Below are 72,089 nucleotides of genomic sequence, written 5' to 3' on the forward strand. Positions count from 1 at the left end.
TTGGAAAATGGTTCGGTTAAGTACGTGTGTGGTCAGCTATCTTATGCTAAGTTAAGACAAGTATTTGTGGAAAATGGTTCGGTTGACTACGTAGAACTTTTTTCTGCTGGGTGACCACGTAGAACTTACTACTATTGTATAAGGCCTCGTAAGCCTAAGGTTACGAAGAAAATGACTCGACGGCTCAATACAATCATCTAGCCGACTAATGCCTGTGATTTCACTCCGAGTCAGCATCGAAGGATAGGCACAGCTAAACCTTAGCTTTCCTAACTAAAATAAAGACTCAGCTTCAGTCCGACGAAGTACTGGACGGTGTACGTTTACCGTGCAACTACCGTTAAATCGGTACAAATGCTAATCGTCCATGGACCGTGCTTCCAGCTGTCACACCCTGAGCCACCGTGCGTTGGACATACATACGTATTCCCTATGTTTATATTGACTCCGCATATTAGAGTTGACTGAAATCAAATTTTATAAAGTTTGACCAAGTTTATAAAAAAAGAATATAAATATTTATCATAACAAATCTACATGATGTGGTAGTACATTTGATAATGAATCTAATGATGTTGATTCGTTATTATATATGTTAATATTTTTATCTGTAAACTTTGTCAAAGTTTACAAAATTTGACATTTTTTTGGGACGAAGACGCTGGAAGCGTCCGACTTGAAATTAATAAAGCCATAAGGCACCATTCATACAAAGTTTTAAGACGGTAACACATGACAATAAGCAGTTCCGCACGGCCAACATTACACAAACACGAGGTTCGGGAGCACGCAGGCTCAAATATTACAACCATGGAACCAACCAGCCTTACTATGCCTCGCCATCAAAAGGAAAACCAAAAGCATCTCGTCCGTGCGATGGTTATTGTCTTGCCAAAGTCTGAGTCGTCTTGATATGCATCATGGCCTCTGTCATGCGCTCAGCATCGCGCTTGAGGGAGTCCTAGATTAGGGGGTCCTCGGACAGCCGGACTATATACTTTGGCCGGACTGTTGGACTATGAAGATACAAGATTGAAGACTTCGTCCCGTGTACGGATGGGACTCTCCTTTGCGTGGAAGGCAAGCTTGACGATTCGAATATGTAGATCTCCTCCCTTGTAACCGACTCTGTGTAACCCTAGCCCCTCTGGTGTCTATATAAACTGGAGTGTTTTAGTCCGTAGGACAACAACAATCATACCATAGGCTAGTTTCTAGGGTTTGGCCTCTCTGATCTCGTGGTAGATCAACTCTTGTAATACTCATATCATCAAGATCAATCAAGCAGGAAGTAGGGTATTACCTCCATCAAGAGGGCCTGAACCTGGGTAAACATTGTGTCCCCCGCCTCCTATTACCATCCGCCTTAGACACACAGTTCGGGACCCCCTACTCGAGCTCCGCCGGTTTTGACACCGACATTGGTGCTTTCATTGAGAGTTCCACTGTGCCGTCACGGTAAGGCCTGATGGCTTGCCTTGTTGTCAGAGACAACGTTACCTCTAGGGGAGCCCTGGCTGTAGGCCAAACTCTCCGATTAGGCGGCTTCGTCGTGACCGCCCCATCGGCCGTCGCGCCGACGATGACTTCTCGGGTCATCAAAAACAGCCTCCAAGCCGGCTCGGGATTCACCGAGCAGATGGATCCAATGGAGCTCTCTTCTTTGAACGAGCTCTTGGATCGCATCGCCGCCTTGGGAGTCGCTACAGACTATGATCGGATCGGGCTTAAACCTGACCAAAGGGAGGTTAAATCTCCGCCGGTTACCCATTTCATAGCGGTGGTGGAGGAGTGATGCAACAATTCTTCCTCTATTTTGAGGACAAACTATGTCCGGATTCCCGAGCTCTCCGAGCCGGATACCCGTCTACGGGAGGACATGGCCCAAGCTTCGAACCTGGAATCAAACAGTGGGCTAGTACCGTTAGGCAACGTCCCAGAGCCCGAATTATCAAGCTCGGAAACTCCTTTGGGTGTCAGACCGGGCCAGGGTTTGGACTTAAATCTACCCACCCACCCTCACATAAGTGATTTTTCCCATATTAGGCAAGAGCCCCAAGAGACAGTACATCACTATTGGGCTAGATTCCTCCTTGCATTAAGCAAGGCGAAGGACTGTCGCGAGGAAGACGTAATTTCATTCTGTTGCAAAAATTTCATGGACAAGGGAATCCTCAAAGCCATAAGTCGTCGTGATATAACACACTTCGCTGACTTGGCGTCCATAGTACGGAAGTACTGTGCGATGGAAAGCACTTGGAAATCCCAAACACAATTCTGGGATCCTCCGGCTCTAACTAAACCCTCTATCCGAACTAAAAGGGTGTACTCTTGTAAGTCACCCAATACAATTACAAAGAAGCCAAAACCCACTACAGGGCACGGAACCGTATTGGAGGGATGGCTCAATGGGCCATGCAAAATTCATAGTACATCAGATACCATGCCAACACACAGCCTTAGAGCACGTTGGATACTCCGGCAGGTGGCCAGGAGCGGTGAGGATCTCCTCCTCAACAATACCCCACATCACCCTCCCGCGGAAAATAACAATACAGTACTGACAGTCTTTGAGACTTTCGCCTCAAACAATAGGCACAAGCGGGCACTTCGCAGCCTCGCCGAAGTCTGTCACGTCTCAATGATAAATCCATGGAATGACACAGCCATAACCTTCAATGCCAGTGACGAACCTCAATTCCGCATAGCCCGAGCTCCAGCCGCTTTGGTCCTTAGTCCAATTGTGTACGGCTTCCAGCTTACTAAAGTACTCATGGACGGTGGCAGCGGATTAAACCTCATCTATGAGGAGACTCTTAGAAAAATGGAAATAGACAAGAGCCGCATTGAGCAAAGCAGCATGACCTTTAGAGGAATCATCCCTAGTCGGGAGGCACGATGTGCGGGAAAAAACACTAGATGTGGTATTCGGCACGCCGGAAATTACAAGTCTGAATAAATCACATTCCAGGTGGCCCCGTTTAGCAGCGGATACCATGCCCTTCTAGGGCGAGAGGCATTCACGATCTTCCAAGCTATACCCCATTAAGGGTACATGAAGCTCTAGATGCCCGGGCCCAATGGTATCATCACTCTCGCTAGTGATCCGGACATAGCACTCCGCGCCAAAAACAAAACCGCCGCACTGGCCCTCGAAGCATTGTCCGAAGCCCTCGCGGCCGAAGAACTAACTACGTTGCGCTCTACAGTGGACAGGGATGACATGATACTCGACAAAAGACCCAAGTCCACCTCTTTTAAACCAACGGACGAAATAGTCAAATTCCAGGTCCACCCAACGGACTCTACATAAATAGCATCCATCGGGCCACAGCTGAACCCCACAACAGACGCCGCACTGCGGGAGTTCTTACATGAGAATTGGGACATCTTCGCCTGGCATCCTTCAGATATGCCATGCATCCCACGTAGGTTGGCCGAGCATAGCCTAAACATTCTAAAGGAATACAAGCCGGTCAAGAAAACTCTTCGGTGTTTCTTCGAACCCAAGCGACAAGCCATGGGAGAAGAACTACCCAAGTTACTCGAGGAAGGATTCATCAGAGAAATAAAAAATCTGGACTGGCTAGCAAACCTGGTGATGGTACCAAAGAAAGACAAATCCTGGCGCCTATGTGTCGATTTTAAGGACCTTAACAAAGCTTGCCCAAAGGATCAATTCCCCCTCCCCTGCATCGACCAAATTATCGATACTACCACAGGACACGACTCGTTGTGTTTCCTCGACGCATATTCCGGATACCATCAAATCAAGATGGCGGAGCCTGATCAAGCCGCAACGACATTCATTACCCCATACGGCCCGTTCTGTTTCAACACCATGCCTTTCGGGCTAAAAAACGCTGGTGCGACCTATCAACGCATGATTTAGACATGCCTCGAAGCACAAATCGGCAAAATAGTGGAGGCATACGTAGACGATGTGGTAATTAAAACCAAACATGTCAAATCTATGATAGACGACTTGAGGCTCACGTTCGACAATCTCCGAACATATGACATTAAGCTCAATCCGGAAAAATGCGTTTTCGGCGTACCCGTGGGAAAGCTCTTGGGCTTCATCATTTCCAACAGAGGAGTTGAAGCGAATCCAGCTAAAATCCAAGCTCTATCACTGTTGGCTATCCCAAGAAACCTCAAGCAAATCCAGAAATTAACTGGATGTGTGGCTGCCTTAAGCTGCTTTATCTCCTGATTGGGAGAAAAGGCATTACCTCTTTATCGCCTTCTTCGGCACACCGAACACTTCGAGTGGACGGACGCGGCTACGGCCGGATTGGAAGAAATAAAAGCCGCCTTGGCCAGCAATCCAATCTTGGATGCGCCAAATATCGGCGAACCAATGCTGTTATATATAGCGGCAACACACCAGGTTGTAAGCGCAGTGCTCGTCGTTGAATGAGAAACGGTCGGACATAAGTTCCCGCTTCAAAAGCCGGTATACTACGTATCTACTGTCCTCAGTCCATGCAAATCCCGGTACCCACATTATCAAAAGATAGCATACGCGGTCTTCATGGCATCCTGAAAACTATGACACTACTTTCAAGAGTGTTCGATTACGGTGGCCTCCGAGGTTCCACTCAACGACATTATAAACAACCACGATGCTCGGGCCGGATTGCTAAATGGGCTATTGAGCTCCTCCCGTTCAACATATCATACAAACCACGGTGAGCCATTAAGTCACAAGTACTGGCCGATTTCGTCACCGAATGGACAGAAGCCGAACTCCCTAAAGAATACGGCGCGTACTCCAATTGGATCATGCACTTCGACGGCTCTAAAATGCTGGCGGTTCTAGGAGCAGGCGTCGTCCTGACATCCCCAATCCGAGATACAGTCCAATACGTACTCCAAATATTATACACAGACTCCAAAAACGCGGCCGAATACGAGGCCCTGTTGCATGGTCTCCAGGTGGCAGTCTCCATGAGCATTAAACGCCTAGAAGTGCGTGGGGATTCGAACCTCGCAATATCTCAAATAAATGGAGATTTTGATGCCAAGGACCCAAAAATGGCGGCTTATCGCAATGCCATCCCCAAAATGTCAGCTCAATTCGAGGGGCTCGAATTCCACCATGTGGTCTGAGAAAACAATCAAGCGGCGGATATCCTCACCCGAATTGGCGCTAAGCGTGACCCTGTCCCACCTAATATCTTCTTGGAAAGGCTATTTAAGCCATCCGTGGTGTCGGAAGGGGAGACCAGCAATAATAACCCGGATCCGGCAACAACACCAGACCCCGAACACTCTGACGTAATCGGAGGCTCCGCCACCGAGATAACACCTTCGGCCCACGTGATTATGGCTATCATTGCCCTGTGGACAGAACCCTTCTTGGCTTACCTAAATAGGCAAGAAGTCCCTGAGGACCAAAACAAGGCACGTTGCATTGTGCGGCAGTCTAAAGCCTACAAGGTCCATGAGGGAGAGCTTTATAAGAAAAAAAGCGTTATCGGAGTACTGCAAAGGTGCATCTCCGAGGAGGAAGGACGACAACTTTTGGCCGAAATTCATGCTGGACTCGGCGGCCATCACGCCGCAGCTCGGGCCCTTGTAAGTAAGGCCTTCCGTATAGGTTTCTACTTGCCGGCAGCTCGAGCAGACGCACAGGACCTCGTTCAACATTGCGCCAATTGCCACCTCTTTGCAAACCAAAGCCATATGCCACCTACCGCCCTCCAAACAATCCCCATTACTTGGCCCTTCGCGGTTTGGGGGCTTGATATGGTCGGATCCCTTAAAGGAGGAAGCCATAAGAAAAAGTACCTATTGGTCATGATGGATAAATTCACCAAATGGATAGGAGCCAAACCAGTTAAAATGGCCGAATCCGAACCAGTGATAGATTTCATATCTGGGGTTGTACACCGCTACGGTGTCCCCCACAGTATCATCACCGATAACGGCTCGAACTTTACAGCCGATGAGGTAAAAACTTGGTGCGGCGACATGGGCATTAAGCTCGATTATGCATCCATCTATCACCCTCAAACTAACGGTCAAGTCGAATGAGCAAATGGTTTTATAATGAGTGGCATTAAACCCAGACTAGTGTGGTCCTTGAAAGAATCAGATACGCACTGGGTTGAGGAGCTCGACTCCGTACTATGGGGGATGCAGACCATGCCAAATCGCACTACCAGATACACACGTTTCTTTATGGTGTACGGTGCAGAGGCGGTACTGCCCTGCGACATCATTCATGACTCACCTCGCGTGCACATGTACGAAGAGAAAGAAGCCGAGCTAGATCGGCAGAAAAGTTTGGACGCCCTGGAGGAGGAGCATGACGTGGAAAAAGCCCGATCCGCATTCTATCAACAACTGGCTCGACGATATCAAAGAAAAGAAGTACGAGCCAAAACTTATAATGTTGGCGAACTCGTTCTACGCCTACCAGAGAAGAAAAAAGACAAGCTCAAACCCAAATGGGAAGGTCCCTTCATTATTGACAAAGTTCTGACCGATGGAGCGTACCGTCTGCGGGATGCATCAGACAATCGCTCGAGCCAAATCCATGGAACGCGGCTAGACTCCGAAGGTTCTACGCCTAGCGCCGGACTCTGTGTTCATCTCCTTACCTCCATCAATTTTTTATATATATTCGTTATCTATATTTTTCTGTCTTTCTTCCTTTTCTTCGCGGCCTTCAAAGGTTAAACTGTGTCTTGATTGCACAATTTGTACGCGCTAAGCGCGCTCATTATACCTGGGGGCTTCTTATACAGAAGTTGAATGTAATTATAATTCGGGCTCTATGCCTGCCGTAGTGTTATTTTTACACATGCACCTTTTCTGTGCCATTATATGCATCGATATGACTTAAGTTTTGGCCAAGCTGGGTTGCCTGGCTCTTGTGTTTATGCCCTACGTTCCCGTTAATTCAGCTAGGGCATAAGGGGAGCACCTCTGCTATTGTTACTGTCGGGTCAGTCGGATGTGTACCTCACACTGGGTGAAGCCGAAAGCTAGAGTTCTTAAGGGAATATTCGGTCGGCGAACAAAGGATGACTTTTTTACTTATTAGAATACATACCCCCAGATGTTTATATCCTGCGTCTCCTGTCGCAGTACAGACATGCACATTAATGCATGCGTACCCAGGGAAAGGAACCCTTAACGGAGCTATTCCCCCTGGATGATGTTTCTTACTATCCATGTAATATAACATAACTAGTTGGGTACTTGTCTATTCAAGCACTTATGACCCCGACGCCTGGTTTCCAACCGTACCCGGTTTTTACATAACCGAGTGGGTATTTGGATACACTCCGGACTGTCGGGTCCGGAGGTCGAAGCGAAAAGGTCCGCCATGACAAATGATTTACAATTCGGCTAGGGACAATATATGTCACTTGAAGTACATAGTCACTTAGACTGACTAAATTCTTCTTCTATACCATCCAACAGGTTGTCTAGCCTACAATCCTGTTGGGAATACTTTCCGGCTAATTTCACCTAGTCATACACCAAGCTGACGGGGATATCTTTCCCGTCAGGCCCTACAGGTCCGACCTTGGCCATATGGTTCGGGTCAGCCTTGGTATATCTAGTCTTCACCATGGCCCAGGCTTCCCTCACACCTTGTCGATAGGCAGATATCTTCCATATTCGGAAGCGCCGCCGCGCTCCCTTGAGTATCTCTACAAGCTCCCCCATGCCTCCTGGCAGGGAGGCGGATGGCCACAAGGCCTGGGCAAGGTCCTGCATCACCTGTCGAACTTGTTCGTGCAGTTGTTATAGCTCTGGTAGAAGGTCTCTCACAGACCCGGGCATCTCCTCTCCGGGACGGCCCGTCAGCATACCTACAGATGTAGCTCTGTTAGCTGGTTTCTTCGCCTAACTCTATAGAAGTTCGCTCAAGCACTTACTGAAAATGCCGCGTCGAAGCCTTTTATTCTCTTTTACGGACTCAGCCAGCTGGGCCCGAACATCTTTCAGTTCAACATCCAGCTGGGTATTGGCATCTTGGAGATCATTTTTCTCCCGCCTCACTTGTGTAAGTACGCGCTTGCCAGCCTTCAGCTGTCATTGAGCATGTTGCTCCTTCGGATTCACTCCGGGATCATCTGCAGAATCTATTGATTAGATTAGCATGCAAGCCAAATATTAACTTTTACATTTTGTTTGTTTCGATAGGAACAAGTGTTACCATATGGGGCCTTCTGGGACTCCTCCATTTTGGCAACTGCAGTCCGTAGCTGGGATTTGCACTCCTCTAGCTCTTGAGACAACTAGGTATTCTTCTCAGTAAGAAGCTATGCAAATAATGATCATTGAATCAGTTGTGCCAACTGTTTCAATTCTTAGGGGCTACTGGTATATATATATATATATAATTATCAGATTTTCTTACCCGTATATCCTTTACATACTGGTCATTGGCTCTGGCAAGACCATTTTGAGTAGCATGGATGTAGGCGTCCCCTGAGTTGAATGCATCAAATGCCTCTTCAGAAAAACTGGGGTCGCGGAGTACGGCCCGGCGATGCCTGTGCTTCATGGCACTCTCCACTTCGGAATTTGTGGCAGACAGTCTATCTGCATCCTCGATAGGAGGAATATCTGGCGTTGTCCCCATGTTAGCATCTGCCTCCAAGTCCGGCTCGGGAGCCCGGCTAGTGGAGGCATGGCCGGTAGGCTCTCCGGATACGGTCCGGCGAGCGTTTTTCCTGGTTTTAACCACAGACATTATTATACTTTAAAGACAATAACCATGGAGCAGGGTTCTTTTTCATACCTCTGCGATGGCATCTCAGTCCTAACCGCCTTCCTTTTAAGCCTGCCCGGTTTCGGTGCCCTTATTGGTGAGTCACTGCGGGTTCGAAATGGTGCCCCGAGGGCATTCCCTGCAAGACACCATACGTGTGCGGTGGGTGAAGTGCGAAAAAGGGGATCCTTCTCGGAAGTTGGGACTTCAGTTTTAATTACATGCGATGCAGGGAGCAGTCCAGGATAATCGGCGGTGATGGCCACCAAGGCGCCGTCACAGCTTAACTGATAAAACGTCCTATCGATGAGCTCCACGAATATGTCTGGATCTTCTTCGAGTCCGGGATCGAGGGCCCGATCAGGGTCCTTTGGCTGTGGAGACGGGCTGTGAATCTCCCTCACAGCTTTTCGTAGTTCCTTTTATGAATTAGCAAGGTAAATATTTATGACAAAGAAAGCGGGAAGGTTTGGAGTAAAAAGCAGCAGCTTACCCAGTTTGGGGGGTTGTACATAGAGAATCCATCCCGTGGCTTAATATGGATGAACTCCTCTTGCTCTCCCTTATATAAATCGGACAGTATTTTCGCCAGAGTGGCAGATGAGTCCGGACCTTTACGGCCGCAGCGGATGGCATCGTCTTCTCCATTGAAGTGCCACATGGGTTGTCCCCGATATTGAAGTGGCTGCACCCCCCGCATTATACATATTGACATAACCTCGATTATTGTCAGTCCTGATTCGGCCAGTGTCTTTATCCAGCTCATCAGGTAAAGTACCTCCCTGTTGTCTTCCTCCTAGGGGCTCCGAGGGCGCCAACTACGGCGTTTCTTCAAAGGGGTGTTGTTGAACTCAGGAAGGCCCATCCGAATAGGGTTCGGGAGAGGAACGTCTCCATATAAAACCATTCCGAAGGCCAGTCTTTGGATGTCTTCTTCGGAGTACCGGACAGGTATCCGGTCCTGGCGATGCGCCATACTTCGGCTCCGCCCACTTGAAATATTGACCCCCTCTGTGTACGGGGCACGAGGCAGAATAGCCTCTGCCATAGCTCGAAATGAGCTTCGCATCCCAGAAACAGCTCGCAAAGGGCAACGTAGCCTGCGATGTGTAATATGGAGGTGGGAGTAAAGTTATGCAGCTGGAGGCCATAGAACTCCAGGAGCCCGCGGAGGAATGGATGGATTGGAAATCCGAGTCCCCTCAATAAATAAGGGACGAGGCATACCCGCTCCCCCGTGGTTGGGTTGGGAAAGCTTTCCGCTTGCTCCCCGCCATTATAAGTGGCTAGCCCGGATTGGACGGGGACCATGTATGCAGGAGGAAGAAACCCCTGGGTCTGCAACTCTACTAGTTGGCTATGGGGAACAGAACACTTCTCCGAACTATCTGGCTTAGGGCTGTGGGGCGAGAGGAGGAGCTGCGGTAGCCGGCCATGATGGGATGGATTTTTTCGGGCATGCTCCGATGGATACTCAGTATGGGAAGGTGGTGTGATCTAGATCTGAAGGTCCCCGACTGTTTAAATAGACGATTCACCTACCTGGTTTGGGTGGTAAATGTAAAAACACCCCGACCTCTCGCATTCGCTCGACATGTGGAAGATAGCCATTATTAAGGCACAGAAGCCGAGGAGTGCAACATTCAGGGGAGACCGGACACAAGTCGTTACGACAGGTACTCAGGATTTGGAGGAGAACCCGCCTTGCAATGCTGAAGACAATCTGCGCGCCGGACTCAACGTCATTAAAGCCTGGTTCGGGGGCTACTGAGGGAGTCCTGGATTAGGGGGTCCTCGGACAGCTGGACTATATACTTTGGCCGGATTGTTGGACTATGAAGATACAAGAATGAAGACTTCATCCCGTGTCCGGATGGGAATATCCTTTGCATGGAAGGCAAGCTTGACAATTCGGATATGTAGATCTCCTCCCTTGTAATCGACTCTGTGTAACCCTAGCCCCTCAGGTGTCTATATAAACCGGAGGGTTTTAGTCCGTAGGACAACAACAATCATACGATAGGCTAGCTTCTAGGGTTTAGCCTCTCCGATCTCGTGGTAGATCAACTCTTGTAATACTCATATCATCAAGATCAATCAAGCAGGAAGTAGGGTATTACCTCCATCGAGACGGCCCGGACCTGGGTAAACATTGTGTCCCCCGCCTCCTGTTACCATCCGCCTTAGACGCATAGTTCGGGAGCTAATACGTCTCCATCGTATCTACTTTTCCAAACACTTTTGCCCTTGTTTTGGACTCTAACTTGTATGATTTGAACGGAACTAACCCGGATTGACACTTTTTTCAGCAGAATTGCCATGGTGTTGTTTTATGTGTAGAAAACAAATATTCACGGAATGACCTGAAACTCCACGGGACATCTTAGGAAAAATAATAAAAAAATCCTCACCAAAGATGAAGACCAGGGGGCCCACACCCTTCTCACGAGGGTGGGGCCCCCCCTCTAGGGCGCGCCCCCTACCTCGTGGGCCCCTTGGAAACCCTCCGACGCCAACTCCAACTCTATATATTTGCTTTCGGAGAGAGGAAATCATCACGTTTTACGATACGGAGCCGCCGCCAAGCCCTAAAACCTTCAAATGAACATTCTATTTTGTATGCTCGAATAGCTCATGTATCAACCAAGGCTGTCCTTATCTTCCGTGTTAGGCGGGTTATTCTCAAGAGGAGTGGACTCCGCTCCTCACTCACGAGAAAATGCCTGGTCACTGGGATGCCCAGTCCCATGTTTTATGCAAACTAAATCAAAATTAATTGCAAACAAAACTCCCCCTGGGATCTGATGTATGTTGGAGGCACTCATTGTTTTGAGCAAGGCATGGATTGATGCTTGTTGGTGGAGGTGGAGTATAAACTTTACCATTCTGTTTGGGAACCGCCTATAATGTGTTTAGCATGGAAGATATCGCCATCTCTTAGTTGCTACATTGACAATGAAAGTATACCGCTCAAAATACAATTTATCTCTATTTCAAAACCGAGCTCTGGCACCTCTACAAATCCCCGCTACCCTCTGCGAAGGGCCTATCCATTTACTTTTATGTTGAGTCATCACCCTCTTATTAAAAAGCACTAGCTGGAGAGCACATCTGTCATTTGCATTAACCACTATTAATTTATATTGGGTATGACTATGTTTGGATCTCTTTTACCATGAATTACAATGTCTAGTCAGTCCTTGATCTTTAAAGGTGCTCTACATTTATGTTTTGCGGTCTCAGAAAGGGCTAGCGAGATACCATCTTGTTATACCATATTATGATTGTTTTGAGAAAGTGTTGTCATCCGAGATTTATTATTATGACTTGCTAGTTGATTATGCTATTGATATGAGTAATTATGAGACCTGAGAATTATTGCAAATGTGGTTAGTTATGATGTATGCTGAAAACTTGAATACTGGCTTGACATAGTTACAACAACAAGAGCAAACTGAGTTTGTAAAAGTTTTTCTTTCTTTCTTTCTTTCTTTCAGTTTGTCAACTGAATTGCTTGAGGACAAGCAAGGGTTTAAGCTTGGGGGAGTTGATACATCTCCGTCGTATCTACTTTTCCAAACACTTTTGCCCTTGTTTTGGACTCTAACTTGTATGATTTGGATGGAACTAACCCGGACTGATGCTATTTTCAGCAGAATTGCCATGGTGTTATTTTATGTGCAGAAAACAAATATTCTCGGAATGACCTGAAACTCCACGGGACATCTTAGAAAAAATAATAAAAAATCCTCGCCAAAGATGAAGACTAGGGGGCCCACACCCTTCTCACGAGGGTGGGGGAGCGCCCCCCTACCTCGTGGGCCCCCTGGAATCCCTCCGACGCCAACTCCAACTCTTTATATTTGCTTTCGGAGAGAAGAAATCATCTCGTTTTATGATACGGAGCCGCCGCCAAGCCCTAAAACCTCTCGGGAGGGCTGATCTAGAGTCCGTTTGGGGCTCCGGAGAGGGGGATTCGTCGCTGTCGTCATCATCAACCATCCTCAACCACCAATTTCATGATGCTCACCGCCGTGCGTGAGTAATTCCATCGTAGGATTGCTGGACGGTGATGGGTTGGATGAGATTTATCATGTAATCGAGTTAGTTTTGTTAGGGTTTGATCCCTAGTATCCATTATGTTCTGAGATTGATGTTGCTATGACTTTGCTATGCTTAATGCTTGTCACTAGGGCCCGAGTGCCATGATTTCAGATCTGAACCTATTATGTTTTCATGAATATATGTGAGTTCTTGATCCTATCTTGCAAGTCTAAAGTCACCTACTATGTGTTATGATCCGGCAACCCCGAAGTGACAATAATCGGGACCACTCCCGGTGATGACCATAGTTTGAGGAGTTCATGTATTCACTATGTGCTAATGCTTTGTTTCGGTTCTCTATTAAAAGAAGGCCTTAATATCGCTTAATTTCCAATAGGACCCCGCTGCCACGGGAGGATAGGACAAAAGATGTCATGCAAGTTCTTTTCCATAAGCACGTATGACTATATACGGAATACATGCCTACATTACATTGATGAATTGGAGCTAGTTCTGTGTCACCCTATGTTATGACTGTTACATGATGAACCGCATCTGGCATAATTATCCATCACTGATCAGGTGCCTACGAGTTTTCCATATACTGGTTCTCGCTTTTTTACTTTCCCGTTGCTACTGTTACAATCACTACAAAATACCAAAAGCATTACTTTTGCTGTCTTTACTTTTGTTGCCACTACCACCACTATCATATTACTTTTCTACTAAACACTTTGCTGCAGATACTATGTTTCTAGGTGTGGTTGAGTTGACAACTCAGCTGCTAATACTTGAGAATATTCTTTGGCTCCCCTTGTGTTGAATCAATAAATTTGGGTTGAATATTCTACCCTCGAAAGCTGTTGCGATCCCCTATACTTGTGGGTTATCAAGACTAATTTCTGGCGCTGTTGCCGGGGAGCATATCTCTATTCTTTGAGTCACTTGGGATTTATATCTGCTAGACACTATGAAGAACTTGAGAGATCCAAAAACGAAGATCTATCCCTCAACTACGAGGGGAGGTAAGGAACTGCCATCTAGCCCTGCACTTGATTCACCTTCTGTTATGAGTAAGTTTGCGACACCTACACCTGCTTCTGCTATTCGTTTTGATATGTCGCACATTATTGATGATGCCAGTTCTGCTATGCATGATACTTATGATGAAACCGCTTCTATGCCTGATACTAATGTGCCCCTTGGTGAATTTCTTGATGAACAAATTGCTAGGGCTAGAGAAAAAGAAATTATGGAATCTGAATACGATGATGATAGTGATGATGAAAATATGCCTCTTATTCCTGAGGGCTATCTTTTTGATATGGAATCTTCTGCCGCTATTTTAGCTTGCAAAGATAGATATGAGCTTAAGAGGTTATTAATTAAATGGAACAAAGAATCACTTAGAGATAAAATGAAACACGACCCTGCTTTTGCTACTTCACCTATATGCGTTCCTGATAAGGATTATGAATTCTCTGTTGATCCTGATATAATTACTTTGGTTGAATCTGATCCGTTTTATGGCTATAAATCTGAAACTGTTGTGGCACATCTTACTAATTTAATGATATAGCTGCCCTGTTTACTAATGATGAGAGATCGCGTTACTTTTACATACTCAAAATATTTCCGTTCTCATTAAAGGGTGATGCTAAGATATGGTTTAATTCTCTTGATCCTGGTTGTGTGCGTAGTCCCCAGGATATGATTTATTACTTCTTTGCTAAGTATTTCCCTGCTCATAAGAAACAAGTTGCTTTAACGGAAATATACAAGTTCGTGCAAATTAAAGAAGAGAGTCTCCCACAAGCTTGGGGGAGGCTTCTCAAGTTACTTAATGCTTTTCCTGATCATCCTCTTAAGAAACCCAAAATACTTGATATCTTTTATAATGGATTAACCGATGCTTCCAGAGATTACCTAGATAGTTGTGCTGGTTCTCTTTTCAGGGAAAGAACACTGGATGAAGCTGAAATCCTATTGAATAATATGTTGACAAATGAAAATAATTGGGCACCTCCTGAGCCAGCTCCAGAGCCAACTCCTGCTCCAATTACTGAACCTATTCCTAAACCAACTCCGAAGAAGAGGGGTATTTTATTTCTCGGTCCCGAAGATATGCAAGAGGCAAAGAAATCTATGAAAGAAAAAGGTATTAAAGCTGAAGACGTTAAGAATTTACCTCCTATTGAAGAAATACATGGTCTTAATATACCGCCTGTTGAAGAAACATGTGATCTCAATTCTTTATTTACTGAAGAACCTCCTGACCCCGATATCGCGACACAGGTAGTAAAGGTAAATTCTCTCTATAGATATGATAAAGCTGAAGTCCCTCCTACTAAAATTGATAGTCAGTGCTTGGATGAGTTTGATATCTTTATGTTTAAGCAAGACGACTTCAATGCTTATTTTAGTAGACAATTAAAAGAAAATGCTTACATGATTAGACGCTTGGGTGATTATATGGCTGATATTAAAGGTGAACTTAAACTTGTTAGCAAACATGCTTCTATGGTTACCACTCAAGTAGAACAAGTACTTAAGGCTCAAAAAGAAGTGCTTGATGAAATGAATAGTAAGAAAAATGATTATGCTGTTAGAGTGGCTACTAGAACTGGTAGAATGACTCAGGAACCTTTGTATCCTGAAGGCCACCCTAAGAGAATCGAGCAAGATTCTCAAAGAAATAATATTGATGTTCCTAGTTCTTCTAAAAAGAAGAAGAAGAAAAATGATAGAACTGTGCAAACTTCTAGTGAACCTATTGCTGAACCACCTGATAATCCAAATGATATTTCTATGTCTGATGCTGAAACACAATCTGGTAATGAACATGAACCTAGTGAAAATATTAATGATAATGTTCATGATGATGCTCAACCTAGTAATGATAATGATGTAGAAATTGAACCTGCTGTTGATCTTGATAACCCACAATCAAAGAATCAATGTTATGATAAAAGAGACTTTGTTGCTAAGAAACATGGTAAAGAAAGGGAACCTTCAGTTCAGAAACCCATGCCTTTTCCTCCGAAACCATCCAAGAAAAAGGATGATGAGGATTTTGAGCGCTTTGCTGAAATGATTAGGCCTATCTTTTTGCGTATGATATTAACTGATGTGCTCAAAACAAATCCTTATGCTAAATATATGAAGGATATCATTACTAATAAAAGAAAGATACCGGAAGATGAGATTTCCACCATGCTTGCTAATTATACTTTTAAGGGTGGAATACCAAAGAAACTTGGCGACCCCGGAGTACCTACTATACCTTGCTCCATTAAAAAAATTATATTAAAACTGCTTTATGTGATCTTGGAGCCGGTGTTAGTGTTATGCCTCTCTCTTTATATCGTAGACTTGACTTGAATAAGTTGACACCTACTGAAATATCTTTGCAAATGGTTGATAAATCAACTGCTATACCTATCAGTATCTGTGAGGATGTGCCTGTTGTGGTTGCAAACATTACTATTTTAACGGACTTTGTTATTCTTGATATTCCCGAGGATGATAGTATGTCTATTATTCTTGGAAGACCTTTTCTTAATACTGCAGGGGCTGTTATTGATTGCAACAAAGGCAATGTCACTTCTCATGTTAATGGTAATGAGCATACGGTACACTTACCGAGGAAACAACCTCAAGTTCATAGTATCAACTCGATTGGAAAAATTCCATCGATTATATTTGGAGGTTTTGAATTTCCTCTTCCTACTGTCAAAAAGAAATATGATATTCTTATTATTGGGGATGTGCATATCCCCGTTGGGGTAACTTAGTGTTATTCGAAATTTCTCCGGTTCCATGATTGTCGGAATGAGTTTGTTAACAAGACTTGATCAACCTTGTTAGTGGATTCTTTTTGATGAGCATGAGATGGATGAAACTAGAAGCACAAACTTCTGTACCCTCTCTATATTTTCTGTTAATTAGTAAAAATAAAGTAAAAATAGTACTTTTTTGTGTGTTTCCTGACTTACCCGTGCAATATAAAAATATCCCGAAAATAAAAGTCCTCAGAATGACATGCCAATTTAATATGATTTTTTTGGGAATATTTGAGGATTTACTGTGCAAAAATTACAGCGGGAGGAGCTGCCACCTGGCCACGAGGGTAGTGGGCGCCCCCCCTAGGGCGCACCCCCTGCCTCGTGGGCCCATGGTGGCCCTCCTCCACTTATCCCAGCACCCATCTTCTTCCTCTGTCTCACACAAACCCGAAAAACCAACTCAAGCACGAGTTCCAGCCACTTTTTCTGTGATTTTCGATCTCCTTGCTCAAAGCACCTCTCGCAAAACTGCTTGGGGAGATTGTTCAAACCTCTTGGTATGTGACTCCTCCATTGGTCCAATTAGTTTTTGTTCTAGTGCTTTATTCTTTGCAAAATTGTGCTACATAGGTGACCATGTTCTTGAGCTTGCATGCCAAATTTATATGGTTCCAAGTAGTTATAATGCTTGATTTAGGCTCTAGGCACTTGTAGGAGTAGTTGCTATCAGTTTTATTGAAGTTGGTTCACTTTTGTTTGAAGTTACTAAAAATTTCAGAATTTTTCAGAGAAAAACAATATGCTTAGGAAGATGTTCCAAGGTGGTTCCTCTAAGAAGCAAGGGCTCAGGATTGCTATGCGCGATGCTGACGAGGATCCACCAAGAGACACTCTAGTACGGCCTTGCGAATGGCCGTCGGAAAATTTTATGGACCGTGCGGAAATTAAAGAAGAATTCAAAGCATATCTGTGTAATGCCGGTCTTGAGGATTTTGAGGCTAACAAATGCCCCCAGTATCATGATCTCACAAGTTCATTTGTGAGGAGGTTTGAGTATTCATCTTCACGTAATTCTCCTTCAGTCATGTTTGATCTCTATGACAAATCTTATACCATGGACTTAGAGGATTTCACTTCTGCTTGCAAACTTCCATCATGGGGTAGTATTAGGGATCCCCCTAAATCTGAATTTAGAAACTTTCTTGGTAGTATAACTGTGGGGGAATCTAGAGATATAACGCAGGCTACCATAGGGAGCATTCACTTTCTTGCTATACATTATTTTGCTCTCTTCATCGGTAGATGCATAAATGCTAAGGACGAAGCATGTCATTTGTGTGTCCCTGATCTTAGCATTCTTAGGAGTGCTGTGTTAGGAGACCAATCTTATCATATGGGAGCCATTGTAGCTCGTAGGTTGCATCATAATAGACATAATAGAGATTTCTTTGGAGGAATTCCGCTTAGCTCATTTTCTTGAGATAGACATTCGTGAGGGTGATGCGGAGTTGCCTCCTGCGTATTTAGATTATGACTCTATGGCTTCGCACCAGTTTGTTGAGAGGCCCGAATCACCTCTCTTATATCGTTTAATTTTTGATAAACGACGTGTTTTCTGTATTACTCTCCCTGCTCCTGCCTTCTTTGATTCACATACAAAAGGAAGATATGTATCTCCCTGCTCCTGCTCGACTCCATGCTGCTGCTCAGTAGGCGATAACTGCTGCACATCAGTATGATCCCAACTATTCTTCCTCATCATAGTATGACCCCAACAACTATTATTATGGATATCCGCCAGGCCAGCCGTGGCCATAGACCAACTTAGGCCAAAAGCCTAAGCTTGGGGGAGTACGTATTTCTCACCGACATTACATTTATGTTTTCACACACTCATTGCTAGATGTCGGTGCTCATACTTTTTCACTGTAATATACATGCTAGTTTATTTTCTTTTTCCTGCTTTCTTCTTGTGTGTTTGTTAAACCTTAAGAAAAACCAAAAAATTAGTAGTAGTTTATTTTTTTGCTGTAGTAGTAATAATTAAAAAGAAAACCCAAAATTATTTCCCAGTCTTCTTTTGCTTGTTGGGAGCTTTCCCGTGTAAATAGTTTTATTTCTTTTCTTTTCTTTGGGGGTCAGTAGGAGAAGACCATAATTAAATTGTTGAAGTGGCTCTTATATGCATTATTGTTGATTTAACCAAGAGCCCATATTGCCTTGTCTTCTCCTGTTTATTGAATGCTCGCAGATTCCAGCTTAGTCCAAGGCACGTACACTCTTATTATTATTCACACCGTTCGGCCGTGCAAGTGAAAGGCAATTATGATGATATATGATGGACTGACTGAGATGAGAAAAGCTGGTATGAACTCGACCTCTTTTGTTTTTGTAAATATGATGAGTCCCTCGTTCTTGATTCAGCTTATTATGAAAAAACATGTTTGCAATGACAATTAGAGATCATAGTTGCTTGTGCCATGCTTGATTAGCTATGAGTTATAATGATTTACCTTGTGTGCCAACATGCTATTGAGATGGTTATGATGTGGTATGATGGGGTGGTATCCTCCTTTGAATGATTTAAGTGACTTGACTTGACACATGTTCACGCATGTAGTTGAAAAAAAATCAACATAGCCTTCACGCTATTTATGTTCATGGTGGATTATATCCTACTCATGCTTGCATCCAATGTTTATTAATTTTAATGCATGTACATGGCTGTTGTCGCTCTCTAGTTGGTCGCTTCCCAGTCTTTTGCTAGCCTTCACCTGTACTAAGTGGGAATACTGCTTGTGCATCCAATCCCTTAAACCCCAAAGTTATTCCAGATGAGTCCACCATACCTTCCTATATGCGGTATCTACCTTCCGTTCCAAGTAAATTTGTATGTGCCAAACTCTAAACCTTCAAATAAACATTCTGTTTTGTATGCTCGAATAGCTCATGTATCAACCAAGGTTGTCCTTATCTTCCGTGTTAGGCGGGTTATTCTCAAGAGTGGACTCCGCTCCTCACTCACGAGAAAATGGATGGTCACTGGGATGCCCAGTCCCATGCTTTATGCAAATTAAATGAAAATTAATTGCAAACAAAACTCCCCCTGGGACCTGATGTATGTTGGAGGCACTCATTGTTTCGATCAAGCCATGGATTGATGCTTGTTGGTGGAGGGGGAGTATAAACTTTACCATTCTGTTTGGGAACCTCCTATAATGTGTTTAGCATGGATGATATCGCCATCTCTTAGTTGCTACATTGACAATGAAAGTATACCGCTCAAAATACAATTTATCTCTATTTCAAAACCGAGCTCTGGCACGTCTACAAATCCCTGCTTCCCTCTGCGAAGGGCCTATCCATTTACTTTTATGTTGAGTCATCACCCTCTTATTAGAAAGCACTAGCTGGAGAGCACAACTGTCATTTGCATTCACCACTGTTAATTTATATTGGGTATGACTATGATTGGATCTCTTTGACCATGAATTACAATGTCTAGTTAGTCCTTGATCTTTAAAGGTGCTCTGCATTTATGTTTTGCGGTCTCAGAAAGGGCTAGCGAGATACCATCTTGTTATATCATATTATGATTGTTTTGAGAAAGTGTTGTCATCCGAGATTTATTATTATGACTTGCTAGTTGATTATGCTATTGATATGAGTAATCATGAGACCTGAGAATTATTGCAAATGTGGTTAGTTATGATTTGTGCTGAAAACTTGAATGTTGGCTTGACATAGTTACAACAACAAGAGCAAACAGAGTTTGTAAAATTTTTTCTTTCTTTCTTTCAGTTTGTCAACTGAATTGCTTGAGGACAAGCAAGGGTTTAAGCTTGGGGGAGTTGATACGTCTCCGTCGTATCTACTTCTCCAAACACTTTTGCCCTTGTTTTGGACTCTAACTTGTATGATTTGAATGGAACTAACCCGGACTGACGTTGTTTTCAGCAGAATTGCCATGGTGTTGTTTTATGTGCAGAAAACAAATATTCTCGGAATGCCCTGAAACTCCACGGGACATCTTAGAAAAAATAATAAAAAACCATCGCCAAAGATGAAGACCAGGGGGCCCACACCCTTCTCACGAGGGTGGGGGGCGTGCCCCCCGCCTAGGGCGCGCCCCCTACCTCGTGGGCCCCCTGGAAACCCTCCGACGCCAACTCCAACTCTATATATTTGCTTTCGGAGAGAAAAAATCAGGGAGAAGAAATCATCGCGTTTTACGATACGGAGCCGCCGCCAAGCCCTAAAACCTCTCGGGAGGGCTGATCTGGAGTCCATTCGGGGCTCCGAAGAGGGGGATTCGTCGCTGTCGTCATCATCAACCATCCTCCGTCACCAATTTCATGACGCTCACCGCCGTGCGTGAGTAATTCCATCGTAGGCATGCTGGACGGTGATGGGTTGGATGAGATTTATCATGTAATTGAGTTAGTTTTGTTAGGGTTTGATCCCTAGTATCCATTACGTTCTGAGATTGATGTTGCTATGACTTTGCTATGCTTAATGCTTGTCACTAGGGCCCGAGTGCCATGATTTCAGATCTGAACCTATTATGTTTTCATGAATATATGTGAGTTCTTGATCCTATCTTGCAAGTCTATAGTCACCTACTATGTGTTATGATCCGGCAACCCGGAAGTGACTGTAACATCCCAAATTTTCAATTTGGAATGTTATACATTAGATCATCATGCATATCTTATTTTCTTGCATTTTGGTCGGTCCTAGAAATTTCACGCAACTCAAGGACCTTCGGAGAGTGTTGGAGATTTCGTTATTTTCATATTTGAGAGTTTTCTCAAATTTGAAAAGAGGATCATTTGATTTATTTATTTCATCTTCAATTATTTTTCCGATATCAAAATATGAGAGAGGGAATAATATGACTTTCCCAAAATATAGGAAAAATGAAGATTTAATAAATAGATCAAAGTTCGTTTTCCGGTGTTTGTTTGTTTTTCTTTGGATAGGGAAAAATGTGCGTTTTCAAAATTGCATTTTAGGTCTGTAGAAAAGTTCATTTTGTTCGACTCATTTTTAGGAGTCGGGGGAAATTTACTTTAGGAATTTTGGAGTTCGTTTAGATTTTCTTTCTTTTGTTTTTCTGCATGCGAAACCGATAAAAAAAAAGAGCCAGGCCAGCCGGGCCAAAGGCCCAGGCAGTCGCCGCCCCCAGCAGCGCTGTGCGCCAGGCGCCAGGCGCAGCCGCCAGCCGCCGCCCCAGGCCGAGTCCTGGTAGGACTCAAGGCCGGTTAGCCCCTCCCCTTTCATTTGTTTCATTTTCCTATTCCTAGTATATTTCTTGTCCCCTACCCCAAGAAACCCCCCCCTCACCTATATAAATACCCCCACACCCCCCCTCCAACACATCAAATCAAACCCCAAGCCCCTCTCCTCCCCACCCCACGCCGCCGCCCCTCACCATCGCCGCCGCCATAGCCGCCGCCCCTCACCCACGCCGCCGCCCTTGTGCATCGCCGCTGCCACCCTAGCACGCCGCCGTCGCCACCGTTCGCCCCGCCTCGCCGGAGGTAGCCCCGCGCCTCTCTTTTCTTCCCCGTGGTTCGGTTCTTTTAAAAGAAACCGTTCCAGTTTTCTTTTCCGGTTTTTCTCTCCGATTCTTCGTTTCGGTTTCTTTTCCGAAACCCTAGATCGGTTTTCCGTTTTCTTTTTCGTTTTTTTTTTCGAAAACCCTAGATCGGCTTTCGTTCTTCTTTCGTACCATTCGTCTCAACGAACGTGATCACCGATTATTCCCGGTTAATGACGCCCGTTCGTTTAACCGTTCGTCTCTTTCTTTTCGTCGGATTTATTCCGCGATCGCGATCTCAGATCCGATCTTCGTTCTAGTTTATCTTCTCGCCCGTTTATCGGAATCAGGTGATTCAAGCGCCTGGAGTTTCGTCTCGAAACCGCCGTTCCGTCTAATCAACTTGAACAAGTTTTGCCACGGTAAAATTTGACCTAGTTTCAACTTGCTAGAACCGAGTTGTTTTCTTCCGCCGTTTGTTTTCCGTCGTTTGTTCGGTTCGTTCTTTCTTTTCAACCAGGGTTCTTAAGTTGAACTTTCTGGTTCGTCCTCTCGTTCGAGTTTTACTTGTGCATTAGATGAGTACTTATTGTGTGGTTACTATTGCTTGCTTACAATAGATTGACCGGAGTGTGACGAGTAGATCTATCAAGAGTTTTGAGTGTGAATCATCTTCATCAACATTGCAGGCAAGTTCACACTTTGATCATACCTTTTCTACAACCCAGTTTTATTGCATTAGATCAATCCTCACACATTGCACGATTATGACCTAATTAAACTGTGGGATGGGAAGTAGATGAGGTAGTACCTATCACCTGTATTATTATGAAACCTTTGGGAGTTACTTCTACGTTTGCTTATTATGCCATGCTATGCTAGTAGACGTGGATTGGGTGAGTGAAATCCATGACAGATGTGAGTTGATAATTTTAATGGTTTATTTAAGGTGGCAACCTAACACACATCTGGGTGGATTGAGGCACCTGATGTCTATCAGGACTTGCCTGTTTTTTTTCCGGACCACCACCCAGGCTCAAAGGGATCATAAGATCTTTCAAACTAGAAACTTACGTGTGCAGCCACAAGCCATTATGGGCTCTGGCATAGTTGACTAAGTCATGCAAACTCTTACGGGTAGACTAGCAGATGTAGGGGAAGTAGGTGTACCGGTCTACCCCACATGTAAGGTGCTAGCGCTTCTGAAAGACTGTGTCTCGGTCATCCGTCTTCTCAAACACCATGTAGTGCGAGAAAACCAAACGGAGGCGATCGAGTCTTGTGGGGAAAAGTGCGCAAACCTCTGCAGAGTGTACAAACTAATCATGATTAGCCGTGTCCCCGGTTATGGACAATCTTGAGTATCTAGTACTTGAATATCATGTGAATCTCATCATGTTACTTCTAATTAATGTTGTTGGGTTTTAATTGTTCACTTAATTGGGATTGAGAATGCTGTCAACCATTCTCAATGTTCAACAACCACCATGATAGTTAAATAAATTTATTCCTTTGTAGTAGGGAAAAATTGGCTTTACGCAAAAACCTTATAACCATAGAGCTTTTCCACCAGCCATATATGCATATAGTGATAGCCATTGTTCATCATTTTCTCTATGGTGTGAATTTGCCAGTACATTCAATGTACTGACCCGTTTCAGGCTGCAACGTCTCATGTTGCAGGTTTCTTACGTCGAGTAAGTGATACGTTAGGGTTACAATTTCTACACTCAACTTTGCCGTTGGTGTTGATGGGAATCCACAACCTTGTTGCTTCCGCTATATGGATTTGAGGTAACAATATTTACGTTACTTAATACATGTGATTTACCTCTGTTATAAATCCTTCGAGTACTATGTGTGTCAGCATACCGATCCAGGGATGACACTTAAGCATAGAGACTCGATCCATTCGGGTCAGGTCGCTACAAGATGGTATCAGAGCACATGTTGACTATAGGACGTGACCCTAGAAACTGGCAAGCCCATAGCAAAGATTTTTCTCTACAACTTTCCCTTTCAAAAGAGATCTTTTACCTCTCTTCTCTTCTGAGCTTATTCAAATATTCCATTTTAGTGAGACCATACCCCTGTCCCCTTTTGACCCCACGAAGATTCGACTGATGAGACCACTCCAAGAAGTACAGGATATCAGACCAGTAAGACCATTCGGAATGAAGAGGATTTTACCATACATTATGATAATGGAAACTACAGCTGTTGAAGACTCTGAAGACTAGGAGAATTTGAAGGCTCTGAAGAATCCCCAGATTTGTATGACCTAGGAAGGCTACCCTTATGGAACTTGGCAGACTATGGAAGTTGTCAATACCCGAGATCAAGGTGTATCAGAGAAAGACTGAAACAAGGAGCATGAGAACTCAAAGTTTTATCGAGAAAACCCTAAGGCAGGAGATATCAACTATGGAATGATAGATCATGGAAATGACAAGAGAAGAAATACAGCTATCCAAGAAGTTATCTCGCGCTGATGCTATTGTCACCATGCTGAGTTAAGGATGCATGTCATCAGAATGGATTTGATGGAAGAAGGCTGATGGAGCACCTATTAGTAAGATGAAGTTTTAACCTTAGCCGGTGTATCACCAGGATCTGGAGTAGTACATAAAGAAGTTTAAGGTGGAGCTCCATGAAAGCATATTAGACAAGGAAGCATTTCGTGAAGAACTCAGGAACCAAAAGCTGAACGTAGCCAAGATGGAGGAGCTACAACCTCGAGATACCGGAGATTTTTCAGGAACTGAAGGACAGTATGACCATGGCTCATGCCAAGGATGTTGAAACCTAGAAGTTTGGAATGCAATTCCATAATATTCAAGGATGTCACGAGAGACTTCGCGTCAACCGAGTTGATCTGGCAAAAGAACTTGAGAAGACAAGCATGATCGGAAGAAGCCATTGGAGGCATGAACAAGGCTTGAAGAGTTTGGAGACGTTGAAGATTTATTGACCTTTAGAAGACCAAACCCCTGTTATATACCTACGTTAGATGCGACGATTGTGAGCTGTCATTTGTTTGATGTTTTTCGACAGCCACAACAAAAATCTGTCTTTTCAAAACTGTTGTTTGCATTGTGTGCATCCCTCTCTATTTCTCTTATCTCACCCCAAACCCATGGACCCAATAGATGATGAATGGAGATGAGCTTGTATTTTCTGGACCGATGAGTCAATTGGAGACAGACCGATGGATTCGGAACATGGAGGATCATATGGAGAAGAACCCTATAGTCGGAAAGGATATGGCCCAGCAAGCTCTTCAATGCTTTGAAAGAGGTGCTGCTACTTGGTGGAGGATGTACCAAACCATGAATGGATGGCAAGGAGTAACCACTTGGAGAGAATTAAAGTTGACTCTACAAAGATATCACCTTGTGTCCCAGAAGTTGAAGTCTTATGGAAAGGATATAAGGAAACCTTGTGCATGCAAGATTTGTGGAGAAATAGGACACAACCATAAAGAACACAAGGATGAATGCCCTAACTGTGAAGGAAGTCACCCAGCTGAAGAATGCACAACCAGGAAGATTACTTGTTTCTTGTGTGAAGGGACTACCCACTATCCTGCTCAGTGTCACATTTACCCCATGGTACAACGAACCATCTAGCAGAAGAACGAAGTAATGAAAGGAGCCCTCATGGAAATTCTAGAAGAACCCGTGATGAAGGAAGATGTGGAAGACACACCTAAAGAGGACCCGAGTAAACCCTGCACTAAATCTTGCTATTCATGTGGAGAAGAAGGACACATCTCCCAAAATTGTATAAAGGGGGACCTAGTAGAATTCCCGACAGAGGAAGTAGAGTATGACCCACAGGAAATAGAAGCTCTGATTGGAATGGAAAAGACCAGGAAGAGAAACCGATTGGAGCCCAGGAGGAACCTGAGTCATATCACCTGTTACAGGTGCAAGGAGTCAGGGCACTACCTCAACAATTGCCCAAAAAGGAAACCTCGGTACTTGTCAGAAGTAATATGTTTTAGTGGTAATGGAGCAGGGCACTTTGCCAGAGAATTCCCCAAGGAGAAGGAAACTTGTGCTAGGTAGTTGAGTTTGCAACAAAAGTAATGGAGTAGTAGAAGTGAGAACATTTTCTTGAGGTGTTGAGTTGAGACATGTAATGGAAAAGCGAGAGATTGTAATTAATTGAGAGTGAATAAAGTTGCATCGTTGGTACTGATATGGATTTTATGAGTTTTTACTCTATGAAGAAGGATTTTGACCATTTTTGAGGATAAAAGAAATATGGTCTATGGAAGATTTGTGCATTTTAAGGGTGGTAGTACCCTGTAAGAACCATTGACCCCTGGAAAAGATAAGGATACTCCACTGAGTGGATTTCGGACACAAAGAATATGAGTTTTATCTCGATATGTGTGATACCCCAAGAGTATGTGGGATGGAGTTGGAGACCGTCAGTTGTTTGGACCAAATGTGATCAAGGAGTCAGAACAGAATGTTAAGTTGATTCAAGATAGACTGAAGGTAGCTCAGTCCAGGCAGAAGAGTTATGTAGACTCAAAAACACAAGGAGGTAGTCTATGAAATTGGAGACCGAGCATGTCTTCATGTGTTCCCTCTGCGAGGAGTTAAACGAATTGGAGTTAAGGTAAAGTTAGCCCCTAGATTTGTAGGACCATACCGAGATTTGGAGCGTATGAGAGAAGTGGCCTACAAGTTTGAGTTACCCGAAGGACTGTCAGGAGTTCAAGATGTGTTTCACGTTTCCCAGTTGAAGAAGTGCCATGCAGAGATGACCAATATTCCCCTGTAAGGACGCTTGACCCTGGAAAGGATAATGATGTTCCACGAAGTGGAATATGGACTCCATAAGTATAAGTTTATATCTCGGTATGAGGGATATCCCACGAGGATGAAGAGATACATTACTATTGGATATAAAGGAGGTATGATGTTGGAAATATGGATCAATGGAAAATTCCATGATGAGATTGAGTAATCACGTTTTAGTTTGGTGCCAATAGAAGGAAGGAAGACAATACAATTGGATGGATTTAAGAATACTAGGAAGTTGGAAGTTGGACTAATGATCAGTTGCCCGAAGATGAGTTCAAGGATTATAAGTGAGGAGATGGACTATAACCCACAGGCTCCAGAACCTGCCAAGAAGCAAGCACATACTTGCTGAAGGAAGGACCCTAGAAGAGGATATACCTTTGCCGATAGACGATCTTATAGGAGTTACGTAAAACCTGAGAGTTGTGAAGGAACGATAGATGTTTGTTTGGCTTGCAGAATCAATGGATTTATCCGAACCTTGGTTCGTTGACAAGAGAAATTCTGCAACGCTTGTGAGGATGACCGAGTGTTAGAATGCGATATTCGCAAAACCGTATACAAGGTAATGATTTGGGTGTGGGATGGATTGATCACCATACCGACTTACTCTTATTATTCGCCTTGCTATATGGGATGGTAAAACTGAGTGACTTGCCTATAGTAGAGAGACGACGATATTAAACCTTGTTAAACCTTAGAATGGTATAAGAATTTTTCCCTTGTACAAGGCAGCTTTTGCCAACCGTAGGTTATACGGTGAGGATCAACCCAGACCCATTTCCTGCAGGAGAAACCATAAATTGTTGACCACCATGAGATATCGATAGTTGTTTAGTTTTGGCGCCATACCCGTCAGCTACGAAGACCCAGTCGCGGAATAACCTTACCAAGATGAAAGGATAGAAGAATTGTGGTAAAGGTTATGCCACTATCAGAAGAGCTCAGAGAAGGAATTTTCTTGAGGATCTAAGAAGACCGGCACTGTGAAGAATAAGGATGGAGTATATGAGTTTTGATGAAACCGTAACAATGATTCTAAGGGTGGTAGCACCCCAGACACCGTGTGATGATCAATGGATTTTGAGAAGACCCCCAAACCCTAACCTTTTCTTTCTAGCCTCTCCGAATCTCGAGGACGAGATTCCTTTTAAGGGTGGTAGGTTTGTAACATCCCAAATTTTCAAATTGGAATGTTATACATTAGATCATCATGCATATCTTATTTTCTTGCATTCTGGTCGATCCTAGAAATTTCACGCAACTCAAGGACCTTCGGAGAGAGTTGGAGATTTCGTTATTTTCATATTTGAGAGTTTTCTCGAATTTGAAAAGAGGATCATTTGATTTATTTATTTCATCTTCAATTATTTTTCTGATATCAAAATATGAGAGAGGGAATAATATGACTTTCCAAAATATAGGAAAAATGAAGATTTAATAAATAGATCAAAGTTCGTTTTCCGGTGTTTGTTTGTTTTTCTTTGGATAGGGAAAAATGCGCGTTTTCAAAATTGCATTTTAGGTCCGTAGAAAAGTTCATTTTGTTCGACTCATTTTTAGGAGTCGGGGAAAATTTACTTTAGGAATTTTGGAGTTCGTTTAGACTTTCTTTCTTTTGTTTTTCTGCGCGCGAAACCGATAAAAAAAAAGAGAGCCAGGCCAGCCGGGCCAAAGGCCCAGCCAGCCGCCGCCCCCAGCAGCGCTGCGCGCCAGGCGGCAGGCGCAGCCGCCAGCCGCCGCCCCAGGCCGAGTCCTGGTAGGACTCAAGGCCGGTTAGCCCCTCCCCTTTCCTTTGTTTCGTTTTCCTATTCCTAGTCTATTTCTTGTCCCCTACCCCAAGAACCCCCCCCCTCACCTATATAAATACCCCACACCCCCCTCCAACACATCAAATCAAACCCCAAGCCCCTCTCCTCCCCACCCCACGCCGCCGCCCCTCACCACCGCCGCCGCCATAGCCGCCGCCCCTCACCCACGCCGCTGCCCTTGTGCATCGCCGCTGCCGCCCTAGCACGCCGCCGTCGCCACCGTTCGCCCCGCCTCGCCGGAGGTAGCCCCGCGCCTCTCTTTTCTTCCCCGCGGTTCGGTTCTTTTAAAAGATACCATTCCGGTTTTCTTTTCCGGTTTTTCTCTCCGATTCTTCGTTTCAGTTTCTTTTCCGAAACCCTAGATCGATTTTCCGTTTTCTTTTTCGGTTTTTTTCGAAAACCCTAGATCGGTTTTCATTCTTATTTCGAACCGTTCGTCTCAACGAACGTGATCACCGATTATTCCCGGTTAACGACGCCCGTTCATTTAACCGTTCGTCTCTTTCTTTTCGTCGGATTTATTTCACGATCGCGATCTCAGATCCGATCTTCGTTCTAGTTTATCTTCTCGCCCGTTTATCGGAATCAGGTGATTCAAGCGCCTGGAGTTTCGTCTCGAAACCTCCGTTCCGTCTAATCAACTTGAACAAGTTTTGCCCCGGTAAAATTTGACCTAGTTTCAACTTGCTAGAACCGAGTTGTTTTCTTCCGCCGTTTGTTTTCCGTCGTTTGTTCGGTTCGTTCTTTCTTTGCAACCGGGGTTCTTAAGTTGAACTTTCTAGTTCGTCCTCTTGTTCGAGTTTTACTTGTGCATTAGATGAGTACTTTTTGTGTGGTTACTATTGCTTGCTTACGATAGATTGACCGGAGTGTGACGAGTAGATCTATCAAGAGTTTTGAGTGCGAATCATATTCATCAACATTGCAGGCAATTTCACACTTTGATCATACCTTTTCTAAAACCCAGTTTTATTGCATTAGATCAATCCTCACACATTGCATGATTGGGACCTAATTAAACTGTCGGATGGGAAGTAGATGAGGTAGTACCTATCACCTGTATTATTATGAAACCTTTGGGAGTTACTTCTACGTTTGCTTATTATGCCATGCTATGCTAGTAGACGTGGATTGGTTGAGTGAAATCCATGACAGATGTGAGTTGATAATTTTAATGGTTTATCTAAGGTGGCAACCTAACACACATCTGGGTGGATTGAGGCACCTGATGTCTATCAGGACTTGCCTGTTTTTTTCGGACCGCCACCCAGGCTCAAAGGGATCATAAGATCTTTCAAACTAGAAACTTACGTGTGCAGCCACAAGTCATTATGGGCTCTGGCATAGTTGACTAAGTCGTGCGAACTCTTACGGGTAGACTAGCAGATGTAGGGGAAGTAGGTGTACCGGTCTACCCACATGTAAGGTGCTAGTGCTTCTGAAAGACTATGTCTCGGTCATCCATCTTCTCAAACACCATGTGGTGCGAGAAACCAAACGGAGGCGATCGAGTCTTGTGGGGAAAAGTGTGCAAACCTCTGCAGAGTGTACAAACTAATCATGATTAGCCGTGTCCCCGGTTATGGACAACTTGAGTATCTAGTACTTGAATATCATGTGAATCTCAACATGTTACTTCTAATTAATGTTGTTGGGTTTTAATTGTTCACTTAATTGGGATTGAGAATGCTGTCAACCATTCTCAATGTTCAACAACCACCATGATAGTTAAATAAATTTATTCCTTTGCAGTAGGGAAAAATTGGCTTTACGCAAAAACCTTATAACCATAGAGCTTTTCCACCAGCCATATATGCATATAGTGATAGCCATTGTTCATCATTTTCTCTATGGTGTGAATTTGCCAGTACATTCAATGTACTGACCCGTTTTGGGCTGCAACGTCTCATGTTGCAGGTTTCTTACGTCGAGTAAGTGATACGTTAGGGTTACGATTTCTACACTCAACTTTGCCGTTGGTGTTGATGGGAATCCACAACCTTGTTGCTTCCGCTATATGGATTTGAGGTAACAATATTTACGTTACTTAATACATGTGATTTACCTCTGTTATAAATCCTTCGAGTACTGTGTGTGTCAGCATACCGATCCAGGGATGACACTTAAGCACAAAAACTTGATCCATTCGGGTCGGGTCGCTACAGTGACAATAATCGGGACCACTCCCGATGATGACCATAGTTTGCGGAGTTCATGTATTCACTATGTGCTAATACTTTGTTCATGTTCTCTATTAAAAGGAGGCCTTAATATCCCTTAGTTTCCAATAGGACCCCGCTGCCACGGGAGGGTAGGACAAAAGATGTCATGCAAGTTCTTTTCCATAAGCACGCATGACTATATACAGAATACATGCCTACATTACATTGATGAATTGGAGCTAGTTCTGTGTCACCCTATGTTATGACTGTTACATGATGAACCGCATCCGGCATAATTATCCATCACTGATCCGGCGCCTACGAGTTTTCCATGTACTGGTTCTCGCTTATTTACTTTCCCGCTGCTACTGTTACAATCACTACAAAATACCAAAAACATTACTTTTGCTGTCTTTACATTTGTTGCCGCTACCACCACTATCATATTACTTTGCTACTAAACACTTTGCTGCAAATACTAAGTTTCCAGGTGTGGTTGAATTGACAACTCAGCTGCTAATACTTGAGAATATTCTTTGGCTCCCCTTGTGCCGAATCAATAAATTTGGGTTGAATACTCTACCCTCGAAAGCTGTTGCGATCCCCTATACTTGTGGGTTATCAGGACCCCCTACCCGAGATCCGCCGGTTTTGACACCGACAACGCTCCTTCCCCAACAGTATCCACGTCTGTAAGAATAAGTGGCATTTAAAGATCACATCAGCTGGGTGGTTAGGAAATTTCTTCTCAATCATAATTTTGTTACGAGTCGTTCATAGAGCCCACAGTAGCGCCCCTACGCATCGCAAAGCTATTCTAGCGCTTGACCCTTTTTGTGTTTTGATCAAAGTGAGCAAGTTGGCTCCCGAAGTGGGATTCCAGTTCGAGTGGAATGCATCCCTAACCGCACTCGAAGCGAACATGGCAAGGTGGCATTTGAAGAACACATGGTTAGCATCTTCTGCCAGGCCACAAACCGTGCAAGATCCGTCTGCCGGACCATTGCGTTTAGCTACGTTGTCCGAGGTAGGCAGCCTATTTCTAAACATTTGCCACATGAAGATTTTTATCTTCAGTGGCAAGCCTGCCTTCCATAGTCCCCTAGCTATGTCAGGCGCATTCCCCTCGGTAAGTTTGCTATAGAGAGATTTTACCGACAAGTGTTTAGAGGTGGTTAAACTCCACTCAATCGAGTCGGCACCCTCGCCAAGTCGAAAGTCACAAACTTTTTGAACCAAGTCGTCCCATGACTCTCGTTCGGTATGTGTAAGGGCCCGCAAGAAATGAATCGCAGGAGGGGAGGAGATCATAGCCTCCCCAACCATGATATTGACATTTGTGGCAAGCTGGTAAAGATTGGGGTCGCTCTGCCAAAGGGGGATGGGTCCCAACCAACAATCCAGCCAAAACCAAATGGCTTGGCCATTGTTAATCAAAAAGTTGGCCCCAACCGCAAAAGCGGGCCGGACCGCTTGGATCTCATTCCAAAACGAAGATCCGGTTGGCGAGGCCGTGAAGGGATTCCCATTAGGGAAGTATGTCACTTTTAGTAGTTGCGCCCAGAGTCCCGACTCGTTTTGGGCAAGTCGCCACCACCATTCGGTGTGTAAAGCCACATTCATTAGTTCCGAGTTCGTGATCCCCAACCCACCGAATTTCTTAGGCCTACACACTGCCGCCCATTTAACTAGGTGATATTTACATTTGATGCCGGTTCCTTCCCAAAAGAACCGAGATCGAGGGGTGTCGAGCCTAGCGTGCACACCGTCTGCTAATAAAAACATCCCCATAGTAAAAAGAGGAAGGGAGGAGAGGCTCGAGTTTGTTAGGATTAGTCGGGCAGCAGAGGACATAAATCGGCCACGCCATGGGCTAACTCTATTTGCCACTTTCCCATAATGTGGCTCCCACTCTAGGATAGAAAGTTTCCGATGCGAGATTGGGAGCCCAAGGTACTTAATTGGAAAGCTCCCTAGCTTACAATTAAGTAGGTTAACTACTCGCTTGCTTTGTTGGTTGTCCAGCACCATGGTGATGACCTCACTTTTCAGGAAGTTGATTTTAAGTCCAGAAAGGATCTCGAATACGAGTAGCAGAAGCTTAACAGAAGCAATACTATGGTCGTCAAGTTCGAACTGAAGGAAATATGCCCTAGAGGCAATAATAAAGTTGTTATTTATATTTCCTTATATCATGATAAATGTTTATTATTCATGCTAGAATTGTATTAACCGAAAACTTAGTACATGTGTGAACACATAGACAAACAGAGTGTCCCTAGTATGCCTCTACTAGACTAGATCATTAATAAAAAATGGTTAAGTTTCCTGACCATAGACATGTGTTGTAATTTGATGAACGAGATCACATAATTAGAGAATGATGTGATGGACAAGACCCATCCGTTAGCTTAGCGTAATGGTCGTTTAGTTTTATAGCTATTGCTTTCTTCATGACTTATACATGTTCCTCTGACTATGAGATTATGCAAGTCCCGAATACTGGAGGAACACCTTGTGTGCTATCTGCTACCTCTTGAGCATGCGTTGGTTTTCCGTTGAAGAGGAAAGGGTGATGCAGCACAGTAGCTTAAGTATTTCCCTCAGTTTTTGAGAACGAAGGTATCAATCAAATAGGAGGTAACATGCAAGTCACCTAGTACCTGCACAAACAAAGAAGAACCTCACAACCAACGTGATAAAGGGGTTGTCCATCCCTTCAAGGTCACTTACGAAAGTGCGATCTGATAGAGATAATAAGATAAATATTTTTTGTATTTTTATGGTATAGATTGGAAAATAAATATTGCAAAATAAATGGTAATAGGAATAGCAAGTTGATATGAAAATAATATGATGGAAGATAGACCCGGGGGCCATAGGTTTCACTAGTGGCTTCTCTCAAGATAGCAAATTCTACGATGGGTGAACAAATTACTATCGACCAATTGATAGAAAAGTGAATACTTATGAGAATATCTAGGCATGATCATGTATATAGGCATCACGTCCGCGACAAGTAGACCGAAACGATTCTGCATTTACTACTATTACTCCACACATCGACCGCTATACGCAACAATACAATACGTGCCTTGCTTCCCCTGCTGTCACTGGGAAAGGACACTGCAAGATTGAACCCAAAGCTAAGCACTTCTCCCATTGCAAGAAAGATCAATCTAGTAGGCCAAACCATACTGATAATTAAAAGAGACTTGCAAAGATATTTAAATCATGCATAAAAGATTTCAGAGAAGAATCAAATATTGTTCATAGATAATCTTGATCATAAACCCACAATTCGTCGGATCTCGACAAACACACCGCAAAAAGAATTACATCGAACAGATCTCCAAGAGAATCGAGGAGAACTTTGTATTGAGATCCAAAGAGAGAGAAGATGCCATCTAGCTAATAACTATGGCCCGGAAGGTCTGTGGTAAACTACTCACACATCATCAGAGAGGCTATGGTGTTGATGAAGAAGACCTCCGTGATCGATTCCCTCTCCGGCGGAGCACCGGAAAAGGCCCCAAGATGGGATCTCACGGGTACAGAAGGTTGTGGCGGTGGAAATAGGGTTTCGTGGTGCTGCTGGATGTTTTCGGGGTATATGGGTATATATAGGAGGAAGAAGTACGTCTGTAGAGCTGCGAGGGGCCCACGAGGGTGGGGGCGCGCCTACCCCCTAGGCACGCCCTCCTGCCTCGTGGCTGTTGGGGAACGTAGTAATTTCAAAAAAATTCCTTCGCACACGCAAGATCATGGTGATGGATAGCAACGGGAGGGGAGAGTATCGTCTATGTACAATCATAGACCGTAAGCGGAAGCATTATGACAACGCGGTTGATGTAGTCGTACGCCTTCACGATCGACCGATCTAGCACCGAAGGTACGACACCTCCGCGATCAGCACACATTCAGCTCGGTGACGTCCCGCAAACTCACGATCCAGTAGAGCTTCGAGGGAGAGTTTCGTCAGCACGGCGGCGTGATGACGGTGATGATGTGGCTACCAAAACAGGGCTTCACCTAAGCACCGCTACGATATAACCAAGGTGGATTATGGTGGAGTGGGGCACCGTACACGGCTAAAAGATCAATGATCAACTTGTGTATCTATGGGGTGCCCCCCTCCTCTGTATATAAAGGAGTGGAGGAGGGGGAGGAGGCCGGCCTCCTAGGAGCGCCCCAAGGGGAGTCCTACTCCCATCGGGAGTAGGACTCCAACCCTTCCAAGAGTAGGAGTAGGAGGGAAGGAAGGACGAGAGAAGGGGAAGGAAAAAGGGGGGCGCCGCGCCCCCTTCCTTGTCCAATTCAGACTAGAGAGGGAGGGGGTGCGCAGCCTGCCCTGGCCGCCCCTCCTCTTCTCCACTAAGGCCCATGAGTCCCATTACACTCCCCGGGGGGTTCCGGTAACCCCCCGGTACTTCGATATTCATCCGAACTTGCCCGAACCCTTCCGAACTCCAAACATAGTCATCCAATATATCGATCTTTATGTCTCGACCATTTCGAGACTCCTCATCATATCCATGATCATATCTAGGACTCCGAACTACCTTCAGTACATCAAGCATGCGGACCCTACTGGTTCGAGAACTATGTAGACATGACCGAGACATGTCTTCAGTCAATAACCAATAGCGGAACCTGGATGCCCATATTGGCTCCTACATATTCTACGAAGATCTTTATCAGTCAAACCGCAGTATACATTGTTCCCTTTGTCAGTATGTTACTTGCCAGAGATTCGATAGTCGGTATCTCAATACCTAGTTCAATCTCATTACCGGCAAGTCTCTTTACTCATTCCGCAATGCTACATCCGTAACTAACTCATTAGCTACATTGCTTGCCAGTCTTATGGTGATGTACATTACCGAGAGGGCCCAGAGATACCTCTCCGACAATCGGAGTGACAAATCCTAATATTGATCCATGTCAACTCAACAAACACCATCGGAGACACCTGTAGAGCACCTTTATAATCACCCAGTTACGTTGTGACGTTTGGTAGCACACAAAGTGTTCCTCCGGTATTCGGGAGTTGCATGATTTCATAGTCATAGGAACATGTATAGTTATGGATAAAGCAATAGCAACAATCTAAACGATCATCATGCTAAGCTAATAGATGGGTCAAGTGAATCACATCATTCTCTAATGATGTGACCCCGTTAATCACATGACAACTCATGTCTATGGTTAGGAAACATAACCATCATTGATTCAACGAGCTAGTCAAGTAGAGGAAAACCAGTGACACTTTGTTTGTCTATGTATTCACACATGTACTATGTTTTCGGTTAATACAATTCTAGCATGAATAATAAACATTTATCATGATATAACGAAATATAAATAGCAACTTTATTATTGCCTCTAGGGCATATTTCCTTCAATGGCCTCCTCGCTTATTTCTTGATGTCCACTCCAAGTCTCCTGGATCATGTTTGTTCCAAAAATAACTCTCCCGAAGGTTTCATTCCGTTTGGATTCCGTTTGATATTCCTTTTCTGCAAAACACCGAAATAAGCAAAAAACAACAATTTGCACTGGGCCTTTGGTTAGTAGGTTAGTCCCAAAAATAATATAAAAAGGTAAATTAAAGCCCATTAAACATCCGAAACAGATAATATAATAGCATGGAACAATAAAAAATTATAGATACGTTGGAGAGTATCAAGCATCCCCAAGCTTAATTCCTGCTCGTCCTCGAGTAGGTAAATGATAAAAACAAATTTTTTGATGTGGAATGATACCTAGCATAATTCTCAATGTCAATTTCTTTATTGTGGCATGAATGTTCAGATCTGAGAGATTCAAGACAAAAGTTTAATATTGACATAAAATAATAATACTTCAAGCATACTAACAAAGCAATCATGTCTTCTCAAAATAACATGACCAAAAAAAGTTATCCCTACAAAATCATATAGTCTGGCTATGCTTCATCTTCACCACACAAAGTATTTAAATCATGCACAACCCCGATGACAAGCCAAGCAATTGTTTCATACTTTTGATGTTCTCAAAATTTTTGAATCTTCACGCAATATATGAGCGTGAGCCATGGACATAGCACTATAGGTGGAATAGAATGGTGGTTGTGGAGAAGACAAAAGGAGAAGATAGTCTCACATCAACTAGGCGTATCAACGAGCTATGGAGATGCCCATCAGTAGATATCAATGTGAGTGAGTAGGGATTCCCATGCAACGGATGCACTAGAGCTATAAGTGTATGAAAGCTCAAACAGAACTAAGTGGTTGTGCATCCAACTCGCTTGCTCAGGAAGACCTAGGGCATTTTGAGGAAGCCCATCATTGTAATATACAAGCCAATTTCTATAACGTATAATTCCCACTAGTATATGAAAGTGACAACATATGAGACTCTCTATCATGAAGATCATGGTGCTACCTTAAAGCACAAGTGTGGTAAAAGGATAGCAGCATTGTCCCTTCTCTCTTTTTCTCTCATTTTTTGGGCCTTCTCTTTTTATGGCCTTTCTCTTTTGTCCCTTTTTGTATTTTCGTCCAGAGTCTCATCCTGACTTGTGGGGGAATCATAGTCTCCATCATCCTTTCCTCACTTGGGACAATGCTCTAATAATGATGATCATCACACTTTTATTTACTTACAATTGAAAAATTACAACTCGATACTAGAACCAAATATGAGTCTATGTGGTTGCCTCCGGCGGTGTACTGGGATGTGCAATGAATCAAGAGTGACATGTATGAAGGAATTATGAACGTGGCTTTGCCACAAATACGATGTCAACTACATGATCATGCAAAGCAATATAACAATGATGAAGTGTGTCATAACAAACCGAACGGTGGTAAGTTGCATGGCAGTATATCTCGGAATGACTATGGAAATGCCATAATAGGTAGGTGTGGTGGCTGTTTTGAGGAAGGTATAAGGTGAGTGTATGGTACCGGCGAGAGTTGCGCGGTACTAGAGAGGCTAGCAATGTGGAAGGGTGAGAGTGCGCATAATCCATGGACTCAACATTAGTCATAAGAACTTACATACTTATTGCAAAAATCTATTAGTTATCGAAACAAAGTACTACGGGCATGCTCCTAGGGGATAGATTGGTAGGAAAATACCATCACTCATCCCCGACCGCCACTCATAACGAAGACAATCAATAAATAAATCATGCGCTAACTTCATCACACAACGGTTCATCATACGTGCATGCTATGGGAATCACAAACTTTAACACAAGTATCTCTAAAATTCACAACTACTCAACTAGTATGACTCTAATATCACCATCTTCATGTCTCAAAACAATCATCAAGTATCAAACTTCTCATAGTATTCAATGCACTTTTTATGATAGTTTTTATTTTACCTATCTTGGATGCCTATCATATTAGGACTAATTTTATAGCCAAAGTAAATTACCATTCTGTTCTATAAGACTCTAAAAATTATATAAGTGAAGCATGAGAGATCAATAATTTCTATAAAATAAAACCACCACCGTGCTTTAAAAAGATATAAGTGAAGCACTAGAGCAAAATTATCTAGCTCAAAAGATATAAGTGAAGCACATAGAGTATTCTAACAAATTCCGATTCATGTGTGTCTCTCCCAAAAGGTGTGTACAGAAAGGATTATTGTGGTAAACTAAAAATCAAAGACTAAAATCATACAAGACGCTCCAAGCAAAACACATATCATGTGGTGAATAAAAATATAGCCTCAAGTAAAGTTACCCATAGACAAAGACGAAAGAGGGGATGCGTTCCACGGCATCCCCAAGCTTAGGCTTTTGGTTGTCATTTAATTTTACCTTGAGGTGCCTTGGGCATCCCCAATCTTAGGCTCTTGCCACTCCTTATTCCAAAATCCATCAAATCTTTATCCAAAACTTGAAAACTTCACAACACAAAACTCAACAGAAAATCTCATGAGCTCCGTTAGTATAAGAAAACAAACCACCACTTCAAGGTAATGTAGTCAACTCATTCTTTATTTATATTGTTGTTAAACCTACTGTATTCCAACTTCTCTATGGTTCATACCCCCCTATACTAGCCATAGATTCATCAAAATAAGCAAACAACACACGAAAAACAGAATCTGTCAATAACAGAACAGCCTGTAGTAATCTGTAGGTTTCTAATACTTATTTAACCCCAAAAATTCTGAAATAAATTGTTGGACGTGAGTAATTTTTCTATTAATCATCTTCAAAAACAATCAACCTAATCTCGCTCTCCATTAAAAAATGGCAGCAAATCTCGTGAGCGCTAAAGTTTCTGTTTTTTACAGCAAGATCACAAAGACTTCCCTCATGTCTTCCCAAAGGTTCTACTTGGCACAGACACTAATTAAAAGCATAAAACCACATCTAAACAGAGGCTAGATTAATTATTTATTACTAAACAGGAAAAAAAAACAAGAAACAAAAATAAAATTTGGTTGCCTCCCAACAAGCGCTATCGTTTAACGCCCCTAGCTAGGCATAAAAACAAGAATAGATCTAGGTATTATCATCTTTGGTATGAAATCCATAAGTGTCTCTCATAATAGATTAATAAGGTAATTTAATTTTCTTCCTAGTAAAGTGTTCCATGCCTTTCCTTAATGGAAATTGCAATCTAATATTTCCTTCACTCATATCAATAATTGCACCGATCGTTCTAAGGAAAGGTCTACCAAGAATAATAGGACACGTAGGATTGCAATCTATATCAAGAACAATGAAATCTACGGGCACATAATTCCTATTTGCAACAATAAGAACATCATTAATCCTTCCCATAGGTTTGTTAATAGTGCATCCACAAGATGCACATTTAAAGAACAATCATCAAATTCACGGAAACCTAACACATCACACAAAGTTTTTGGAATCGTGGAAACACTAGCACCCAAATCACATAAAGCAAAGCATTCATGATCTTTAATTTTAATTTTAATAGTAGGTTCCCACTCATCATATAGTTTTCTAGGAATAGAAACTTCTAATTCAAGCTTTTCTTCATAAGATTGCATTAAAGCATCAACTATATGTTTGGTAAAAGCTTTATTTTGACTATAAGCATGAGGAGAATTTAATACGGATTGCAACAAGGAAATACAATATATCAAAGAGAAATTATCATAATTAAATTCCTTGAAATCCAAAATAGTGGGTTCATTGATATGTAATGTTTTGACCTCTTCAATCCCACTTTTACCAATTTTTGCATCAAGATCGAAAAACTCCGAATCAGTGGGACGCCTTTTAACTAAAGTTGACTCATCTCCAGTCCCATCATTATCAAGATTCATGTTGCAAAACAATGATTTAATAGGAGAAACATCAATCACTTTTATATCTTCATCCTTACTATCATGGAAACTAGAATAACACACTTATATAAAGCAATCTTTATTAGCACGCATCCTAGCGGTTCTTTGTTTGCACTCATCAATGGAAATTCTCATGGATTTGAGAGACTTATTGATATCATGCTTAGGTGGAATATATCTAAGTTTCAAAGAATCAACATCAAGAGAAATTCTATCCATGTTCCTAGCCAACTCATCAATCTTAGGCAATTTTTCTTCAAGAAAGCATTAAAATTATTTTGCGAAATCAAAAATTCTTTAACACTAGTCTCAAAATCAGAGGGCATCTTATTAAAATTCCATAAGAGTTATTGTAGGAATTACCATAATTGTTAGAGGAATTACTTGGGAACGACCTAGGATCAAAGTTTCCACTATAAGCATTGTTACTAAAATTATTCCTACCAACAAAATTCACATCCATAGATTCGTTATTATTCTCAATCAAAGTAGACAAATGCATATCATTAGGATCAGAAGAAACACTCTTATTAGCAAACAATTTCATAAGTTCATCCATATTTCCACTCAAAACATTAATTTCGTCTATATCATGAACCTTTTTACTAGTAGATCCTTCGGTGTGCCATTGAGAATAATTAACCGTAATATTATCTAGGAGTTTAGTAGCTTCTCCTAAAGTGATTTCCATAAAAGTGCCTCCCATGGTCAAATCTAAAAGATTTCTAGAAGAAAAATTCAATCTAGCATAAAAATTTTGTATTATCATCCAAAAATTCAAACCATATGTAGGGCAATTACGTATCATTAATTTCATCCTCTCCCAAGCTTGTGCAACATGCTCATGATCAAGTTGCTTAAAATTCATAATATCGTTTCTAAGAGAGATGATCTTAGCGGGAGGAAAATACTTAGAGATAAAAGCATCTTTGCACTTATTCCATGAACCAATACTATTTTTAGGAAAAGAGGAAAACCAAGTTTTAGCATGATCTCTAAGCGAAAATGGAACAACTTCAATTTAACAATATAATTATCCACATCTTTCTTCTTTTGCATATCACACATATCAACAAAGTTGTTTAGATGGGTAGCGGCATCTTCACTAGGAAGGCCAGAAAACGGATCTTTCATGACAAGGTTCAGATAAGCAGTATTAATTTCAGAAGATTCATCGTCGGTAAAACAAGCAATCGGAGTGCTAATAAAATCATTACTGTTGATATTGGAAAAGTCACATAATTTAGTATTATCCTGAGCCATCGTGACAAACAATCCAACACACAAGCAAGCAAAAAGAGACGAGCGGAAAACAGGGCGAATAATATGGCAAGCGTGAAGTGGGTGAGAGGAAAACGAGAGGCAAATGGAAAATAATGTAATGCGTGGGATAAGAGTTTGTGATGGGTACTTGGTATGTCTTGACTTGATGCAACCTCCCTGGCAACGGCGCGAGAAATCTTTCTTGCTACCTCTTGAGCATGCGTTGGTTTTCCCTTGAAGAGGAAAGGGTGATGTAGCACAGTAGCGTAAGTATTTCCCTTAGTTTTTGAGAACCAAGGTATCAATCTAGTAAGAGGTAACACGCAAGTCACCTAGTACCTTCACAAACAAACAAGAACCTCGCAACCAACACGATAAAATGGGTTGTCAATCCCTTGACGGTCACTTACGAAAGTGAGCTCTGATAGAGATAATAAGATAAATATTTTTGGTATTTTTATGGTATAGATTGGAAAATAAAGATTGCAAAATAAACGGTAATAGAAATAGAAAGTTGATATGAAAATAATATGATGGAAGATAGACCCGGGGTCCATAGGTTTCACTAGTGGCTTCTCTCAAGATAGCAAATTCTGTGGTGGGTGAACAAATTACTGTCGAGCAATTGATAGAAAAGCGAATACTTATGAGAATATCTAAGCATGATCATGTATATAGGCATCACGTCCGTGACAAGTAGACCGAAACGATTCTGCATCTACTACTATTACTCCACACATCGACCACTATCCAGCATGCATCTAGAGTATTAAGATCATAAGAACAGAGTAACGCATTAGGCAAGATGACATGATGTAGAGGGATAAACTCAAGCAATATGATATAAACCCCATCTTTTTATCCTCAATGGAAACAATACAATACGTGCCTTGCTGCCCCTGCTGTCACTGGGAAAGGACACCGCAAGATTGAAACCAAAGCTAAGGACTTCTCCTATTGCAAGAAAGATCAATCTAGTAGGCCAAACCAAACTGATAATTTGAAGAGACTTGCAAAGATATTTAAATCATGCATAAAAGATTTCAGAGAAGAATCAAATATTGTTCATAGATAATCTTGATCATAAACCCACAATTCATCGGATCTCGACAAACACACTGCAAAAAGAATTACATCGAATAGATCTCCAAGAGAATCGAGGAGAACTTTGTATTGAGATCAAAAGAGAGAGAAGAAGCCATCTAGCTAATAACTATGGACCCGAAGGTCTATGGTGAACTACTCACACATCATCGGAGAGGCCATGGTGTTGATGTAGAAGCCCTCCGTGATCGATTCCCCCTCCGACGGAGCGCCGGAAAAGGCCCTAAGATGGGATCTCATGGGTACAGAAGGTTGCGGTGGTAGAAATAGGGTTTCGTGGTGCTCCTGGATGTTTTCGGGGTATATGGGTATATATAGCAGGAAGAAGTACATCGGTGGAGCTGCGAGGGGCCCACGAGGGTGGGGGCGCGCCCTCCTACCTCGTGGCCTCTTTGCTTCTTTCTTGACATCCACTCCAAGTCTCCTGGATCACGTTTGTTCCAAAAATAACTCTCCCGAAGGTTTCATTCCGTTTGATATTCCTTTTCTGCGAAACACTGAAATAGGCAAAAAAACAACAATTTGCATTGGGCCTTTGGTTAGAAGGTTAGTCGCAAAAATAATATAAAAAGGTAAATTAAAGCCCATCGAACATCCAAAACAGGTAATATAATAGCATGGAACAATAAAAAATTATGGATACGTTGGAGACATATCACTATCAAACGTCACAACGTAACTGGGCGATTATAAAGATAATCTATAGGTGTCTCCGATGGTGCTTGTTGAGTTGGCATAGATCGATATTAGGATTTGTCACTCCATGTATCGGAGAGGTATCTCCAGGTCCTCTCGGTAATGCACATCACTATGAGCCTTGCAAGCAATGTGTATAATGAGTTAGCCACGGGATGATGAATTACGGAATGAGTAAAGAGACATGCCGGTAACGAGATTGAACTAGGTATGATGATGCCGACGATCGAACCTCGGGCAAGTAACATACCGATGACAAAGGGAACAACATATGTTGTTATGCGGTTGAACCAATAAAGATCTTCATAGAATATGTAGGATCCAATATGAGCATCCAGGTTCCGCTATTGGTTATTGACCGGAGATGTGTCTCGGTCATGTCTACATAGTTCTCGAACCCATAGGGTCCGCATGCTTAACGTTTGATGACGATTTGTATTATGAGTTATGTGATTTGATGACCAAAGCTTGTTCGGAGTCCTGGATGAGATCACAGACATGACGAGGAGTCTCGAAATGGTTGAGAGGTGAAGATTCATATATTGGAAGGTTATATTCGGACACCGGAATGGTTTCGGGAAGTATCGGATAAGTTTCGGAGTACGGGGGGTTACTAGAACCCCCCGGGGGAAGTTAATGTGCCACACATGGGCCTTAGTGGAGGAGAGAGGGCCGACCATGGAGGTGGCGCGTGCCCCCTTGCCAATTTGAATTGGACAAGGGGTGGGGGCAGCGCCCCCCTTTCCCTCTCCTACTCCTCCTCTCTTTCCCTCTTTGATATTCCGAAAAAGGAAAAAGGAGAAGGGAATCCTACTTGGACTAGGGAGTCCTAGTAGGACACCCCACACCAGGCGCGCCCCCCCTTGGGCTGGCCACCTCTCCTCCCCCCTTTATATACGTGGGAGGGGGCACCCCAAAGACACACCAAGCCTTCTCTTAGCCGTGTGCGGTCCTCCCTCCATAGTTACACACCTTGGTCATATCATCGTAGTGCTTAGGCGAAGCCCTACGCTGGTAACTTCATCATCACCATCGCCACGCCATTGTGCTGACAGAAATCTCCGTCGACCTCAACTGGATCAAGAGATTGAGGGGCGTCATCGAGCTGAACGTGTGCTGAACATGGAGGTGCCGGACGTTCGGTGCTTGGATCGGTTGAATCGCGACGATGTTCCAATACATCAACCGCGTTACTATAGGCTTCCGCTTTCTGTCTACGTGGGTACATGGACACACTCTCCCTGCTCGTTGCTATGATTCTCCTAGATAGATCTTGCGTGATCGTAGGCAAATATTTGAAATAATACGTTCCCCAAAAGTGGCATCCAACCAAGGTCTATGCATAGATGTTATATGCACGAGTAGAACACAAAGAGTTGTGGGTGATAATAGTCATACTTCTTACTGTCGGTGTCAAAACCAGCGGATCTCGGGTAGGGGGTCCCGAACTGTGCGTCTAAGGCGGATGGTAACAGGAGGCAGGGGACACAATGTTTACCCAGGTTCGGGCCCTCTCGATGGAGGTAATACCCTACTTCCTGCTTGATTGATCTTGATGATATGAGTATTACAAGAGTTGATCTACCACAAGATCGGAGAGGCTAAACCCTGGAAGCTAGCCTATGGTATGATTGTTGTTGTCCTACGGATTAAAACCCTCTAGTTTATATAGACACCGGAGGGAGCTAGGGTTACATAGAGTTGGTTAAAAAGGAGGAGATCTACATATCCGAATCACCAAGCTTGCCTTCCACGCAAAGGAGAGTCCCATCCAGACACGGGATGAAGTCTTCAATCTTGTATCTTCATAGTCCAACAGTCCGGCCAAAGCATATAGTCCGGCTGTCCAAGGACCCCCTAATCCAGGACTCCCTCAGTAGCCCCCGAACCAGGCTTCAATGATGATAAGTCCGGCGCGCAGATTGTCTTCGGCATTGCAAGGCGGGTTCCTCCTCCGAATACTCCATAGAAGATTTTGAACACAAGGGTAGTGTCCAGCTCTGCAAAACAAATTCCACATACCACCGTAGAGAGTATAATATTTCCACAAATCTAATCTGCTGACAACTTTTCATAACGTGACATCACGCCACAGCCCCCGTTATTATTCGAACCGTTTTTCTGAACCAGCTACTGCACATATTGCGAGGCGGTTTTCTTGGCACGTCTTGTCGAAGCAAAGATCGTGTCCCCTTATCACGGGATTCTCATCAATACGGTTGTGGGTAATCCAACTGCCCCATCAATCACGACGCTTGGGGAATAAGTGAGTTTTACTAGGAGAGTGGGGAGGCGCATAGTTTCTTCCACACTTATAAAGGGGTAAGGGTTCCACCTTTTTACCCACGCCTTCTTCTCTTCTGCCCATGCATTCTTGCGCACTCGAGCTCCAGCGCCCAAGTTCGCATTTTCTCAGAAGAACCACTCCAAATATGTCCGGATCGGGAGGCAAGTGGATGGCCTCTACCATCCGGAAGAAGGACATTAAGAAACTTCGGGAGGCCGGGTATCTAGCCCAGGAAATCGGCCACCGTCTCCCGACGGCGGGACAGATCGTCCCTACCACGGAACCCCACGAAAGGGTCGTATTCCTCCCTCATTTTATCCGCGGGCTAGGGTTTCCCCTCCACCCATTTGTTCATGGCATCATGTATTATTATGGGATCGATTTTCATGATCTATCCCCCAATTCCTTCCTCAATATCTCGACATTCATTATCATGTGTGCGGCTTTTATCCACATCCCGTCACACTTCGGCTTATGGCTGAAGATCTTTAATGTGAAGCCAAAGGTAGTGGCGGTGAGCACGCTGAGTGCGGGGGTGCTATGATGAGCAAGATGCCCAACGTCACATGGACAACAGGTACCTTCAATGACCCTGTTAGGGAATGGCAACAAGAGTGGTTTTACATTACTGAGCCGCGCGGCGCGAAGTGGGCCGCTACTCCCAAGTTCCGATCCGTAGCCCCTGTGCGGCTCCCGTCCTGGCTCAAGAAGGGCCTGGACTGGTCTTCGTCTGACGAACTATTGGCACTGCAGACACGCGTCAAGGGTATGGAAGACAAGAATATCGAACTTGTAAATGTAGTCCAAGTGATGTTAGTCCACCGGATCCTACCTTGTCAACACCGGACTTGCAATCTATGGGAATTCGATCCGACCAAGCACCGGACCCTGCGAGAGCTCTTTGGCTCCTCACACGAAGACATCTGGAAGGTGCTTTTTAAGCCCGGCAAATCATGGCCGGACTCGGCCGAGAACCGCGGGTACCAACTGTCCCGCCCTGCAAGCTCGGTAAGTTACCATACGTTTTATTCGCATAACTCAAGGGAAATGCTTAATGTGTTTTACGCAACTCTCCTAGGGCTGGACGAAGAAGGCGGGGCGGATCCAATGTCCGGCCCCGCTGCCCAAAGAACCGGCCGGCCCAGTTCCGACGAAGATGTTGGACCCGACGCCTTACAAGGTGTCGGAGAAGAAGAGCGAAGAGGAGGACAAAAAGACCCGGGGCAGCCTTCATCACCGTGCCCGACCCACCTCCAAAAAGGACGAGGAGGAGGAAGACGAATCCCCAGTAGGGGGAAGAAAGAAGAGGACGACCTCTGTACACTTGGAGGCCGAGTTGCCTAAAAGGGGAAAAACTCTTCTACCAGAAGAGTCCACTATCGTCGCCGATAGCAGCCTGGCGTGGTATCCTAGGGCCCAGCCCCTAGTGAACTCGTAAGTATATAAAATCCGAACATGTTCATGTGTTCGGACCCATCATGGCATAACATTTTAACCTGAGCCCAGCCCCTAGTGAACTCGTAATTGTTGTAGTCCGACGGGGTCCCGTTCCGAACAATCCTCGTCTGAGGATTTGCTGAGCTCGGATGCTATGGAGAGCGGGACGCCTCCAAAGGCCCCTCCCCCCAATCATGGGATCAACAACGAGGCTTCGTCCCAGAGGGACTCCGTCCAAGGAGGGGCGGAGAAAATTGTGAAGGCGGCACCTGGAGGTCAATCTTCAGGGGCTCGAGACATGGGGGAGAAGATCCCCATAGGAGTTGACGGCAGGGACCATCTTGAATTCGGCCCCCAGCCGGACATAGTTTCGGAGACCAATATGGCTCCGGAATTAAGCAGCCGGCCTTCCTCGACTGGAGAGGGTGTCCCTGTTCCACCAGCGACCTCTGTCCAACCAGAGGCGCCAAGTGCTTTATTGACGGTGCTGAAGAGCGCCTCCATCGTCGATGAACACCGTGCCCTTATGGGTGCGGTGATCGAGAAGATTTAGTCCGCTCAAAATGGACTGGATGAAGCCTATATGAGCCTTATGAGAGGTTTTGAGGTATGTTTTATACGGTTTCGAAGAGTGTTATAGTATGGATAGTATCCCTTGATACACTGTCCGGTGAACGAAAGAACCGGACAGAGGATCAAATATATTTTTCGCAGGAAGACTCACTTGATGACATCTATCTCTCTTTTTTTGTAAGCAGGCGGCTGTAGCGGCTACTGCCGCACATACCACGGAGGTTTCCGGACTGAATCAAAGTATAGAGCGGGCTGAAGCGGAGTTTGGCCAGTTAAAAAGGCAGTTGGAAGATCAACAAGGTATGCACAAATATTTGTTGCGTGCGGTGCGAACGAATTTTCAGTATGATAGAATATATGTCATGATTTGCACCACGGGTGATGACCGAAGTCGAGGCTCTGAAGAAGGCTGTTGTCGAGGCCGAGGAAAAGGCGGCCGCAGAGCAGGCTCTTCGTGAGAAGCACGAGGCCAAGGTTGTGGAAACTCACCAGAGTTTAACGGAGAAAGAATCCGAACTCACCAGGGCTCATCAGGCCGTGCGCGATGCCCATGGGGAAACCCAAGGCGCCCTACAGGAGATCCAAGAGGCGAGGGAGATCACGGCGGGTAAGGTATTTTTCCATGTAAAGCAAGTATTTCAGGAGAAAATTATGCTTTATAATTTTAAGTTCGGATTTCTCTAGGGGTATTTGCGAAACTTCCTCGTAGCATATCGGATGCCGCCCAATTCTACCGAGCCGAAGAGGGGAATACTGTGGATATAAGATTTTCTGGTCACAGTATCTGGCACCGAATTATCCGGTGCCTTTTACCGATCAACTGAAACAGCTGATCGAACTGCATAAGGCAGCCGAACTAGCATTGAAGGATTTGATTATCCGGCTATGGTCTGCCAAGCCGATTCCAGGTAGCTACTTCGGGCTCGTGAAGCGACTTGTTAGTGCCTGCCCTCGACTTGACGTCATCAAACGGTCGCTCTGCATAGAAGGTGCACAAATTGCCTTTGCCCGCGCAAAGGTGCACTGGGGGAAGATGGATGCTGAAAAGCTGATGACCGAGGGACCGCCAGAGGGAAAGGAGCACCGCAAGCCTGAGTTGTATTATGAAAGTGTCCTAAAAGGATCCTACTTTGCGGCTGAGCAATGCATCAAGGACATTGTATTTCCATGAATATAGTCATGTTGTCCTTTGTAAAGTGTGAACAAGGTCATTTCTATTATTTATTTCCTGTTATAAAAGTTTACCCTCCTGCGCGGCCGTTTTATATATATAACCTAAGAATTGGCCAGTCGTCGGCTTCTGCCCCCTCGTAAGAAATACAGGGGTGTTCGGGATAATCCTGATCACTCTTTACCCGAGTGTTGGGTCCTTTGAAGGAGGTGTCCAGCACAGCGAACCAGGCAATCGGACTATAGGGCTTTATCATTCTCACTTAGCCATAGGAGCATTAGGAAGGTAGGCGCAGCCCCTGGTGTTCAATAGACCGCATGAGGGGCCCTATAAGCACCTGATCGGAAGAAGAACCGATCCATCGCATGCTGCATTGGTTGTGGCATTATGCGGGAGAAATCCTTGAAGATTTTGCAACCTCTTGAATAGTTGACCAGCTCTCGCCGTATCATGACAGTCAGTTTTCGGCTTTCTCTACTGAGGTGCTCGTCCGGAAGAACCGGGACACAATCGTAGTAGTTCTCCCTGTGCCGCCTTAGCCGATATAGCAGAACGTAACACTACAAAAAATACACTTCCGTGATGATACGTGTTTGTCACAGTATGTCGCGTTTTTTGTCATGCATGTACATCCATGACAATTTTATGACAGAATCAAGATAGTCATACATGTGCTGTCGTAGAAGTGTTCCATGACATTACCAAAATTATCATCACGGAAGTTTCCACTTCCATGACGATAAATCGCGCGTCACAGAAGTGCTTTCGTCAAGGGTGACCGACACGTGGCATCCACCATAACGGAACACCGTTAAGCTATTGGGTCGGGTTTTGGATCCGATAACCCGTTAACAGCCCCGACCAATGGGGATTTTCCACGTGTAAAATCATCATTGGCTGGAGGAAACACGTGTCGGCTCACCATTGGGACAGATGTCATCCGCTCATTGGACCAAAGGCGCCTATGATGCGACGACATGTGGCACAGCCCAACAAAGGCCCATTCTTGTGAAAAGGCCGGCCCGTTTGACTTGGTCAAAAGGTGGCGGGCCGGCCCATGGAATGCCTGTTAACGGCCTGTTCGCATATAGCCCATTTACAGCCCGCTAACCCAGGGCCCGTTACGCCCTATCCGAATTAGGCCCAATAGCGTCATCTGGGCCGTCCAATATGATTCAGCCTGTTTTAAATTCCGGGCCATGTGTGGCCCATGACTTCTTTCGGCCCATATGAGGACCTTTGTAACTCTTGGCCCATTAACGGCCCATGGTGAAACTAGCCCGTAATGAACAGTGTATCACTTTATACCCATTAACGGCCAGTTATTCCATTGGGTTGTTTCCAGCCCAAGTTATCTTTCGGCATTCTCAGGGCCCATTGATTCTTGGGCTCATTTGCAGCATTCGGTTACATACAACCCGTTACTGTCATTTTCTGCTTGTGGGCCAAATTCAGCCCGTCGTTAAAGTCAGCCCGTTTTTACTCCATTATAGCCTCTTGTTTGATAGAGTTTCTCGCGTCTAGCTCTCTCACCCTCTCCATATCAAAACAAGATGATAGTGTCCACTCTATCTCTCTCCTCACTGGTGGTCACAGATCCGGCCGAATCCCGTCCACTGCGGGAGGTGAGGAGGTGCAGCGCTGATGTTGTCGCCATCGGCGACGGAGGAAGCCGATGCGCATCGTCCTCTCGGAGCCGGCGCTGGCGCGGACGAAGATCCTCCGCGCCCTTGTTCGCTGCTGTCGTGTGGGCAGATCCCACCCGCCTGCCTAAATGACATCTCGCCCACCTAAGGTATAACTTCTTGTACTGGTCTAGCTCCCCAGGTCGCTATGTGCGGGTTTTCTTCTATGCGACTACTCCCCAGCTCCCCATGCATAGTAGCTAGGGTTCGTCGGCTGGTCCAACATCACCTACTAGTACTATTATAGAGGAAATGCCACTCGAAATGTTGTCCTGATTTATGCCTCGGCGGAGGTATACATGTTGTTTCGACAAAAAGTACATGGTGGTTGTGCGGTCATTGTCCATATGGTGGTAGTACTATCACTGGTTAAATGAAGAAATGCTTTTTTTCTTGGGTATTCTGGTTTAGTTCCCATCTAGATAATTATGATGCTTCTGTTTGTTGGTGTACTATTCATTAATTCGTATTGACAATTGAGATGTCGTTGCTAACCCGTTTTTATATTTTTAGAAACAGTGATGCGTGTCTCCATACCCGGGCATGTCTTCCTCAATTTTAGTGGAACTGCACAAAATTGGATGGCCATTGTTGTTTCGCCTCACTGTCCTCTGCCACGTGGTTCTTCCTTCCTCGAGCTTCATTACTGAGAAGAAACAAACCACAGTGAGGATTTGTCGAACTTCATAGGTGCCTCACCCAAACTTGATGCCAAATGGATGATGCATCACCACGATGACCTATCGATGCTCATGGTTGCGCCTCATGGTTGCGTCGGCTGGTCAAGCTGATCGATTTTTAATGAAAAACAAGCTGTCTTCCATCAGTTCCCTTTGCTTGTTATGCACAAAGATGATATCCCTCGTCAGTTCACCTTGGTTGCGTTGGAGATGCAGTCATCTTTCACATTGGTGCAATTTTATCACACAATTAACTATGAACCAAATGTTTCCTCGAAGAAGGATCGACGTTGGTACTAAGAGCATAAGTTTTGTATTGATTTCTAAGCCTTCTCACCACTTTGTCTCCAGCTCCCCTATAATTTTATTTGTCCATCTATTAACTTTGATTTAAAAAATGACGTGGACTAAAAACCCGGATGGACGTAGTAGCCCTCCATTTTTATTTACTCCGCATATTAGATTTGACTGAAGTCAAACTTTGTAGTACTCTCAAACCTTTCCGATAATTGAAATTAAAATTCTTTATTTGTACACACTCCCACACGTTTCCGATAATTTGGCGCATGTGTGGTTGTCCACTTAAGGGAGGGTAGTGTGCCACACGTGAAGGACAGGAAGTGCGACCAGGACGCGTGGGCGTGGATTGTTAGTTCATCGGAAGTAGTACTAGTTTTCTTCACTATACATTAAATAAAGAGTTTCGTTTCGTACTTACACAATTTAAAAAGATTGTTATCGAGAGAATAAGAAAACCACTCCACTATATATTAGTCGTATACACGAGAGTACTATATGGACGCAACTTTATTGACTTAGTGCACCTGCCTTTGTATTTATGACAGGTGGGCCCAAAATGTGGCTGGCTCACCTGTCATACAACCAAAAGCAGGTACAGTGAAGGCACCAGAGCTCAGTCCGTACTATAGTAGTATATATATAAGCGGGAGCCTCAGTGCTTGTTCGCTAGGGTTTGCACTCTCCACACTCTCGCCGCACTACATATATGTTACACGCTGGAGGCTCAGCGTTCATTTTCTAGGGTTTGCTACATTCACAGTCTCTCACCCTCTCTTCACCAGATCTAAACAAGACCGCGTTGGCCTCTTGTCTCTCTCTCCCCCCTCATAGCTGGTGAAGGAGGTGTCCGTATCCCGTCGCACCGGTAAAGGGAGGAGGTGCAGCGTTCACTCTATCGCCTTCGGCGAGAGAGGCAATCCACTGCCAGCTGCGTTGTTCTCTTTCACCCAGCGCCTGTGCGGGAGGGCCACCGACCCGTTCTTCCTTGCCGCCGTACATAGTGTGGGTAGATCCGGCCTCCCGCCGCACGCCTTGCCACATCCCGACGACCCTAAGGTATAAGTTTCTTTGAAACCGTCGTTGCTCTAGCCGCATGTGGATCTTTTTCGATCTGTAGTCGAATCTAGGTCTTGGTTCAAAGAGGAAAGAAGGGTGCAGTGGGCTAGAGCAAGAATCTAGGACGTGGTTCAATGAGGGAAGGAGGGGTGGAAAGTAGTATAGACTGGCTATCGAGCCGCTTTGTAGGTCGAAAAGGGGAAAAGGGGGTAACCCAGTACACACATCTGTAAGGAACCGATCTCTTTGTTGAAAACGGAAAGAAACTGGGGGGTCGGGTAGTTTGTGTAGGACTAGATTTGCTGCCCTAACATAGGAAGAAGGTTCAAACAAAACAAATATGGGACCAGCGCATATATGCTGCTTGGCTACATACTCTGCATCACCCATTTATACGTGTGGACGCACATGGTGCTGGCATGTCCCATACAACTATTTTGCTGTTGTTAATCTAAGAATGCCACCGGAAAGTTGAAGCAATGCCACTGTTAAAAGTAAATTACATTTCTTAACGAATGTTGTTTCAAGAGAATGTCTCTGTTAATATGAATCAATGCAACCGTTTTAGAAATGCTACTGTCCTATTTTGTTTTCCATCCAAGATAAGTTAGATGCTTCTTTCTGTCACCGTTTGTTTCATCCTCCTTTATCGGCAAGTAATTGTTTCCTTTTATGCCTCTGTTAAAACAGGGGTATCGATTCAACTTGTTGCTATTGCGATATTTTGCTTCGCTACTCGAAACACTTATGTTTTAAGAGTGTTTTGTGTAGTTCAACTTGAATGTCACACCGGTGACTTTGCTTAATTTTGGTGGAACTGCACAAAAGGATATCGAGATTTGTTTCCAGTCTTCATGGCGAGTTGTTTCAAATCTTGGTCTCAACCACATGATGTGCAGTGTGCTTTGAGATGTTGTGCTACTTGTTTTGGTACTATTTTAAGTAAATGTTGAATTGAAGCTATTGTATTGCTGTCTTTTCCCATTAAGTAGTGAACAAAAATGGGACCAACCCAGACATGATGCGTGTTGCTTTGTTACAACAAATTCAACATCACCCCCTTTATAAGCCAGTAATTGATGCCACTATCAGAATTAACTACTGAATCTTATTTCAAAACTACAACACTACTTGTTAGGGATTGGTGGGATTACCATTTTTGTGGCCGCATATTTCATCCTCCTTTATTAGCCGGTAATTGATTCCTTGTTTTCCTCTGTTTAAACAGGGATATCTATTCAACTTGTTGCTATTGCGACATTTTGCTTCGCTACGCGAAACACATTGCTTGATTTCAGTGCAACTGCACAAAACGAGATTGGATTTCCTATTCGTGTTGGCAGATTCGTATTTTATCTTGTCTGTCTCATGAAAGGTCAGTACAGGCCTTCATCCACATGATTGTGCAATGTGCTTTGAGATGTTGTGCTACTTATTGGTACTGTTTTAAATAAATGTTGAATTGAAGCTATTGTATTGCTGTCTTTTCCCATTAAGTAGTGAACAAAAATGGGACCAACCCAGACATGATGCTTGTTGCTTTGTTACAACAAACTCTACATCACCCCGTTTATAAGTAGATGGAAGCACATACTGTTGTTGCGCCCACTCTCCACTAGAACTATTTATGCTTTTCGTTAATCTAATGCCACTGGTAAAATTAAGCAATGCCGCTCTCATAATTAATTAACTACTGAATCTTAGTTCAAAACTGCAACACTTGTTAGGAATGGTACTATCCTGCTTTGTAGTTCTTTCTACATGTTTAACCAAGGTATTGTTAAGATAATGTCACTGTTAAAATGAATCCGTTGCATTGTTTTAGGAATGGTACTTTTCTGCTTTGTCGTTCTTTATACATGTTGAAACAAGGCATTGTCAAGATAATGTCTCAGTCAATATGAATGAATCACACTGATGGAGAATTGCTACTCTCCTGCTTTGTTTCCCATTAAGATAAAGTAGATCAGTAGATGCTTTTCTTCTGGGAGTACAAGTCATCAACCGTTATTTCTCAGTAATTGTTTCCCTTATACCTATTGTTGCTTACATGGATATCAAAATTAAAGCTTGGTTTTATTCCGGCTTCAATTTTAGTTGAACTACACAAAAGGAGCCAATGTGTCCAAGGCAAATTGCTGCATTAATGGGTCCAGTTGGTCATTCCACTTTGCAGAAAGAAGCAGTCACTGTTTGCGCTACATTATAGAAGGAATGGCCGAGAAGCTTTATAGAGTATTATTAGACACCGGGGACATGACTAGTCTGCAGAGACCATTGGCAATTTAACAACACGTGGAGTGCCATGGGCAAAAAGTTCCCAAACAAGTACAAGAAGCTACGACAGGACTCCACAATCATAGGCATTACATATTTTGAATGGGAAAAGCTTGTCAAACTTTAATCATTGATGTTAGCAAGAAGACGTTAGTTTAATATATTAGAATTGGAAAACCTTGTCAAAATTTGCTCATTGATGTTAACCAGAAGACATGCATTTGATATTTTTGAGTGGGACGCCCTTGCTGTGAGCAGCGTCAAGTGTTTTTTCCTATTCCTGTGTTTAGTTTAGAAGTAAATAGTTACTCTGCTGAGATATTCCTGTGTTAAGAGTTTGTTCTGAATATTGTCTATGTAATGCCAGGCCTTGTGTTTGATTGCAACGTTGAGCTTTGAGTGTTGTGGCATGCGACATCATGAGCTGTTCACCGTGCCTCCTAAGAATATTGTTTTGCATGTCGATCTAATGCCAGTGATTTGCTTGTTAAGAAGATCATCCTCTTCTGTTGTTTCCGTGCTTAAGAAGTTCATCGTCTGATGTTTCATTCATGGCCTATACGACAAGTCGGGTAGGTTAGACGTGAAACCATATGATCTTCCGACAAACTCATGACATTAGGCCGTGATTGGATCGTCGTTTTCCAACGAAAACCGCTTGTAAAACTGACGCTTGTAAATTAAAGCAGAATGACACTCAGAAGTACTTCACACACGATAAAAACGCTGAATGACACTCAGATGATTGCAAATCCAGCCATTAGCTGTTGTTTTAGCCTTGCCCATGGATGGCATGATACGCACGTCGTGCATGTATCATCTGGTAATGTCGTCCATATAGCAATGCTCATAAAATATACACTGGTCTCTCAAATTACACGCGTAACCCGCCGGTTTTACTTACAGACCTCGGGCCCTCAGTTTCATTAAGCCTGTATTTTACGCGTTCTTTCCGATGACGAGTAAATTACACTTGTATGTTAATACAAGTTTGAAATAAACCAGAGCTCCCAAGCGCGGCCTTACCATTTCATGCCGTCTCAGTTTCTTGAAGGTGCTCATAGGTGTCCGATGATCCTGGCTTCCTAAATGAGCAGCCGGCGCTATATCAGACCATCCGTAGGGCCCGCGAGGCCCTCTCCATTGTCCTTCGAGTTGTTGCGCCCGCCGTGGCGCCGAGCATTATTAACATCGCCATAGCCGTATGTACGCAAGTGCCTCCTTATTATGTACAACTATATTTTTTTGCTTTCTCGTGGTTTCCTGACATCAGGGTCCCACACCATTGTCAACCTATGTAGAAAATATAAACGAGAGAATTGCACAAGGTGTGGCCGACAGCTGGGACCAAGCAGCTCGAGTAGTATTTGTGGTTTTGAGGCGTGAGCACTACAGAGTTTTTCTTGGCGATGATTTCGTTGTTGTTCAGAGGAGAGCAGGGTATTAATTGGGCGGGTTGTGGCCCGTCTAGGCCAGTCCAGATATCCAGCCTAGATACTATTTTTTCAATATGAAAATGGCTAGCCCAGCTATACGTCTTTTTGAGGAATACCCAGGCAAGGTCAACTTGTTATTCTCCGCCCCGCTGGGCTGCAAATCTTTCCTAGGAGGGATGCATTAGGCTTAACAGGAAAATGGGCTTTAAAAATAATAAATGGGATGTAATTATAAAAACTGGGCAGTAACTATAAAAAAATGCACCAAACACGAAATTAGTTTATAAAATATTATTGATGGATTTTGAAAATCTTAAATTTTCATTGTTGCGCGCGCAATGTTTCGTTGGATTTTTACGTAATACAAATTTATATTTAATCTGACTAGAAATTTCGGTATATTAATATTTCGGATCCCATCAAAATGTGTGAAATTTTATTGAATTCTATCTTCAACGGTTGGTTGAAATTATTAATCGTTGTCCTAGCTAGAAAATGGGCGGTACTTTTAACAAATTGTAAATGGGCTGTTGTAAATTCCATTAGAATTCAAAAATGGGCTGTACATTCTTACAAAACGCAAATGTGCTATAAGTTCTTTGCCACACACTTGTGGGCCTACTAAGTGACGCGTCCCCTAAAAAAATAAGTTGGCGCGTATGTAAGGCTTTGTCAACTTATTATAGTCAACACACGGTTCTAGCAGCAGTGGCCGTTGGATGTCTATCCAACGGATGTCATGCTTCATCTTCAATCTCGTATATTCTTACCTTCGGCTGCCCAAAAAATGATTCCTCCCCCTGACATCTGGGGTGCACCGTTTCGGAGGATGACCTGTGGGCCTACTAAGTTGGAGCGTACCAAGGGCTTTGTCAAGTTAGTCAATATAAACGATTCTAGCTCCAGTGACCGTACGATGTCCATCAAACGGTAGTAGTGCTTCTTCTGGTCTTCTTGGTCCAGCCGCCCAAAGCAGCGTCGGTCGTGCCGCCTGCTCCTGCCTCCCGTGGCCGGCTGTGCTGCCGCGGAGGCCTCACCGCCCCCATTCTACTCCCACCGCTGGCCAGGCCATCCCTCCACTCACCCACACCCCCTGTTATTCTGCAGCGACGGCAGCCTCACACCGCAGCCGAACCAGTGAACCCTCGTACTCCTCTCCGCACGGGCATCCACTTCTACGTCTTCCCCGGCTCCGCGTCGTCCCCTTCCTAGGCCTCGCCATCGTCCACCACCTGTTGCTCTCGGCGCGGCGTGGTCAACATGGTCAACGACCGACTTCCATTGGAAGAGTACTGTACGTGGATAGGCTGACAGCTGGGTCCATGGCGGCCGCAAGGAAGTGCCTCCTTATTACGCGCAAAATAATTATTCCTCCACCTGACAACGGGGACCCACCGGACGGGACACCTAATTTCGCAAAAAAAAGTTTCCCCCCTGACTGCTGGGACTCACTGGAAGGGCCACCGTATTTCGCGAAAAAAACGTTCCCCCCGTTGTCAGCTTGGACCCATGGGAAGTGCCTCCTTATTACGCACAAAAAAATGAATCCTCCCCCTGCTAGCTGGGACCCACCTTGGTGGGAGGCTGACTTGTGGGCCTACTCAGTTGACGGGGACGAAGGGCTTTGTCAACTTAGTCAATATGAACGAGTCTAGCTCGAGTGACCGTACGATGTCCATCCAACGGCCGTAGTGCTTCTTCAACCTCTGGTCTTCTTGCTCCAACCGCCCAAAGCAGCGCCGGTCGTGCCGCCTGCTCCTGCCTCCCGTGGCCAGCTGTGCTGCCGCGGAGGCCTCACCATCCCTACTATTCCCACTGCTGGTCAGGCCCTGCCGCGACGGCAGCCTCACACCGCAACCGAATGAGTTAACCCTCATACTCCTCTCCACGTGGGCATCCACTGCCGCGTCTTCATCGGCTCCTCATCGTCCCCGTCCTAGGCCTCGCCGTCGTCCACCGCCCTGGTGCTCTCGGCGCGGCATGGTCAATGTGGTCAAGGAACGACTTCCATCGGACATGGTCTGTATGTGGAGAGGCTGACAGCTGGGTCCACGGTGGCAGCAAGGAAGTGCCTCCTTATTACGCGGAAAATAATGATTCCTCCACCTGACAGCAGGGACCCACCGGACGGGCCACCGTATTTCGCGAAAAAAACGTTTCCCCCTGAGTACTGGGACCCACCAGCTATACCTTCGCAGGCAAGGAAGTGCGCCCGGGCAAAAAAAACTATTCGCCCCCCTAACTGCTGGGACCCACCAGCTACATCTTCGCACGCAAGGAAGTGCGTCCGGGCAAAAAAATAATCAAAACGATTCACCCCCCTGACTGTTGGGACCCACCAGCTACATCTTCGCAGGCAAGGAAGTTCCTGACAGTTGGGACCTACCTAGTCGAAGCGTACGTAGCGTTGTCATTCTGGTCGTGAACTAGTACGTACATATATATTGGTCGAGTAGAGGCGCGCACGTGTTGTAGTAGAGGCGCGTACGTGTCGTAGTAGAGGCGCGCATGTAGCATGTACACGTACGTACAGCGGCCAGGGTGCAAGAAAGAAAATACGGCCACGTACGTACATACTGGCAGGGTCTCGAACGCCTACTCACGCATACATACAACGAGGGCTTGTGTACATGGCTGGGTCGGAACGGAGAAACAGCGTCATCGTCGTGTTCATGGGGAGGCAATGGAATGCGTCGTGTTCATGGGGAGGCAACGGAATGCGTCGTGTTCATGGGGAGGGGTGTGGCGTACCGCAAAACAGAGGAAACGGACCTCCTATGGTCGAAACAGGGGTCCTGTTGATCGGGGGGAGTGTGGCGTAGGGAAAAACGGAGGAAACGGACCTCCTACGGTTGAAACGGGGGTCCTATTCATCAGGAGGGCTGTGGCGTACCGCAAAACCGAGGAAACGGACCTCCTAAGATCGAAACGGGGGTCCTGTTGATCGGGGGGTGTGGCGTACCGCAAAACGGACGAAACGGACCTCCTACGGTCGAAACGGGGGTCCTGTTGATTGGGAGGGGTGTGGCGTACCGCAAAACGGACGAAATGGACCTCCTACGGTCGAAACGGGGGTCTTGTTCATCGGGAGGGGTGTGGCGTACCGCAAAACAGGACTCCATGGGATATTGTTCATCTCCACCGTCGACCTGCTCCAGCCTCCACGGGCTACCGTCGACCTCCTCCAGCCTCCACGGGCTCCTGTTCATCCAGCCTCCACCCGCGCTACTCCATCGGCTACTATTCAACCACCCCTCCACGAGCACCCCTCCACCATCTACTGTTCATCCAGCCCTCCACACCACGGGGTCCTGTTCAACCACCCCTCCACGGGCACCCCTCCACCGTCTACTGTTCATCTAGCCCTCCACACCACGGGATCCTGTTTATCCAGAGGCAACGCCACCGCTCACTGTTCATCCACCCCGCGGCAACACTCACTGTTCATCCAATCGACCGGCTTCAGTTAGCAGCAGTAGCGAAGGAATCACTCGATCGGGTTTAGTTAACAGCCATCGATCGATCGCTCAGGCTCAGTAACGTGTAGCCTGTAGTGCAATCGCTTGGGTTCAGTTAGAGCCCAACGCCTCGCTCAGGTTCAGTTAGAGCCAACGCCTCGCACACACGCGCGTACGTGTACGAGAGAAACGCGCATCGCTCGGCCCCCGACCTCCCACCATAACCGGGAACTCCCCAAAATTTTCCTCCCCCTCGCTTCTACCACGGGTTTTTCCGTCATGGACGGCTCAAAGAATGTCATGCAGCTGCGTCTCCGGCCCGCCCAGGACGAAAAGCCCATTTTCTGTCATTATTTTTTGTCATAGAAGTAGGAGCCCACCACATCTATGATGATACCGGGTTTTGTCACAATTATCATCATAGAAGTGTCATATGTATGACATAAAAAAATTTGTTCTGCCCAAAATGTCACGGATGTGTCTTTTTTTATAGTGTAAGGCAGCAAAACATGGGAGCCGGGCAAACCCAACATTTGACCCAAGGCATGATTCAGAGCTGATGCATATAATGCTATAAGTTTGGGGTGCCAAACTTCCGTGAAGGTGTTCAGACTTTATTACCGTATTATGGGTAAAACGAAGCCCCCGGCGAAGGCATATCACGGTGTATGGATGCCACATAACAAAAGAGTTCCAATAAGAAATAACAGCAAAGAAGCATCATATAAGTCCACATGTTGTATTTGAATAATAGGTCAAAGCGTATGATTACAGGTAATGTGATAAAAAGGGGAATATGACTATGGAACCTGCTGGGACCGCGGAGGAAGAAGATGTGTGCAGATCCGGAGTATAGTCGGATGGACGTCGCAAGGAATATCTAAAGATTCGCTTGTGCATTCGAGCTGTTACAATGTCACCGGTCCCGGTCTGCGCAGAGGTGATCCTGCAAAGGAAATGTAAGAAATATTTGTGTGCCGGAGAGCAGTCGAGCCGCAATATGTGGCATGTTCTGGACTTCGCCGGAATGTTTAGTTGAGCCCTGGAAGATCCGGGCTATCCCGCCGTGAAGTAGTTTGGACTACTTTGAATGTGTCCGGGGTTTTAGCCGTCAACTCAAGATTTGACTGAAAGGTGCCCTCCATTTCTTCTATTGTTAAAGCGGTGGCGTACTCTTTGGTACCGAGGGAGAGTTCGGCCTCGCCAGTAACCGTGATGACGCCGCGCAGATCGGGCATCTTGAGTTTACGGTAGGCGTAATGTGGCACTGCGTTGAATCAAGCGAACGCAGTTCGCCCGAGTAGTGCCTGGTAATCACTTCGAAAGGGGACGATGTCAAAGATTAACTCTTCGGTACGGTAATTGTCTGGTGATCCGAAGACTACCTCGAGGGCGATGGAGCCGGTATAGCTGGCCTCCATGCCTGGTATGATACCTCTAAAGGTGGCTTTAGTGGGTTTGATCATCGAATGATCGATGCCCATCTTGTGCACTGTGTCCAGGTAAAGCATATTTAGACTGATGCCTCCGTCCATAAGGACTCGTGTGAGGTGGAACCCGTCAATTATTGGGTCGAGGACTAGTGCGGCTGGATTGCCGTGACTGGTGTTGATCGGACGATCCATTTGGTTGAAGGTGATCGGCCCTACTTTGTATTGCGGGCTGACTAGTTTCATTAGGTCATCATCCCTAAGGGTGTGCATCTGGTCCGGGTTGGGAGTGTGGGTGGCGTTTACCATATTCACCGTTTGGTTTTGTTGGAGAGATTTCTTTTGTCCTCCTCTATTCGGTGATTTGGGCTCCTCATCGCTGTCATCGGTTTGAGACCCCTTATCCTTGTTTTTGGCGCCTAACCTGCTAGCTTGTTTGAAGACCCAACATTCTCTGTTCGTATGATTGGCTGGTGTTCCAGGTTTGCCTTGAATTTGGCATGGAAGGTCGAGTATGTGGTCCAAACTGGACGGACCCGAATTGCCATTTTTGAGTGGCCCTGTCGACTGACCAGACTTAGAGCTATTAAATCCGGCATTGACTGTTGTGTCTTTGGCGCTTTCACCATGTTTGCGGCGTTTGTGTTTGTTGCGTTGGGGTTTGTCGTTGCTATCTCTGGCCTCTGATTTCCTAGTGTTGCTTGCTGTGTTGTTGCTACGAGCCAACCAGCTATTCTCGCCTGCGCAGAAGCGGTTCATGAGTGTCGTGAGGGCTTCCATGGACCTTGGCTTCTCTTGGCCGAGATGTTGGGCGAGCCACTCATCACGGATGTTATGTTTAAAGGCCTCTAGGGCTTCGATATCCGGATAGTCCACAATTTAGTTCTTTTTGGTTAGGAACCGGGTCCAGAATTTCCTGGCTGACTCTCCGGGCTGTTGCGTTATGTGACTCAAATCATCAACACCCGGTGGTTGCATATATGTGCCCTGGAAGTTATCTAGGAATGCGTCTGCCAGGTTCTCCCAACTTCTGATGGAGTTTGCTGGCAAGCTATTTAACCAATGCCGAGCCGGTCCTTTGAGTTTCAACGGGATATACTTGATGGCGTGTAGATCATCCCCGCGGGCCATGTGAATGTGGAGGAAGAAATCCTCGACCCATACCGCGGGGTCAGTAGTACCATCGTATGATTCAATGTTCACGGGTTTAAACCCTTGTGGGAATTCATGATCCATTACTTCATCAGTGAAGCATAGGGGTGTGCGGCGCCTCTATGCCGGGCTATGTCACGATGCAGTTCGTATGAGTCTTGTCTACTTTGTTCGGCCCGGCCAGATTTGTTTTTGGTATATCCGGCATGACGGTCGTCGTCATGTATTGGGGCGCGCCCTCGTGATCCGAAGATCGATCTTTTGTGTCCTGCTTTGTTTTCCAATACGTCTCGCATGTCCTGCGTGTTACCCCGGGCCTTGCTATTTTTGTTTAACTAGCGACGGGGTGCGGACTGGACTTCGGGCTTATATGCCACTTTGTCGTGGCCACGAGGTGGCCGGTCTGCCGCATCATATGCTGGAAGCACATGCTTTAATGCTTCCTCTTCAAGCCGGGGTAGCAACCCGCGCTTTGGGAAACTTTTGATTGGTCGCTCGAGTTCGTGTTCCTCGACTGCCAGGACCTTAGTCCATCTATCTGCTAGCAGATCTTGCTCAGCCTGAAGCTGTTGTTGCTTTTTCTTTAGGCTTTTTGTTGTGGCAATAAGCTGGCGCTTGAAGCGCTCCTGTTCGACGGGATCCTCAAGCACGATAAATTCTTCGTCGCCGAGGCTCACCTCGTCTTCGAAGAGAGGCATGTAATTGTCATCCTCTGATTCTCCGTCTGCTGCCTGTTCCTTGGGGCTGGCTTGCCCATCCTCCTGCTCAAAGCGTGGCGGGAGGGGATTGCGTTCGTCTTTGCCACTATTTGCGGCATTATTGTCTCCGGTGCCGGTATCGCTGTTTTTGCTATAGCGGGGCTTAGAGCGGCGCCGATGATGCCCGTTCTTGGATTGCTTCTCAGGGGGATTATCCTCCATTGCCTTATTGCCATCGCCTTCTTTGGGGGTGTCCATCATGTATATATCATATGATGAGGTGGCGGTCCAGCGCCCTGTGGGCGGTGGTTCTTGTTCGTCTCCCGCATCTTCGTCCATACCGTCGATGTCTTCGGAGTCAAAGTCGAGCATGTTGGTTAGGTCGTCGACAATGGCTACTAAGTGGGTGGTGGGTGGGGAACGAATTTCTTCGCGTCTGCTTCCCACTCGAGCCGGACATAGTTCGGCCAAGGGTCTCCTGACAAGGAGAGAGACCATAATGAATTTAGCACGTCGCCTAGTGGCGACTGCTGAAAGATATCTGCGGAGGTGAACTCCATGATCGGTGCCCAATCAGATTGGATGAGCACGGACGCGAGCGGTTCGGAGTCTGTGGCCGGGGACGAATCCGAGTGTCCGGCAACACAGGTCTCATAGGAGGTGAAGTCAGTATTCGGCTCTATCACCGCTGAGTGTGGCCTCTGTGGCGGGGTCCATCCACCCGTCCTCGGATGGCGCGATCTGTTTCGGATTTAGGGCCGGAGTAATTACAGGTGTGATCTCCCGAACACTGTCCGATGGCAGAGCTAAATCATGCTCATCGTGACTGTCCGGCGTACCTGACATGGGTCCGAATCCGTCGAAGATCAAGTCTCCGCGGATGTCGGCGGTATAGTTCAAGCTTCCAAACCTAACATGATGGCCAGGGCGTTGCTCTCGATCTGCCCCAGATGGCCGAGCGAGTTGGCCCACAGAACGAAGCCGCCGAATACGAAGATCTGTCCGGGGAGGAAAACCTCACCCTAGATTGCATCATTGCTGATGATCGAAGGAGCCATCAAGCCTTGTGATGACGACACAGTGGAACTGAATGAAAGCACCAATGTCGGTGTCAAAACCGGCAGATCTTGGGTAGGGGGTCCTGAACTGTGCGTCTAAGGCGGATGGTAACTAGAGGCAGGGGACACAATGTTTACCCAGGTTCGGGCCCTCTCGATGGAGGTAATACCCTACTTCTTGCTTGATTGATCTCGATGATATGAGTATTACAAGAGTTGATCTACCATGAGATAGGAGAGGCTAAACCATAGAAGCTAGCCTATGGTATGATTGTTGTTGTCCTACGAACTAAAACCCTCCGGTTTATATAGACAGCAGAGAGATCTAGGGTTACACAGAGTCAGTTACAAAGGGGGAGATCTACATATCCGAATCACCAAGCTTGCCTTCCACCCAAAGGAGAGTCCCATCCGGACACGGGACGAAGTCTTCAATCTTGTATCTTCATAGTCCAACAGTCCAGCCAAAGCATATAGTCCGGCTGTACGAGGACCCCTAATCCAGGACTCCCTCACTTACTAGCAACTTCTTACTTTGATTCGGCGGTATTGTTGGATGAAGCGGCCCGTACCGACATTACATGACCGCATTCATGAGACTGGTTCTATCGACGTGCTTCGCACACAAGTGGCTAGCGGGTGTCTGTTTCTCCAACTTTAGTTGAATCGAGTTTGACTACGCCCGGTCCTTGTTGAAGGTTAAAACAACATAGTTGAAGAAAAATGGTTGTGGTTTTGATGCGTAGGTAAGAACGATTCTTGCTAGAAGCCCGTAGCAGCCACGTAAAACTTGCAACAACAAAGTAGAGGACGTCTAACTTGTTTTTGCAGGGCATGTTGTGATGTGATATGGTCAAGACGTGATGAGATATAAATTGTTGTATGAGATGATCATGTTTTGTAACAGTTATTGGCAATTGGCAGGAGCCATATGGTTGTCGCTTTATTTTATGAAATGCAATCGCCATGTAATTGCTTTACTTTATCACTAAGAAGTAGCGATAGTAGTAGAAGCAATAGTTGGCGAGACAACAACGATGCTATGATGGAGAGCAAGGTGTCAAGCCGGTGACAATGGTGATCATGATAGTGCTTTGGAGATGGAGATCAAAGGCACAAGGTGATGATGGCCATATCATATCGCTTATATTGATTGCATGTGATGTTTATCCTTTATGCATCTTGTTTTGCTTAGTACGGCGGTAGCATTATAAGATGATCTCTCACTAAATTTCAAGGTATAAGTGTTCTTCCTGAGTATGCACCGTTGCTACAGTTGGTTGTGCCGAGACAACACGTGATGATCGGGTGTGATAAGCTCTATGTTCACATACAACGGGTGCAAGCCAGTTTTGCACACGCAGAATACTCGGGTAAAACTTGACGAGCCTAGCATATGCAGATATGGCCTCGGAACACTGAGGCCGAAAGGTCGAACGTGAATCCTAATGTAGATATGATAAACATAGTGATGTTCACCATTGAAAACTACTCCATCTCACGTGATGATCGGACATGGTTTAGTTGATATGGATCACGTGATCACTTAGATGACTGGAGAGATGCTTATCTAAGTAGGAGTTCTTAAGTAATATGATCAATTGAACTTTAATTTATCATGAACTTAGTACCTGATAGTATTTTGCATGTCTATGTTGTTGTAGATCAATGGCCCGCGCTACTATTCCCTTAAATTTTAATGCGTTCCTAGAGAAAGCTAAGTAGAAAGATGATGGCAGTAACTACACGGACTGGGTCCGTAACTTGAGGATTATCCTCATTGTTGCACAGAAGAATTACGTCCTGGAAGCACCGCTAGGTGCAAAACCAGCTACAGGAGGAACTCTAGACGTTATGAACGTCTAGCAGAGCAAAGCTAATGACTCCTCGATACTTCACTGTGCCATGCTTTAGGCTTAGAACTGGGACTTCAATGATGTTTTGAACGTCATGGAGCATATGAGATGTTCCAGGAGTTGAAGTTAATATTTTGAGCAAATGCTTGGATTGAGAGATATGTAGTCTCCAATAAGTTCTACAGCTGCAAAATGGAGGAGAATAGTTCTGTCAGTGAACATATACTTAGAATGTCTGGGTACCACAACCACTTGACTCAACTGCGAGTTAATCTTCCCGGTGATAATGTCATTGACAGAGTTCTTTAATCACTGCCACCAAGCTACAAAAGCTTTGTGATGAACTATAATATGCAAGGGATGGATAAAACAATTCCCGAGCTCTTCGTAATGCTAAAGGCTGCGGAGGTAGAAATCAAGAAGGAGCATCAAGTGTTGATGGTTAACAAGACCACTAGTTTCAAGAAGAAGGGCAAAGGGCAGAAGGGGAACTTCAAGAAGAACGGCAAGTAAGTTGCTGCTCAAGTCAAGAAGCCGAAGTCTGGACCTAAGCCTGAGACTGAGTGCTTTTACTACAAAGGGACTGGTCACTAGAAGCAGAACTGCCCCAAGTATTTGGCAGATAAGAAGGATGGCAAAGTGAAAGGTGTATTTGATAAACATGTTATTGATGTGTACCTTACTAATGCTCGTAGTAGTGCCTGGGTATTTGATACTTGTTCTGTTGCTCATATTTGCAACTCGAAACAGGGGCTACAAATTAAACAAAGATTGGCTAAGGACGAGGTGACGATGCGCATGGGAAATGGTTCCAAAGTCGATGTGATCGCCGTCGGCACGCTACCTCTACATCTACCTTCGGGATTAGTTTTAGACCAGAATAATTGTTATTTGGTGCCAACGTTAAGCATGAACATTATATCTGGATCTTGTTTGATGCGAGATGGTTATTCATTTGACTAAGAGAATAATGGTTGTTCTATTTATATGAGTAATATCTTTTATGGTCATGCACCCTTGATGAGTCGTCTATTTTTGTTGAATCTCGATAGTAGTGATACACATATTCATAGTATTGAAGCCTGCTATGTCTCTGTTGTATCTATAATTTTTTATTGTTCCATGCCAATATTATACAACTTTGATATAATTTTGGCAACTTTTTATACTATTCTTGGGGACTAACATATTGATCCAGTGCCTAGTGCCAGTTCCTATTTGTTGCATGTTTTTTGTTTCGTATAAAATCCATATCAAACGGAGTCCAAACGGGATAAAAACCGACGTAGATTTTTTTGGAATATATGTGATTTTTGGGAAGAAGAATCAACGCAAGACGATGCCTGAGGGGGGCACAAGGCAGGGGGTGCGCCCCAGGGGGTCAGGCGCGCCCCTGACCCTCGTGTCCACCCCATAAGGCGGTTGGTGCCCTTCTGTCGCGGCAAGAAAGCCAATATCCGGATATAAATCGTGTTAAAATTTCAGCCCAATTGGAGGTACGGATCTTCAGGAATATAAGAAACGGTGAAAGGCCAGAATCTGAAACACGGTAACAAAGAGAGGCAGAGAGACAGATCAAATCTCAGAGGGGCTCTCGCCGCTCTGCCACCATGGAAGCCCTGGGCAAGAGGGGAAACCCTTCTCCCATCTAGGGAGAATGTCAAGGAAGAAGAAGAAGGGGGGCTCTCTCCCCCTCTCTCACGGTGGCGCCGGAACGCCGCCGGGGCCATCATCGTCACTGCAATCTACACCAACACCTCCATCATCTTCGCCAACATCTTCATCACCTTCCCCCATCTATCTACGGTGGCCCACTCTCCCACAACCCGCTGTACCCTCTACTTGAACATGGTGCTTTATGCTTCATATTATTATCCAATGATGTGTCGCCATCCTACGATGTATGAGTATATATTTTTTGTCCTATCGGTAATTCGTGAATTGCTATGATAGGTTTAATTTTCTTGTGGTAATGTTGTTGTCGTTTGGTGCCCATCATATGAGCGCGCGCGTGGATCACACCATAGGGTTAGTTGTATGTTGATAGGACTATGTATTGGAGGGCAAGAGTGACAGAAGGTTCAACCTAGCATAGAAATTGATGCATACGGGATTGAAGTGGGACCAATATATCTTAATGCTATGGTTGGGTTTTACCTTAATGAACGTTAGAAGTTGCGGATGGTTGCTAATAGTTCCAATCATAAGTGCATAAAATTCCAAGTCAGGGATGACATGCTAGCAGTGGCCTTTCTCACATAAAACTTGCTACCAGTCTAGTAAAGTAGTGAATTGCTTAGGGACAATTTCGCAACCCCTACCACCACTTTTCCACACTCGCTATACTAACTTTATTACTTCTTTAGCTAAAACAGCCCCCACTTTTTATTTACTAGCTATTTATACTCTTGCAAACCTATCCTGTTACACCTACAAAGTACTTCTAGTTTCATACTTGTTCTAGGTAAAGCGAACATTAAGCGTGCGTAGAGTTGTATCGGTGGTCGATAGAACTTGAGGGAATATTTGGTCTAACTTTAGCTCCTCGTTGGGTTCGACACTCTTACTTATCGAAAGAGGCTACAATTGATCCCCCATGCTTGTGGGTTATCAAGACCTTTTTCTGGCGCCGTTGCCAGGGTGTTATAGCGTGGGGTGAATATTTAGTGTGCTTGTTTGCTTTATCACTAAGTAATTTTTATTGGCTGTTCTAAGTTGTTCTATATCTTTAGTTATGGATATGGAACATGAAATACTAAAAAAATTAGGTCTACTTGCTACTCATGGAGATGGGGAACCTCCTAAAACCGTCGATGCTCATTATGTGAAAGATATTATGCACTACTTTAATAATCCTGAGAAAACCCCATTCAATTATGTAATGGGAGACCTGTTGGACCAATGTGAATACTTTAGGGATTATCGCTTGAACTAAAAAGGGAAATTATTATGGGATCAAATTCATATGTTGCATTGGTATGCTCAGCAACTATGGCTCCACACCTTCCCTTTTCATGCAATTTTAGTGATAATGAAACCTTAGATTCTTATGCTAATGGTATATATGATTACTATGATGTGGAACGAATAGAAGAATTTGCTGCTTTTAAGGGTGCATGTGAAATTGAATCTTTGTTTAAAGAGTTTGAAGATTTTGATGATTCAGTTTATAGACCTGAAAATTTAGCTATCCTTAAATATTTCTATGAGAATTATGAATTGAATTCCGATATTCATGATTCTATTGAGAGAGTCTCCACTGTCCAAGAAGAGACTAATACTTTGCAGGAGTCTATGGAAGAAGGAACTGACGAAACTATGGGCTCATTGGATGAAAAAGATGATAAGGAGAGCGAAGAACAAAAGGAGGAAGAGCCGATTGATCACCCATTCCCAACTTCTAATGAGAGTAACTCTTCAACTCATACATTGTTTAATTTCCCTTCGTGCTTACCGAAGGATGAATGCTATGATGATTGTTATGATCCCGTTGATTCTTTTGAAATATCCCTTTTTGATGATGCTTGCTATGCTTGTGGCCAAGATGCCAATATGAATTATGCTTATGGAGATGTACTTGCTATAGTTCCTTATGTTAAACATGAAATTGTTGCTACTGCAGCCACGCATGATAGTCCTATTATCCTTTTGAATTCTCCCAACTACACTATATCGGAGAAGTTTACCCTTATTAAGGATTATATTGATGGGTTGCGTTTTACCATTACACATGATGATTTTGATAAATATAATATGCATGTGCTTGCTGCTCCTACTTGCAATTATTATGAGAGAGGAACTACATCTCCGCCTCTTTTGTTTCCAACATGAAAAAATTGCAAGAAATTGTTTATACTATGCATTCGCCTTTACTTTGTGTGCATGGAATTGTTCTTTTATGACATGCGATGCATAGGAAGGAATTAGACTTCGTCATTACATGATATATGTTACTTTGTGCTCACTACTAAATTACAAATCATAGCTAATTAAATTTGGCTTTGATATACCTTGGGATCCGGGTGGATCCATCACTTGAGCACCATATGCCTAGCTTAATGGCTTTAAAGAAAGCACTCCAGGGAGACAACCAGGAAGTTTTATAGAGTCATTTATTTCTCTTGTGTTCTTTTATAAAGTTTAAAAATAAAAATAATGTGCCAAGGTTTGCCTTTAGGATGTTTAGATTACTTGTTGGTTTGCGCGGTGTAGGACAGAAATTCTGGCTGTAGTGCACGATTTTACATTTTTTTACTGGAACGTCTAACGGTTCTGAAACTTCTTGCACTGTATTTCTATATAAATTGTTTATTTGTCCTAATTTTGGTAGACGTTTTGTAGTACCAGAGGTTATGGTGAATGTTTAGATTATTACAGATTGTTCTGTTTTAGATAGATTCTGTTTTTGATGCATAGTTTGCTTGTTTTGATGAAACTATCAATTTATATCAATGGATTAAGCCATGGAAAAGTTATATTACAGTAGATACAATGCAAAAAATATGAATTAGTTTGCAACAGTACTTAGAGTAGTGATTTTCTTTATTATACTAACGGATCTTATCGAGCTTTCTGTTGAGTTTATGTGTGGATGAAGTGTTCGAAGATCAAGGAGGTCTCGATGTGAGAAGAAGGAAGAGAGGCAAGAGATCAAGCTTGGGTATGCGCAAAGCACCCCAAGTAAATATTCAAGGAGACTTAAGCGTCTAAGCTTGGGGATGCCCCGGAAGGCATCCCATCTTTCTTCAATAAGTATCGGTATGTTTTCGGATTCGTTTCGTTCATGCGATATGTGCAATCTTGGAGCGTCTTTTGCATTTAGTTTTCATTTTTCTTTTATGCACCATGCTGGTATGAGATATTCCTTGGTTGATTTGTAGAATTCTCTATGCACTTCACTTAAATCTTTTGAGTATGGCTTTATAGAATGCTTCATGTGCTTTGCTTATATCATTTGAAGTTTGGATTGCCTGTTTTTCTTCACATAGAAAATCGCGATTTGTAGAATGCTCTCTTGCTTCACTTTTTATTTAGAGAGTTGACAGGAATTGGTCATTCACATGGTTAGTCTTAAAATCCTACATAAAACTTGTAGATCACTGAATATGATATGTTTGATTCCTTGCAATAGTTTTGCGATATAAAGGTGGTGGTATTAGAGTTGTGCTAGTTGAGTAATTGTGGAAACTGAGAAATACTTTTGTTGAGGTTTGCAAGTCCCATAGCATGCACGTATGGTGAACCGTTATGTAACGAAGTTGGAGCACGAGGTATTTATTGATTGTCTCCTTATGAGTGGCGGTTGGGGATGAGCGATGGTATTTTCCTACCAATCTATCCCCATAGGTGCATGCGTAGTAGTACTTTGCTTCGAGGGCTAATAAACTTTTACAATAAGTATATGAGTTCTTTATTACTAATGTGACTCCATGGATTATATGCACTCTCACCCTTCCATCATTGCTAGCCTCTTCGGTACCATGCATTGCCCTTTCTCACCTCGAGAGTTGGTGCAAACTTCGCCGGTGCATCCAAACCCCGTGATATGATACACTCTATCACACATAAGCCTCCTTATATCCTCCTCAAAACAGCCACCATACCTACCTATCATGGCATTTCCATAGCCATTCCGAGATATATTGCAGTGCAACTTCCATCATCATCATATACATGACTTGGAGCATTTATTGTCATATTGCTTTGCATGATCGTAAGATAGCTAGCATGATGTTTTCATGGCTTGTCCATTTTTTGATGTCATTGCTTCGCTAGATCATTGCACATCCCAGTACACCGCCGGAGGCATTCATATAGAGTCATATCTTGTTCTAGTATCGAGTTGTAAGCATTGAGTTGTTAGTAAATCAAAGTGTGATGATCATCATTATTAGAGCATTGCCCACTGAGGAAAGGATGATGGAGACTATGATTCCCCCACAAGTCGGGATGAGACTCTAGACTTTAAAAATAAATAAAAGAGGCCAAAGAATCCCAAATAAAACAAGAGGCCAAAGAAGCCCACCAAAACAAAAAAAACAAAAAAAAAACAAAAAAAACAAAAAAATGAGAGAAAAAGAGAGATGGGGCAATGTTACTATTCTTTTACCACACTTGGCAGAGTTGACTGGACATTTAGGGGTAAAACACTATTTCGATGCGGGCTGCTTCAGAGTAGCACCATGTTTTACATATAGAGTCTCTTGAGTTATCACTTTTATATACTAGTGGGAATTTTCAT

The sequence above is a fragment of the Triticum aestivum genome, chromosome 3A (assembly GCF_018294505.1).
Source record: "Triticum aestivum cultivar Chinese Spring chromosome 3A, IWGSC CS RefSeq v2.1, whole genome shotgun sequence".
NCBI lineage: Eukaryota > Viridiplantae > Streptophyta > Magnoliopsida > Poales > Poaceae > Triticum > Triticum aestivum.